Raw genomic sequence first — 72,089 nt, 5'->3', positions numbered from 1 at the left:
TATTAGTTCACACAAACACTCCATCCATGCTTTTGTTCCAGCCCTCCGGTCCAGTTTAAGAACCCATTGTGGCCCTCAAGTCAAAAAGTTTGCCCACCCCTGATCTATGGGGTAGGGGAAAATAGAGGGGGAAAAGTCATGGAGCATTAAAAAATACAAAGAATAGTGTAAGGAAATTAGATTTTCTAAGTAACCTTAATTTATAGATTAATTTATTATTAGACCACTAGAGGCCCAGTGCATGGCATTTGTGCACATGGCGGGGAGTCCCTCAGCCCGGCCTGCACCCTCTCGCAATCCGGGACCCCTCGAGGGATGTCCAACTGTCAGCAGTCAGACATCCCTCTCCCAATCCAGAACTGCTGTCTCCTAACCACTTGCTTGCCTGCCTGATCAGCCCTAACTGCTTGCCTGCCTGCCTTCCTGATCACCCCTAACCACTCGCCTGCCTGCCTGATCACCCCTAACCACTCTGCCTACCTGCCTGATCGCCCCTAACTGCCTGATCACCCCTAACTGCTTGCCTGCCTGCCTGCCTGATCACCCCTAACCACTCGCCTGCCTGCCTGATCACCCCTAACCACTCTGCCTACCTGCCTGATCGCCCCTAACTGCTTTCCTGCCTGCCTGATCGCCCCTAACTGCCTCTGCCTTGGCCCCTGCTGCTTCAGCTTCATCCAGAAGGAGGTCTGGAATGATGTCCAGAAGAACATTCGGCTGTCTGGTCTAATTAGCATATTATGCTTTTATTATTATAGAGGACATTTCAATATATACTTGCAATCCCCAGATTCTTTCCTCACATTTTTTTAAACCACTCCAGTTAGACTTTCACCCCCACTATTCCAATAAAAGTTTTTTTAAGGTTACTAATGAATGGTCAATTCTCAGTATTCAGATAAAATTTTTCATTGCCTTCTCTTGGCTATACTTGGTGTGTTTTTGTCTTGTTCTGTTTTTTTTTGGGGGGGGGGTTGTTTTTTGTAGGGGGTGTGTGTGTGTCTTGGCTAACAATATAGCTCGGCTTTCTACCTATATTGTTAGCCACTTCCTTCCAAAACTCACCATGCCTAACAATCATGTCAATCTTAAAGTGTTCAAAAGTGAACCTCTTCTCCCACCCCAAACCTATAGCCTTCCTGATCTTGGACACCATCAATTCTATTTTTCTCATATCCACATGTAATCATTAGTTCCACCTTCAAAATCTATCAAGCATCTGACCACTCTCTTTATTGTCCCTGCTTCTACTGTGGTCCAAACCATTATTATAGTTCACCTGGTTCACTGCAATACCTCTAACTGACCTCTCTGCTTCTCCCCTTTTCCTATAGTGTATTCTCCACACATCAACCAGAGTGAGCCTGTTAACAGGGAAGGTAGATGGTGTCACCCCTTAAATCTTTCAATCTGATAAAAGCCAAAGTACTTACAATGGCATACAAGTCCCTACACCTCCCAGGCCTTTGTTACTTTTCTGATATTATCCCTTGCAACTCATCCATGGCTCCCTTTGCTCCAGTCATGCTGGCCTTCACATTCTTCCCAGAACAGGAGGCAGCTATCAACTCAGGACTTTTGTGATAGGTGTTGCCTCGGTTTACAATGTTCTCCTCCCAAATGCATGTGTGACTCAGTGCCTCACTGTGTTCAACCATTTCCTAAATGTCACCTTTTCATGGAGGTCCTCCCAAATCACTCAATTTAAAATTACAACCCACACCTAGGCACTCCTGGTCTCCTTTAACTTGCTCTAATTATACCCCCATTCCATTTACAATATTTTAACTTTCTATGTAATTATTTGTTTGGGTTATTATCTGCTTCCCCCCACCCTCCCCTAGAATAAAAGCTCTAGGAGAGCAGGAATTCGTATACTGTTATTTATAAATTAGGTACTCAGTAAATATTTTAATTAATGATTAATATGTAAAAATAACACACTACTTACTCATGAAAGTTTGAGAAATAGTACCCTACAATGGCCCTGATCACTCTTTCTATTTTTTCTTTCATTCCGCACCCCCCCCCCCCCCCAATTTTTCTCTTCTCTCAATTTTTTTCTTCCCAATTAGTGTCTGGAAGTGTATGCATCTGCAAAGTTTTGGAACTGCTGATCTAAAAATCTAGAGTCAAATCTTCCTACCCAACAAAGAATTCAACAGTCTCTACTCAAACTTCCTGGGAAGGAGAGAATTTATGAGTAACTTTGATTGTGAGAAAGTTTCTTAAATTGAAATAAAAATATGCTCCCGATAACTTCCAACCACAGGTTCTGTTTTACTATTGAGTAAGACTGTGAATGTTTTTCCCATGAAATCACTTTAAGTATTTGAACATAAAAACATTTTCCTTTTGCTTCCAGAGTCTTCACTTCTTTGCAAAAATAGCATCCACTTTTCCTATTAAATGATTTAAAATTTTAAAACACAAAATTTATTCTAGAGCAAATCACAGCACTCAGGCACTACATTAATAAGCATTTCAAATGCATTATCTCATTTAATTCTCACAATCACTTAATAAGGCAGATACTACTATTCTCATTCTCGATTTACAGGTAAAGATCTCAGGGTTCAGTAGAGTTTGGCAACTGTCCCAGGACACAGAGCAAGAAAGTAGTCTGGCTGACCCACTACTGGATTATTATCTACTCCATTTGGCAGTCTCTTACAAACTACTAAACAAAGCATTCAATTGCCCATTACCAATGTATAGTCTGCTTTAATTTATTTATTGTTTCAAATGTTTCTATTTGTTGTGTCTGTAAACCAGGTTTCATGGTAAAGAAGTTCTTTATATCTTTAATTTTGCAATTCTTTCAAAGGGGCTTGTTTTTTGCTGGGGCTTCCAGGTTGGCAGGTTGACCCTCCAGGGGAGTTTTGCAGTATTTCTTCTGTGCATCCCAACTGTATCACAGAAACCAACTTTTATAGTAACATCTTAGCAGGGTGATTCTGGTCTTCTCAGGTACTACAAAGTCAGACCCCAAATCAAAATAGGACATAGGATCAGGTTTATGGTTGCTTAGAGCAGCCTTTTTCTCTGACAGACAAATGTGAGCTTCCCTGTCAGATGTTGAGGCAGAAAGCAAAGTTTCAGCTTCTCTCTTATGATCTAGACTTTATGAAAGAGGTTTTCAGAAAGATAAGTTATATGATATAGATACATATATGCACACCATAGACACATATTATAAATACAAGTGTGTACATATTATATACATATTTATGAATACACACATGTGCATATATTGATAGAAAATGTATTTCATGGGTATATATGTATTAAATATATACATATGTATAGCATATATCCTATCTAATAAAAGAGTAATATGCAAATTGACCATACCTCTGCTACACCAACAAGCCATGCCCACCAGCCAATCAGGAGCAAGTATGCAAATTAACCCAACCAAGATGGCTGCGGCCACCAAGCGAGCAGGAGGCTTGGGTTTCCCCAGCAATGGAGGAAACCAAGCTTCCTGCACACCCTGGCTCCACTCAAAACTACAAAGTTTCAATTATAGAAGATAAATAAATCCCAACAAAAATGGCTGTGGCCACGGCATGAGCAGGAGGCTTGGGTTTCCCTGGTGATGAAGGAAGCCAAACTTCCTGGCTGGCCCTGGCCTCCACTCAAGGCTACAAAGTTTCAATTATAGAAGATAAATAAATCCCAGATACCAGGGCCTCCACTTGGGTCACTGGGGGGCATGGCCAGCCTGCCAACCACCACAGGCCCCTCGCCCAGGCCACCCCATGCCTCAAGGGAATCCCCACCCTGATCCAGGACACCCTTCAGGGCAAACCAGCTGGCCCCCACCCGTGCACCAGGCCTCTATCCTATCTAATATAAGAGTAATATGCAAATTGACCATCACTCCAACACACAAGATGGCTGCCCCCATGTGGACACAAGATGGCCACCACAAGATGGCCAGCAGGGGAGGGCAGTTGGGAGGGATCAGGCCTGCAGGGGAGGGCAGTCATGGGCGATCAGGCCAGCAGGGGAGGGCAGTTGGGAGGGACCAGGCCTGCAGAGGAGGGAAGTTGAGGGTGACCAGGCCTGCAGGGAAGGGCAGTTGAGGGGGCCCAGGCCTGCAAGGGAGGGCAGTTAGGGGCAATCAAGCTGGCAGGGGAGCAGTTAGGTATCAATCAGGCTGGCAGGGGAGTGGTTAAGGGGTGATCAGGCTGGCAGGCGGAAGCAATTAGGGGCAATCAGGAAGGCACGCAGGTGAACAGTTGGGAGCCAGTAGTCCTGGATTGTGAGAGGGATGTCCGGCTGCCCATTTAGGATCGGGCTTAAATGGGCAGCCAGACATCCCTCGAGAAGTCCCAGATTGGAGAGGGTGTAGGCTGGGCTGAGGGACGCACACCCCCATGCACGAATTTCGTGCACCAGGCCTCTAGTGTATACATATGTATAAGATATCTAATAATACATTAAATTCATATATAATATCAATGTATTATATATCATACTTTGGTTCTAATGTTGAAAACTAATACTGGAATTGGTAAAATTTTATGTAGCTATGACATTGGAAACATATATCTTTCACATATTCATCAAATCTTCTTACATTTGATTGTTCTGGTCCTCAATGACTTGCTGATTTTTTTTCTATTTCATGAGAAAAAAAATATTTTCTGAAATTCAGGTTTTAAATGTTCATTATTTATTTGTATTTTTATATCTTTAAGTATTTGCCATTCCTACCTGGAAACTAGGTACTTCAAGTCCCTTTTGGAATTTCATAGGTAAGTACATTAATAAATCAATTGCTATACAAATGCATGCCTTCAATATATAGAATTTATAGAGCTCTCTTTTCCAATAACAGCCTCCTATAAAATGGCTTTGTACTAAACAATTCTTTGGGATGTATTCTCTCTGATTTCTATGTTATGGCAGTGGAATGAATTTGATAGTCTATCTTGGCTTTATAAGAAAGGACATTGTATTCTTGAAAAGCACCTTGTCCTGCTCAAGAATCTGAACTGAAGCCATAAATTTCATATTACTTTGCGTGTCATGCTCTCAGGTAACCCAATGGCTATCAACTTTGATGCTGCTTCATATTCATGGTGATATAGCTGCATGGAGAGTTCCAGTGTCCTTAAAAAAAAAAACTGTGTATGCCTATCTATAAAAGAATATATATATATATATATATATATATATATATATATATATATACCTCAAACTTCCACAATCATCAATATAAAAGTTTTAAAACTTTATATAAGCCAACCAAATAGATACTAGATTGTTGAGCATATATTGGGGATTTACTAAAAATTTTAAGGCTGTTGGTATTCATATAACCAGCAAAAAGAATGTAAAAAAAATGTTTTAATCAAATCAGTGATATAAAATTTTATAAAGTATCACTGTTTGGTCATGAAAATAAGCCTTTTTCTATGATACTACGTGAAAGTAAGAAGTCTTTCCCAGCACAGAGCTGATCTGGTATGAGTTTAAATCTATTCTTTGTTTTTTCAATCTCTTGCTTTAAAACATACTAACTAATCAGTTGACCAAAACTCTACTGGCTATTATATCTACTTACAAACTAGCAAATTCAATTTTCAACATAACGACACAAGTAAAATGAAAAGGAATGCTGTGATTTTAAGGGGGCTCTGCCCTCCTTTGTTCTGTGAACTTGAACAGCTTTCACACCATAGCAGTTTCATAGCCCTTTGTTCAAACTCACAATATTGAATGTAAAGAATGGCTTTACATTGTGATTTCCTTACCCGAGGAATCTAAATGCATCAAGAAAATTGCTCATTGAGGCTTGGAACAGAGAGAGGTATTTATTTCACATGTGCCCTAGTACTGTGTAACTCAGCATTGTGACAAATGGATTGCGATTGCAATTGAGAGTTGAAATTCTCTTTGTCTCCTATGAATCATGAAGCCCAACATGGTAACACTTTTAAATATTAGGAACTGATACTAGGGAACATTAAAGATTACCATCTCACATAATATGAGTAGAACCAGACATGTGAGAGATACTGTAAATTTCAGTGGCTTATGCTTATCTCTATCAGATGTGTATTAGCCAATTTTTCCACTTAAACACCTAGCCATGGTTTCTGCAGTTTTTCTGAGTGTGTATAAGAAATACAAATTCTTGCCCTAGCCAGTTTGGTTCAGTAGGTGGAGCATCGGCCTGTGGACTGAAGGGTCCCAGGTTCAATTCCAGTCAAGGGCATATGTCTAGGTTTTGGGTTCGGTCCCCAGTGGGGGACGTGCAGGAGGCAGCCGATCAGTGATTCTCTCTCATCGTTAATGTTTCTCTCTCTCTCTCCATCTCCCTTCCTCTCTGAAATCAACATATATATATATATATACAAATTCTCTCAAGAGAAGTAAGCCACTGTGACAGAGCAGAGAGAGCACTGAATGGAGTTGGGAAGGTTCTGTGGCCTAATGGTAATAAGCAGACATTGTGAAGTCAATGAATCTCAGTATGATCACTTCTGGCTGTTTGTTCTTGAACAAATTATTAAGTTCTCCATTCTTCCATTTTCTCATTTGTTAGATAGTAATCAGGACTAAAGTAGATAATCTTTTTTTAATTTTTAAAATATATTATATTGATTTTTTACAGAGCAGAGAGTTAGAAACATTGAAGAGAGAGAAACATCGATCAGCTGCCTCCTGCACACTCCCTACTGGGTATGTGCCCACAATCAAGGTACATGCCCTTGACCGGAATCAAACCTGTTACCCTTCAGTCCACAGGCTGATGCTCTTTCCACTGAGCCAAACCGGTTAGTGCTAAAGTAGATAATCTTTTTAAAGTACATCACACCATGCTAGTCTCACTGTAAGAACCTGAAATTATGTTATTAGTAAATAAGGACATTTGCCATATTGTTTTATATCACAACTTTCTAGAACTCATATGCAATCATTTTCAAAATTAAAAAAAAATTGTACCAAATGAGCCTCAATAATCAGATATCCAATTGTGTCATTCTAATTATTTGCCTATGGTTTTATTTCATGCTCTTTCCGTTGATTTAAATAGTGTCTAATTCTTAGATAAGAAACTTTTAAAGGGTTGAAAGGTGAGACAAGCAAGAGGTTTGTGAAGGTATTCAGAAATGGCCAGGCTAATTTAGCTGTTATTTGCCAAGAGAGTAGAAACAAACCTTTGAATTTCTTGAGAGTGACAATATGGGATAGAAGAGGGGATGGGGGCGGGGGCGGGGGAGTGGATAGTGGAAGGGAGGAAAGCATGAAATCAGAACAGATTATCAAACCTATATCTTTGTGTCCCAAAGAAGGGAGAAATCAGCATTAACAAAAAATAGAACCACTAGAGATTTTACAAAGATGAAATGGCTGTATATTGCAGAGACGTTATTCCAATAGAAATTGCATTGAAGAGGGTTCTAGAAAAAATAAAAGAGGTAGCAAGTCTTCAATGAACTTAAAAACAAAATCTAAAGAGAAGAAAAAAAGATTGCTACTAATGAAGAAAGAGATCTGGGATGTGGAAGACCCTTGAAAGGGACTGTGTTGCAACAAAGGGGAGCAGCCTTAGGGAGGATGGCTTCTTGAACTTGGCTGTCTGGTTCCCATTACTCTTCCTCTTCAAAAAATGCCATCCATTTCTTTCAGGGCAGAACATTTTGCCAAATATGCTATTTAAATATTGATTTTAGAACATTTCCTTGATTTGAAAGCATACTACCAAGACTGGCAAAAATCCAAACTATTTCTTTCTGTACTCTGTCATGATTTATATGGCAGGTTTTTTCTACCAAAGATAAAATGGAAGAAGACCAGAATGCAAACTGCATAAAACACACAATTCCTGATAATAAAATGCATTGGCTGGAGCTATTATGCAGGATTTTTGAGCTATTACTCAAGAGATTCTGATTATATACACAAAGATGTCTGAAAATAATGTTTCTTTTTTTTTTAATAGGAACATTTGAAGAACAGAAGGGAAAGTTAAGGGGACTCTATATAAAAGTTTTCCTTACGTATGAAACTTTTTTGGCTAATGCTCTGCTATTTCTTATATCACATATACACAGATACTAAATTTTACAGTTTAATGATAAAGATTTGAAGAAAGGAAGCTGCTAAAGACGAGTACACGCTTTCTTTTTCTCTGCTATATCCCAAGACCTAAAGCAGTGCCTGGCATGCAGTTGGCACTCAACAAATATTTGTTACATGAAAGAATAAATAAAGCCCTAAAACAATTAAATTAGCAAATAAATTATTTAATCATTGCCAGCTGAGAGCAAATTGGGCCAGAAAATCCTGAGATTCGATTAATCTCCTGGTTTGGAGCACCCCAACCTCAGTTCAGAGCCTCAACCCTAATAACAGTAAGTAACTTGGTTTATAATTAACTGTAAAAAAAAAATGAATTCTTTAAGAAAAAAATTTTAAAATGTAGCTCCTTATCTGAATGTCTTGTTCTGTGTGTGTGTGTGTGTGTGTGTGTGCACGCGCGCGCACCCATGTGTGGGTCTACGTCCATCCTTCTGAATCTTTCTCAGTGACACAAACTGAGATAACTTTTCCTGGTTTAGATAGGTCTCTTTAGAGAAGATTACTGGTGTGCTGACTCTAGCTCAAGGATGGGAAAAGTCTGGCTCTTGGACCATATAAGGCTGGCAAAATCATTTGGTTTGGTCCTGCCAAGGCAATTACAGGTGGTACTCAAAATTCAGTAAATCCAGGAGCTTTTTTCATAGCAACATAAATTTATATTAAGTGGATTATATTAAGCAAATGATGTTATAAATATCCAAAATGGCCCTTGGCAGAAAAAAGGTTCCCTACCCCTGCTCTAGCTGAAGAATATATATCTAAAGCCCACAGCAGCCTGTTTTACATAGAGTTTTTAGAATATCTTTTCAAGTTGTCTCCCATAGCAATATTTTTCTAAGAGAGGTTAGTTAATTCCCTCTGAATCTTATCATATAGAATGGTCCACAGTTAAGTATAAAAAAACACAAAATCACACCCATCCTATCTCATTCCTTGATTATCTTATACCTAAGGAATTTCTAGAGCTTCCTAAATTATTCCTCCATGTCTTTCCCATTCTCTCCACCAATGCACACTCCAATCCACTCTAACAAACACTAAGTCTGCAAAAAATTATTTGATGATTGAGTCAACCAGCAAAGAGATGAACGAAGAAAACCAAATAAACAAAAACCTCAGAGAATGAGAAAACGGTAATTGATGGTGGGCAGGAAATAGATTCAAATATAAAATAATGTACCTGTGACAAAATAGAAGCCAGAAGCTAAATATTAGGAAGGTTAGCAATGTAAGCATGATGGTAAATGTTTTAGAAGTTGGTTTGTGAAGGCAAGAAGTAGAAGAAACTTTAAGAGCATGAACATCTTTATCTGTCATAGAAAGAAATCAAGACATACTTTCTATAAGTGATAAATTAGAAAAAGACCTACTTGCCTTTAGACACAAATCATTGATGTTCCATTCCTTGCAAGCATGAAAAAAATCAACCTAGATTAAGTTGAAGCAAAAGGGTGAGTTTACCACAAAGACAAAAGGAGAAACAGTCCAGAGATGGAAGACACTGATGACACCTTGCCACGCTAGCAGTCAGCAGCTGTGCGACGCAACAGGTTGCCTAGGACCAAACCAGAGAGGGTTGGACCTGCATTGCCACCATGTGCCCACCATCCAGATATCATGTACACTTAAGGAACTGTTTGACATTGAAACGGGGACTCAAACATTTTTTGTTATTATATGTTTATTTCTAGTCTGCAGAGGCAAGATTTTTTAAAGGAAAGAAATGGGGAAAAATAGATACAGAGGCAAAGAAGCATTGAACAGACTGTCAAACTACAGCAGGAAGGCAGGGGAGGTTGGGGGGTGTGCTGTAAGAGATCAACCGAAGGACTTGTACGCATGCATATAAGCATAACCAATGGATACAAGACACTGGGGCGGGGGGCAGGTAAAGGCATGTACTGGGGGGTAGGGGAGGCCGGGGGGGAGGTCAATGGGAAAAAAAAAAAAGGAGACATATGTACTACTATTTGTAATACTTCAAACAATAAAAAAAGGATACTGAACCATTAAAGAGAACCAAAGCCAGGCTGGTGTGGCTCAGTGAATTTAACGTCGTCCCATGGACCAAGAAGTCCTGGGTTTGATTCCTGGTCAGGGCAGATGCCTACGTTGTGAGCTCGATCCCCAGTAGGGGATGTGCAGGAGGCAGCCAAACAATGTGTCTCTCTCATTGATGTTTCTATCTCGCTCCCTTTTTCTCCATCTAAAAATCAATAACAACATATTTTAAATAAATAAATAAATAAATAATAAATAAATAAATAAATAAATAAATATTAAAACCAAGAACTGGAAGAAACCTCTAGAGTAACTAAAACAAAAGAACCCAAAGGCATCTGCATCTTGCCTATTGGCATCTCTGTAGATTTCCCATCAATCTCTCCTTTCTTTCTCTGCAATTAACTTTCTCCAGCTCACATAGAGGGAAGTCTAACTAAGGTCTCCAGAATATTACCCATTATTACTTTGTCCTGGGTCCTGGTTTCTTTTTCTCTTTTTCAGTTCCAAAATTATGAGGCAAGTTTTCTGATTGACCCATTGAACCTGGAAGCATAGGCAGAGATGAAATAATGTGAGGTGGGTGGTCCCCAGGGAAAAATAAAAAGCTCATTGGATAAACAATAATAGTTTTAGGTTATATTTGCCTCCATTATTATCAGAGACACCACCTGTAGCTCTCACCATGTGCTGTGGTGACCAATGTTATTCATCAGGTAGTTCAAGTTTCCCTACTTCCCAGACTGCTTTTGTTCAGTGAGCTGTGACTGGAAGTGCAAGCTTTTCAGAACTTTCACTTGGGCCCAGAAATGGAAACATCCAGGCTGCCTCTAGGGTCTCTAGGTGTCTATGAAAAGCAAAGCCCTCTCATCAAGCTGGGATAGACGTATGCTGCGAGAAATCTACCTTTCTTGTTTTAAGCCACTGAGATTTGATGGCATTTTGTCATTGCAGCATTACTTACCCGGCTCTTCTGATATTCCACCCTGTTCTATTTCCCACGCTGATTCTGCACTCCCCATCAGCCGCTAATTGAACCCTGGCCTAACAATTTACTCTCATGCACTTTTCTATTCTTCTTCCCTTTCTGCTCATAAGGAAACACCCTTTACTTCTTATCATCCTCTGCTGGAGGAGGTTCCCACAGGACTGTTGGGGCTCTGATGAGAGTTTGGCTTCTTTATATTCCAGGCATCTTCTCAAGAAATACAGATGCCGGACCCCGGGACAGAGGAAGTTAAGGCACAGATTTTCAAGCACTTTTACCCCCAACTACCCCCCATTCCAAAATGTTTGCCATGATATTTACTTCGTCAAAAGTCCTAGATTTATTTTATTTTTCACCTAAAAAATGTTTTCTTGGAGCCCCAGCACATCTCTTCCTCCTGAGTCTCACGTAGCTTCTTTCCCTGGTCACTTTGCCCAAGCCCCGAGGCCTCTCTGGGCTATGATTGATGTCATACAACATGGCCAGACATTCGAAGACAAGGAATTCGACAGAGAAAATCTTCATCCTCTGAATGTGAGAGGGAAAAAACATTGGAAAGGTTTACCTTTTCTAGATGATTTTCTATCAATGGATAAAAAAGTGGTTCTCAAGTAGGAGGTGAATTTTTGCCTCCTAAGGGACAATTTTGCAATTTCTGGAGACATTTTTGGCTGTCACAACTTGAAGGGGTGTTACTACCGGAACCTGGTAGGTAGCCTGGGCTTAAGTCAAGATCTAATTAGGAATTTGTGTTTTTTAACTAGGAATTCGCTCCTCTGAGTGCTGCCATGTCACAACATATTATCTCTACTTGCAACCAACAATAAGAGTAAGACAAAGGAAATGACACACTATTAATAGCAAATAGCATTATCACAACAGTCACCAAAACGCTTACAAAAGTTCTTTTAACTGTCACTTGTTTCCTGATTTAAAAGGAGGACGATTGACTCTCTCCCAGGAGATGCTATGAATTACTTACCATTCTCTTAGGAAAGATCTGAATCTCACAAGCTTAATTGTATTCTCACAAAGTTAGGATATCTGAATCATAGCTTATTTTTTTAAAAGCGCTACGAAGTAAAAAAATAAAATGTTGACCTCGATTTTTCTCCTGAGGGCCTGAAATGAGGATACAGAACGAGATCTCTTGTTCTCCTAAACAGAAGTTGAGCCAATAACATAGGGCATGAGCCAAAACAATGTCTGGTGTCCTGGAGCTAAAGAAAATGTTGGCACACGGTGCTGACTCGCAGCTGTGTCAGTCTCATTTAGTGGCTGGTCCCACTCTCCGCAGCCCAGTTTGCCTGTGGAAACACAGCACAGCTCGCCATTCTGCAGCATGCGATTAAAACCACTGACAAGGGAGGTTTTCTTTATAGTTTAGCTCTTTGTCTCTAAAGCTTTAGAAATCTTGACAAGTGCTGCTACGAAATGCAGATTGCTTTTTTTAGAAAGAAGATGCATAGAGCTTTCTTAATGTGTACATAATTGGGCATATTTTTATCAACAAACTAAATGCAATCATGTGGGAAAAGATACCTTTTCAAGATGGGAAAAAAAATGACTAATTTAACCATACACAATGCTGTTATAAGAAAGGAGTTCTGTGACTTCATTCACTTACCATGTGCATTTTTAGGTTGCTAACCAGAGCCTGCCAACAACCCGTTAGAGGCAGACCTTTCTAACAGCAGAGCCCTATCCTAAGGAACTAAAGAGCTTAAAAATTAGGGAGGATGCCATATTTTGACTTAAAACAGCTGTGCCTGAATGTGAAAGGGGATAAAAGGTGAAATGAGCCTAGTCTAGACACTCTGAATTCTCCGACTGGCCAAAGGAACAGTAAGAAAGGGTTACAGTTCTTTCCATAAATGTCAAGGAAATAATTCCATTGGGGAAAGTTCATTCATTTTCTTAGGAAATTGACTTTTAAAGAGCAGGAACATTATGTTCATGCCCAGAAAACCATTGGTGGTAAATCATATAACTTCATTTAATTGTATACATTAACTCAACTTTCCTCATACTCTAAGACACTATAAAATAAGTGACTATCTGGGATCTTTTGCATATCAGAGCAAGCAAAAAATCAGGTAACTGATAACCTTTAATAAATTAAAGTACTCAATGACGATAACCTCAAAGAATTTTATTCTCTAATTTAATTAAGTGAATGGTAGTGAATTAGTAACTGATAGCATGGGCTAAAACTATTAAAGTATTAGTAAAGTAAATGGTCCCTAAACTTTTACTAGTATCTCATTAAATCCTCTCAATTTTCATTGGCATCTCATTAAATACTTTATTTAAATAAGATTTAATTAATTTTTCCAAAACCTAAGTTTTCACCTTTGTATAAAAGCAAAACTTTTATATACACTAAGTAAAGTATTTCTAAAGTGTATAATATTATTTCCCACCTTCTTAAATATACTGTAAATCAAGAATTCTTAACCTGGGAGATCACAGACCTGAGAGGAAAGAGTTCCATGAATGGTTGTGTAGGGTCCAATAGCCCTTTGAAATTATATGCAGAATTATGTAGCCTGGCTGTGCTTCTAATCAGCTTCTCAAAGTGATCCAGAACTCACATACACTAGCACATTTTGATGGATCAGGATGGTCATTATGAGCATCTACTATTGGACCACCATTCTGGAACACAGTCATGCCCTCAGGACATCTATACATATAAAAGGCTAATAAGCAAAGTGTCCCCACAGGGTTCGACCGAGAGACCGGGGGTTCAATCATTCTCTATGATGTGCGCTGACCACCAGGGGGCAGCACAGTATGAAGGGAAGCCCTGGCAGGCAGCCAGAAGGCCCCGATCAGCCCTGATCACTGGCCAAGCTTAGGGACCCTATCTGTGCACAAATTTTGTGCACTGGGCCTCTAGTATTAAAATAAATAGGTCGATTTACCCAGCCACAAAAATGACTCCAAATTGTCATTTTTAAGCACCAGTCAACCATAGAGATACAGTAAAATTCACCATGAGTAAAAAATCCTCTAAGTAAGAATTTATTTCTAGACATTCTTCAAAGAATTTCTTTCCTCAACTTTTTCCACTAAAGCTATAAGTTAGTCTAATTATAGGTCTCAATTGGTGATTAACATATTAAAAGTTACTTATTAATTTGTATATCCACATTGCCCAACATGCAGCATGACACATAGAAGATTCTCAATCAGCTGTGTAACATGATTATCAAAAAGTTTCATAGCATGAGAAACTTCTCTGTTTATTCCACTCCCTGTAGTTTACAAAAAAATATGCCATAAAATTATTAATGCACAGAAATATGCCTATGTAAGACCTTCAGGTTTTATTAAACTAGTGTTTCTTATTTTGTTGTTGTAGATAATGAAATCTCAGAGAAAGTTTTGGTTCTCTAACTTTCTAAATCAGTTTCAACACCTAAGATTCTAAATCAATCATTTGGGTAAATTCAGGCAAGTAACTTTGCCTCTTTAAGCCTCAGTTTCTTCATCTAGAAAATAAGGGTGTTGGACAAGATGCTGATCACATAGTATCATTCAGCTCTTTAATTATATAACAAAGTTTTGAAACTTTGTTAAAGTAAAACTTTCAAAAGTTTTAAATCATGAATCCCAAGCAAATAAAATTATATGACTTGGCAGTCAAAAGTGTATTAAAGCAAACTTTTCAAAAAACAAAACTGTGACTCCGAGGCATATGTAAAATGAGCATATGTCAAAGATTTTATTTAAACAATTAATTAAAGAGGGACTCACTAAAGTGGTAAAATCATTTCAAAGAGTATGTCAAAAGCTAATATTTATACTCAATGTTAGGATAAGATTGCTTCACTAGATATAAAACCAGTTAATGTACAACATGGTAATAAACTGTAAAATCATTAGGGTTATCTTTTTCACCAGACAGAAATGATCTATATCTCTATGGCATAAAAATCTACAAGTTAAACTCTGCCCTACAACATGGTTAAATAGTCCATTCAATAAAAGAAAAAGTCAAACACAGCACTGCACTGAAAAAACCCTCAAGAATCTCTTCTGGCTATTGCCAAGTGTCAGGTAACTTTTCTGACAAGTGGAATTATTTTTCATGAATAATAAATAGTTCTTAATTCTTGATAATACCATTTAGTTTTTAGAGAAAAGTCTTGATCATCTTTATTTGACCCTCACCCAATTTCCAAAACATATTTTCAGACTAATGCCCTACACGTGCCTCACTTTGTTCTGGACTGGGATAAGCATTAGAATTTCATAAGACAGTTTTTAGATGACTCTACATCTAGGATATTTTATTCGTTAGATATAATGTAATGTATATTTAAAGGCACAATGGAAAAAAACAAGCTATTACACAAGTTTAGAGATTATAAATATTTTGAGCATAAGTCTAAGACCTTTTATATTTCTAGAAGTTCCACAGGTACCTAGCTAATATACTTAACAAATATGTATGATCTAAAGGAACCTGTGAACATAATTGTAAGACTCACCCAAAGCAACGAAAGCCAAAAATTATTTTCTTATAGTTTATAATATCTGTTAACTAATTTGCATACTACCTAACAATGATTTATGTACACCAAGAGAAAGTATAACACCACTAATAACAATATCAAATATATGTCTACACAATACAATTCTTGACTTTTTAATTGTTTCTTTTACCATGCATAAAGGTAGCAAATATTCACCTATACTTAACTTCTAAAAAGTAACCCATCCACAAAAGAAAATGAACTCATCTGCAAAAAGGAAAAGCATGCATTTTTAATTTCTAATATTTTATTACAGATTTTTAAGACAACAGTTATTTTCAGATCATCAACTTAAAGAAAACAAATCACTCGAGAAGAGCTTTTGTATGTCTGCCAAGGTAAATTGTTCTATTTTAAAATTATCAAGTTATAAATAAACCACATAATGTGCTTATGAGAACCAAACCACAGCATAATCTGAGTATATTTGAAAGGCACAGAGTATTTCCATTGTTCCAGTGAGAGAAATGAAGAGCATTACTTATTAGAATTAAAAGCCTAGTCTTCCACTATCCATTATTCAAAAATAATACAGCAGGAATTATTCATGATTATAAGACAAAATATACTGTTAAAAAAGCAAAGGTGACTAAAACTAACATGTGTCCCTGGACTTTTTAATATTAAGCATCTCGGAATAGAAGAAGGCATAATAAACAAAGCCAGACCCATCTGTGAGAAGACCAAGCTGCCCAAAAGCAGCAGCTTGAGACACAAAATTAAAGTTCACTTCTAAGAAGGCTGGAATTCCCACCACCAATATCACAGCTTTGGTGAAGATGGTATAGTTCATAAAAAGCATATTAAGATGCAAATATGCCACTTTGATAAGACAAGGTGTAAGGCAACTTGACAGAGTTATTTCAAGTCAGTGGCTCAACATAGAACCTAGGTCCTCAAACTTTTGTTTGGTCAATTTTTCATTAATATAATGATTAATTAGAAGAAGAAAAAAGCAATCTTAAAAAGGCCAAACTGCCCTAGCTGGTTTGGCTCTGTGAATAGAGCGTAGGCCTTGGGACTGAAGGGTCCCGGGTTCAATTCTGGTCAAGGGCACATGCCCAGGTTGTAGGCTCGATCCCCAGTGGGGGTGTGCAGGAGGCAGTCGATCAATGATTCTCTATAATCTTTGATGTTTCTCTCTCTCTCCCTCTCCCTTTCTCTCTGAAATCAATAAAAATATATATTTTTTAAAAAGGTCAAATATAAAAGGCCAAATAGAACAGGTAAAAGTGAAGACTCGGCAGAACCAAAGAGCACTCTGAATATGTGAGGCCAGAGGAAGACACTCAGGGCTGTACAGGGAAAATCATACAGGATAATGGTCTGAAGACCAATTCGCCAAAGGAAAGCCCAGCAAATAAGGGTGCTAAATAGCAGTACTTGAATGTGAGCCTAAAACAGCTATAATTAGATGCTAAAATGATTCCTTTCTCCTTGTTCTATCTTCTCTGTACTTAACATGTTATTTTAATAGTTTGACCCTATACTTTTGTATGAATTAGAATCTATAGATATGCTCTCATTGTTATTAAAAACATTCTTAAATTTATTATTATTTAAAACATTCTTAAACTGCATTTTAAAACTTTCAGGGAAAGGAAAAGTCAGTATATCAGCTTTTAAATAAGGGGTGGGGTATATGGGACGGGAGGGTAATGATGACTTGTTCAAAGTCTGAAACCTCTCTATGAACATTTGTCTTACATAACAATGTGGGTGTCTTCCAAGGATATAAAGACCCAACACATCAACACTACATGCCACACCCTTCCACCTAATTAAAAAGTTGGTAGAGAGAGTTTGGGGAGAATTCTTTAAAGCTTAATAATATCCAAATATGCTGTTTTAGTTCTAGTCATGTGCTTTCCTTGAGGACCAATTACCAGAATCAAGTTTTAATTTATTTTTTTCATATTTCTTATATTAGAATAAGCCAAACAATATATTTAAACATAGTCAATATCTGATCCTATTGTCAATATCTGGGCAATATCAATCAAATCAGTTTAAATGTAATTACACTGAACCAATTTGAAGAAATCTATTATTGATGAAATATACAGAAATTATATATAAACCCTGTAGAAATTATAAATTTTTTAAAATAACATCTTTAAAAAAACAAGGGGGAAGGGGATACTCCATAAGTACAGTTTCAAGTAGGTAACTTCAAACCTTAAAATTATTTAATTTCTAAGCCACTAGACATAAATTGGACCAAAATTGAGAGGGCAAAACTACCTAATGTATAAATTGTCAGATTTGGACAATTTCTACACTGACAACAATTTCTAAAAGGGAATGGAAAATGTGATTCTTGATGCTCAGAATCACAGAAACAGCTAATTATTTATAGATACAATAGAATATAAACTGGTAGTTTTGCAAATAACTCACCATTTCTATTTAGAATTATTGACGGCACTGATGTGTTTGTAGGTCATGTGCCTCGGCTTTTCAGTTTAGAGGTGCCCCTGGATAAGTGCTGGGACTTCTGTTTTAGCAATCAGCAACCAAAGTATTCAAGGTTCATTCCCATTACTATTTGGTCAGACCAGTGAAAATGGCACAAAACATTTCTTAAAGGAGTCAGTTTATACTGTTCTATTCAACATATTTTAACAAAACTTGCTGTCATAATAATTGCAACCATTTTGTAATCAGATGTTGAGACTCACATGACAATGGTAGTGAAAATATAAACAAATATTTTGAGGAGAATATTTTTTAAAGCTTTATAAGTCTGCTTATGGCATGCAGGCCCATCATATATACTTGGTTAAATTAATTTATTTTATGTATTTATCTACTCTATCTCATTCCTAAGAGGAGTTGAAGTTTGTGTACTTGATTTAGAAACAAAAATGAATAAATGTATCTAGTCCTCTAGCCAGAAGACCCTTTTGTTATTCATTCATAGGCAATACTTTGGCCCCATGTGCATTGATGTAGGTGAGAAGGATTTTGGCTCTTTGTTCTATTACATCAATAAGCTTTTCAATTCCTTGTCTACCTCCTTGACTCTCCCAATACACTTTATCAAGAAACAGAGATTGAAGGAGTTTCTGCCGTAAGTGCTGGCTCTTCAAAACAGACACTGCAGATTCAGGAAACCTGAAAATATAAAATCATATTTCATTTTTAGTGATTGTTTGGAAATATCAGACCTTTCCCAACTGCTCTTTCTTTCATTAATCTGGCAAAAATCACACTATCAAATAGTACCTTGAGAATCAAAACTTTTTTATCACTGTCAAGATAATACTTATCCTAATAGTAATATATTAGAAAAATATTTTTTAAGAGAAATGAATTATCTATACCAATGAGAACTTGACATACCAACATTTGACTTAAGGTCATTATGTGTAGGCAACGAGAGGCACAAAATTAAAAAGGTCTCTGTTAGCCTAGCAAAAATACTTTCCTCAATCCTAAACTCCATTTCACCCATGGGAACCACTTGAATCTGTCAAGTAGAATAGTATTCTCATAACTGTCAATGTGGAGTTTTATGCAAGTAAATATGAGAAGCAAAATGCTGAGAAATTCAGTAAAGTTCTCTACCTGAGTAGAAGTTGCATGACTTAATTTAAGGTAAAATAAACCAAAATATATGTAGGAAGAAGAGAAAGAATCATTCCAAAATGCCCAATTAAATAAAGAAGTGTCCTTGATTCAGATTAGACTTCAGGAATTCTGAGGATCTGGGAGCATTTTATGAAACTGGAATACTAAATTGTTTCCAAATAAACATAGTGAAACTCAAGGATTAGAGCCAGGGCATTTCACAATAAACCATCTCTCTGGAAAACCTTAGAAGGGTCTATATTGAATTGCCTTATCAGAGTGCTTTCTGTTCCTCATTCAGAAAGTATAAAGCCAAAGGTCTAAGACATCCATTATCTGAAGAACTTTGTAAAATTTCTGGTTCAAAATCACAAGTAATGGAGTCATTACAGAGGAAACCAAGATGGCGGCATAGGTAAGCACCTAGGCTGCTGCCTCGCACAACAATTTTGAAACTACAACTGAAAGACAGAACAGACACCATCCAGAACCACAGGAAAGCTGGCTGAGTGAAAATTCTACAACTAGAAGGAAAGAGAAAAGCTCACAGAGAACTGGAGGTATGGCAAAGGGTCTTTGTGCGTGCAGAGAGGAAGGGCGGCTGAGAGCCTGGCTGACTTTTTCTGGCAGAAGGGGGAAGGAAGCCCCCGACCGCACTGAACCCCAGTTCTGACTGCACTGAACCCCAGTTCCAGGCGAGCCCCTGGGGACCCACGCTCTTACAGGGGGAGTCTGGACTCTCGGGCGGAGACTCGGGAGCCGGGGAAGGCAGAGGTCTGAAGGCGCGCGCGTGCCAGTGCGCACAAAGGCTGCGGAGGTTGCCACAGGCTTTTCCTAGTGGAAGGGAGTCAGAAGCTCCTGACTGCATTGAGCCCCAGTTCTGACTGCACTGAACCCCAGTTCCAGGCGAGCCCCTGGGGACCCACGCTCTTGTGGGGGGAATCTGGACTCTCGGGCGGAGACTCGGGAGCCGGGGAAGGCAGAGGTCTGAAGGTGCGCGCATGCCAGTGCACACAAAGGCTGCGGAGGTTGCCACAGGCTTCCACTAGTGGAAGGGAGTCAGAAGCTCCTGACTGCACTGAGCCCCAGTTCTGACCGCACTGAACCCCAGTTCCAGGCGAGCCCCTGGGGACCCACACACTTGTGGGGGGAATCTGGACTCTCAGGCGGAGACTCGGGAGCCAGGGAAGGCAGAGGTCTGAAGGCACGTGCGTGCGCACAAGGGCAAGGCTGACTGGAAGCCAAGACTGTCTGCTCCGCCCTGAGACTCCACCCCATCCAAGCTGAGCACAGAGGCTATTGCAATTTGGCAAGTCTAATCCTATAAGGCTGTCTCCAGCACTGAACTTCTCCCAGCATAGACACAGCTGATCCTTACAGCCAACTGGCCTGGAGGTCAATTCCTCCCAGTGATACCAACAACAATCAAGACTTAATTACAACAAGGCTGTACACACAGTCCACAAAGGGGTGCACCAAGAGTGTCCACCTCAGGATAACTGGGGAGGCCGACCTACTGGGCCATATAGGAAACCTAGCACACAAAGCTACCCTACCAACTCAGGGAAGCAATGAAAATGCGGCATCAAAGAAACAGATCACAAACAAAAGAAATGGAGGAAAACAAGCGACTGGATATAGAATTCAAAACCACGGTTATAAAGCTTTTCAAGAATATCCTACAAAGGCCAATAAATATAATGAGACCCTCGAAGATATGAAAAAGGACCAACTAGAAATTAAACATACACTGACTGAAATAAAAAATATTATACAGAGACCCAAAAACAGACTAGAGGAACACAAAAATCAAGTCAAAGAATTGAAATACAAAGAAGCAAAAAACACTCAACTGAAAAAGAAAAAAGAAAAAAAAAATCCAAAAAGTTGAAGATAGTGTAAGAAGACTCTGGGACAACTTCAAGCGTACCAACATCAGAATTATGGGGGTGCCAGAAGAAGAGAGAGAGCAAGATACTGAAAACCTATTTGAAGAAATAATGACCAAAAACTTCCCCCACCTGGTGAAAGAAATAGACTTACAAGTCCAGGAAGCACAGAGAACCCCAAACAAAAGGAATCCAAAGAGGATCACACCAAGACACATCATAATTAAAATGCCAAGAGCAAAAGACAAAGAGAGAATCTTAAAAGCAGCAAGAGAAAAACAGTTAATTACTTACAAGGGAGCACCCATATGACTGTCAGTGGATTTCTCAACAGAAACTATGCAGGCCAGACGGAAGTGGCAAGAAATATTCAAAGTGATGAACAGCAAGAACCTACAACCAAGATTACTCTACCCAGCAAAGCTATCATTCAGAATTGAAGGGCAGATAAAGAGCTTCACAGATAAGAAAAAGCTAAAGGAGTTCATCACCACCAAACCAGTATTATATGAAATGCTGAAAGGTATTCTTAAAGAGGAGGAAGAAGAAAAAAGTAAAGATAAAAATTATGAACAATAACAAGTGAACCTAAAAATCAAGTGAATTAAAAACCTGAGGAACAGAATAATCTGGTGAATATAATAGAATCAGGGGCATAGAAAGGGAGTGGACTGATAATTCTCAGGGGGAAAGGGGTATGGGGGGTTCAGGAAGAGACTGGACAAAAATCATACACCTATGGATGAGGACAGTGGGGGGGAGGTAAGAGCAGAAGGTGGGGTGGGAACCGGGTGGAGGGGAGCTATGGGGGGGAAAAGGAGAAACAATTGTAATAATCTGATAAAGATTTATTAAAAAAAAATCACAAGTAATGTTTGCTGAATCAAAATTATAAGTAACTAGAGGCCCAGTGCATGGATTCGTGTACTGGTGGGGTCTCTCAGCCTGGCCTACATCCTGTAGCAATTCGGGACCTCTCAGGGGATGTTGGAAACTGGCAGTCTGACATCCCCGAGGGATGTAGTAGTGCATGAAGCAGCAGGTGGCAGGCGGCCAGGGTGCCGCTCCCGTTCATCTAGGCCCTGCTGCACCTGCTGTCTCCACTGCTCAGTAGCACTGCTGCAGAGGCGGGAGGCGGGAGAGGCTCACGCCACCACAGCTGCATTTGCCAGCTGTGAGCCCAACGTCTGGCACCCATCCGTCAGCTGAGTGATGCTCCCACTGTGGAAGCACACTGACCACCAGGAGGCAGCTCCTGCAGTAAGCGTCTGCCCCCTGGTGGTCAGTGCACATCATAGCTACCAGCCAGTCATCTGGTTGTCCAGTCGACCAGTCGCTTAGGCTTTCATATATATACTAGAGGCCCAGTACACAAAATTCATGCACAGGTGGGGGGTGTTCCTCAGCCCAGCCTGCACCCTCTCCAATCTGGGAACACTCAAGGATGTCCGACTGCCCGTTTAGGCCCAATCCCGATATGATCGGGCCTAAACGGGCAGTCGGACATTCCTCTCACAATCCAGGACTGCTGGCTCCCAACTGCTTGCCTGCCTGCCTTCCTGATTGCCCCTAACCGCTTCTGCCTGCCAGCCTGATCACCCCCTAACCACTCCCCTGCCAGTCTGATTGATGCCTAACTGCTCCCCTGCCAGCCTGATTGCCCCTAACTGCCCTCCCCTGCAGGCCTGGTCACCCCTAACTGCCCTCCCCTGCAGGCCTGGTCCCCCCCAAGTGCTCTCCCCTGCAGGCCTGGGTACCCCCAAACTGCCCTTCCCTGCAGGCCCAGTCACCCCCAACATCCTTCCTCTGCTAGCCTGGTCACCCCTAACTGCCCTCCCCTGCAGGCTTGATCGCCCCCAACTGCCCTCCCTTGCAGGCCTGGTCCCTCCCAACTGCCCTCCCCTGCTGGCCATCTTGTGATGGCCATCTTGTGTCCACATGGGGGCAGCCATCTTTGACCACATGTGGGCAGCCATCTTGAGTGACAGTAAATTTGCATATTACTCTTTTATTAGATAGGATAGAGGCCTGTGCACAGGTGGGGGTCGACTGGTTTGCCCTGAAGGGTGTCCCGGATCAGGGTGGGGGTTCCCTTGGGGCATGGGGTGACCTGGGTGAGGGGCCTGTGGTGGTTTGCAGGCCAGCCACGCCTGCCGGCGACCCAAGTGGAGGCCCTGGTATCTGGGATTTATTTATCTTCTATAATTGAAACTTTGTAGCCTTGAGTGGAGGCCAGGGCAGGCCAGGGCGGGCAGAAAGCTTGGTTTCCTCCATCGCTAGGGGCAACCTAAGCCTCTGGCTGGCTCCAGCTCCGTGGCTGCCGCCATTTTTGTTGGGATTTATTTATCTTCTATAATTGAAACTTTGTAGCCTTGAGCGAAGGCCAGGGCAGGCGGAAAGCTTGGCTTCCTCCATCGCCGGAGGCAACCCAAGACTCCTGCTCTCTCCAGCTCTGTGGCTGCTGCCATATTTGTTGGGTTAATTTGCATACTCGCTCCTGATTGGCTGGTGGGGGTGGCTTGTGGGCATAGCGGAGGTACAGTCAATTTGCATGTTTCTCTTTTATTAGATAGTATATAGATGTTTGGCTCCCTGAAGACATGGACAATGTAATTTAGTGACCATACTATTAATTAAGCAATTTTGCTCTATGAAGTACTAACAATCCATGATTTAGAAATTTTATGGCCCCTTGAACTAATTTAGCTGTGGCAGAACATGTAAGATAAAACTGTTAAAAAATCATGGTTCTTTTCAGTGATGAATTCTTTTTGTCAAGAAAAATTTTTAAAAAGTACCTGTCTTTGCATTACATTAATTAATAAGAATATTCTATGTATAAATCTGGGTTAGCAAAGTCTCATTTTTTGCTTTTCAATGTGTGAATTACATGTGATCAGTTTGGCCTCTCCCGGCTTTTATGAAAATGCTGATGAGAGCACAGTAAAAATGCTGGCACTTAATAGTAATTTTCAAGTAAACATAGCTGTTCCAGTGGCTAGGAAGAGGTTAATGGGGGGAAAGGAGACACATGTAATACTTTAAACAATAAAGAATTTAAATTTTTTTAAAAAACTTAGCTGTTCCTTAAAAACTATAATAAGAACATATACTTGTGTGAAGAGTACAAATCGCCAGAAGTTTCAGGGCTTCTAAGCGCCTTTACCAAATGTCAGTGGAGCAAGTTGAGGATGGCACTCAGGGAGCATGAATGCAAGGGATTCTAGTGCTCCCGCCCTTCAGATGCTGCAGCGAGAGCAAAGGCCACCGAGCTGGATGTGCTTAATGAGTCTGAGTAAGAGGGGACTTAAATAATGCTGGTAAGATGCTCTGAGCTCCCGGAAGACATGCACTATGTAATTTAGTGGCCATAGTATTAATTAAGCACTTTTGCTCTAGGAAGTGTTAATAATTTAGAAATTCTATGGCCCTTCAACTAACTTAGCTGTGGCAGAATGTGTAAGATAATATTGTTAAAAATCATGGCTCTTTTCAGGGACTAACCTTTCTGTGAAGGAAAATTTAAAAAAAATTTCTGTCTTTGCATTACATTAATTAATACGAATATTCTATGCATAAATCTGGGTTAGCAAAGTCTTCATTTTTGCTTTTCAATGTGTGAATTACATATTCTAAAAAGATTTAACTTTGAGCTCATTGCTCTTCATAATGCATTTAAAATTCAATCTTCTTTAAAAGTATAAATAAAACAGTATTCATACATATATGAATGGATGGCCTGTATTGTCTGTGCACTCTTAATTCTAAGAGAAAATTTAGGGCTAGGGATTTAAGAAAACCCATAATTTCAACTCAGTAATTGATGCCTTAGGTTTGTAAATTTTCTACACATAAAATGTCCTTAGTTTATACACATAAAGAGAGAATATGCCATATATTCTTCAACCCACAAAGAGATGTGAACACAGGTATTAATGGGGCAAGACATGGTAAAAACTCATGAAATTAGGGTTCATGAAACTCTCACAGCAAAAGTAAGTACTGTCTCTAGTGTTAAAAATACACAAATTAACATTAATTGTCAATGCTAGGATGAACTACTGAAATATGCTTCAAAGTATTATTTACAAAAGTAATAGCAACAGCATGTACGTAAGTTATTGCAGAAAATTATTGAACTTGGATTTGGAAGATCTGAGTTTTAGCCTCAATTTTAGACTTGCTCATGTATTTCCCAGAAGACACTTAATTTCACATAGCTGTTTAACTATTTTATTAATACACCCCCTTTATTTTCAATTCTCAAACATACCCCAATTTCTTAGTCACCCTAATTTCTGACTAAGGTAGGAATACAATGAAGAGTGGCTACAGGGTGAAGCCTGAATTCTAGCCTCAATTTCCATAGTGGGTTGAATAGCTCAGCAGGGCTTTGCCACTATTAAGTGTCTTGGTTTCCTTTATTTCCAATTAGAGGTAGGTTCAAGGTACTATTTTCCATAATCTCTGTCTACTAGAAAGGTTTGCAAATGCTCAAAAACCCTCCCACCTCATTAAATAGCTGCTGTGCTTTGATACTATATTTTATGGGCAGATTGGCTCTGACTTTTCGCCACGTTCATAAAAGTCACTTAGTTTATTATGCCTTTGGACATCCTAGCATGTCAATATCCAAATGTCTGTCAGCTCCCCTGCTCCAGGGCCTAATAACGGAGCCTCTGCCACCTGCTTATCCCTGTCCTGCCAGGTCCTATTCGAGAGATTCCTGCATGCTTCCAACCTAATCCACATGGATTTTCACAGTGAGGGCCAAGCAACATGATGGATGTGAAAGGTGACGGGAGCTTTGTAGATTGCGTTGGTTGGTGACAGTGACACCCTGGCTGCACTCTTGTTCTGTTCCACGGGGTTTGTTTCCCTTTTCTGGGCCTCAATTTCCAGATTCCACAACCACAATTCATTTCAAGGGCTACAATCAGTCAGACATAGGATGTAAGTTTTCTCCAAATCTTACTACTTATTTAATACAAATCTGATGTTACTACATTTAAAAACTTACTCTTTGATGCCTTTTAACAATTTGAAGTTTAGGTTATCTTCACTTCTGTCAAAGAAACCCTTGTTGTCTATAAAGACCAAATGCCTTGGGTCATGCTTTCGCTGGATAATGTGTGCGAGAGCCACAGAATCCTGGTTGTCACATTTTGGCCTCAGTCCATTCTGTACACAGGTATCTTCCTTTCGAGGTTTGAATCCACAGCAATTTGTATCCAGGCGATTATAAATCTGAAAATGGAAAACGAAAACAAAATCCAAGATTCTGAGTAAAAACAAAACTTGGGAAAGTGAGATGATTTCCAAAGAACTGGCGCTTTCTAAACAGCTGACTTGCCAGAATCTAACAGAGCCAGGCTCATTTAATTAAAGACAACTGTCAGAATAAGCCCAGGGTTCATATCCTTCTGACTCAGCCATGGTTATAAGCATTTCCAGCTTCTGCTAACAACTCCATAGGCAGATCATCCAAGTTAGGCGTCTCCACCCTTCATATTCAAAGTTCCCACTGACATCACATGTCGATGCACAGCCAGAAGAACCTCTGACTCTCTTCATGACAGAACATTGAAACTGCTGTGCTTTGAAATATTCTGAAGACTACATCTTGTTTTCTCCCTCAGGCTGGGTTACAGAAAACCTAAGTTATCTCGGTGACTCTAAAAGTTTACTGCACCCCCGAACCTGTCTGGGCTTCAGTATTACTTAGCTAATTTGAAATAACGTAGGACAAATCTATTGAAAATATGTGACATCCAATAATGATAACTAAAAACACTACCTGTGTGGAGCACACAATTGGACTCTAAATATATGAACAGAATGGATCAAATTATTGGACCTAGTGGGGTTTATTATGGAGAATAGAGCCACTGCCATATAGAAGGTAAATAGAGATATTGATTAGAAAAGGGGGAGTTGTGTAATTCCTATTTCTTTGGAACAAGGAAGAAAATAATATTAATTGGGATAAATTAAAGCCTGGGCTCAGGTATGAGATAAACATAAAGTCAAATCTCTGCTCTCACACTTGTTAGCTCTGCGGTCTTGTATATATTCCTTTTCATTGGTGACTCTCAATTGTTACCTGCACCGTGGGAATGATACTATTCACCTTGCACAGTTAGTGGGCAAGTTAATGGAAATGTTTGTACACCCACCAGCCCTGACCCAGGCATCTAGAAGATACTCAAGAAATGAAAACTGCTATTATTATTATTGTTACAATACAGATACACACATATAAGTGATTTACCTCAAAACAAGGCAAAAGGCTTAGAAGGCTAGAGGTAATTTCTCCATTTTAATTAAGGAAAACTGAGCCTCAGATGGGTCAAATAATCTAGTCTGGATACAGTATTAGTTAGTAGCAAAGTTAATATTTAGACACAGTTGTGTTTGTCTCCAAAATTCCATGATTTCCCCCCAGTATGTCCTGCTGAATAGTTTAAGGCTAGTCGAAGATTGTTCATATGCCAATGATTCAAAAGATGGCTAGACACAGACTGTCACTTTTATTCTTTTAGCATTAAGTTCCCATCCTTTCTCCTCCCATGTTTTTGGATTTCCTGTAGGGCTGGCCACTTTAGGAGGACAGTTGCTAAGAAATGAATACAGTAGTAAGACTAGTACTAAAATGCAGCCTACTTTGAAATGATCATGCGCGTATTCATCCAACAAAAGTTTACTAAATATCTTCTACCATCAGTGGGCTAAGCACCAAGGCACATGCTGGCCATGGCCAGCACCTCCTACCACCACGGCTTCCAAAGGAAAATGGTCATTTAATTTTGCCTCACTACCACAGCAAACTTTAAGAACTGGGCAAATGGCCTCCCTCTCTATTTTCTGTGTATAAGTGGGCTTTGTATCAAATAACATCCTTTCAGAAGCAGGCATGAGAGAAGTCAGCCTAACAAAATTTTCTATGAAGTTTATATAAAACCAGTCACATGGAGTAAGAATGGTCAGTGAGCCACAAAGCATTTGGACAGCTCAGAGGGCACACTGCTGGTCTAGAAACTATCTGTCAGTGAGGGAGGCCTCTGTCAGGACTGGTTCCGGGCAGCTGATCCACTGGAGCCGTGGTCTAACCAATGGTTTATCCAAAAGGTCACAAGCCTGACTCTGAAGAACAGGAAGTTCCCACTGCTTAAAGTACATTTGTTTGACATGAAGATAGGAGAGTTTCCCATCCAAACAAATCACTGTAAGTTAAAAGAAAAAAAGCATAAATTAGAAACCATTAGAATTTATTGAGCCCTTTCTAATCCATTTCATTCATTTTATGTAGTATCTTGACTGCCTTTGAATATCAGAAAATCCAAATGATATAAAGAGATTGCATTTGTTTTTGTTTTATTTCTTTTTGATTTTTAATTCTTTATTGTTTAAAGTATTACATATGTCTCCTTTTTCCCCCATTGACCTCTCCCAGTGGTCCCCACCCCACCCCCAACACATGCCCTCACCCCCCTACTGTCTGTGTTCGTGGGTTCTGCTTATATGCATGCATACAAGTCCTTTGGTTGATCTCTCATTTGAATGTTCATTAAAATCAGAGGGTCAGGGAGAACATAAAAAATAACTCTTCTAGAAGTTGCTTCTCATCCATTCTCTCTTTTTAAATATGCATTAGTTAATAATTCTTAAAGAATTTCTAGACCATTTTTTATCATTTTCATATGTTTATATCCAGTTATAATGACATTACATATGGGGGAAAATACTAAATCCTATTTAATTTTGACTATAACATCAAGGTCTGTTATGTTGGATATACATGTTTAGAACTTAACCCTTAAGGACAACTCTACCAACCACCTCCTAAATACTGCTCTATACCCTAAACTCATTCTTCATTATTGATTTCATAGTAGTAGGGAAAGGACTAACACATATTTAGCCACAGTTCTGCTGTTTCTGCAATATAGCCATGTGAATCGCATAATTAATGTTAAATAATAAGCCCATTACATTTAGGCCCTAACTTTCAGCACTTCTGTAAATATTATACTTTTTATTTTTAAACTACATAAAAGGCATTAAAAATTGGAGATGGAAAAGACCAACCTAGGTTATACTTTTATTGCCTTCTCAACATCACGTTGTTTCCTGCAGGGTATTTTTAAAGTGCTTCATCTGATCTAATTTTGAATCACTCAACAATCTGTGATGATTTCACCACTTCCCTGACAGACTGTTATGGCATTTAAGTCTAACAGACCTTATAATTGAAAAAGGATGTGTGTGTTCAACTCAACTTCTCTTCCAGAAAATATTTACCCCTCCTTTAATCTGGTCTACCCATGTACTTGGTGGGTATGTTCACATGTATTGACTGTGTGTGTGTGTGTGTGTGTGTGTACACCTAGACATATAGCATTGAATTCAAATCTGAAATATACTTTGTTTTTCTCATCTTCCAACTATAGTGAATTATGTCTTTGCATTATTGCCCTTGTCTAGCAATGGCTTAAATAACTCTTAAATCTTGTTCCCCAGCTCTTCTCAGTATTTTGTTTATAGTCTTCCTTTTGAATTCATATTCAATATATCAAAAATAATTTGACCACAAAACCATAATCCACTCCCTAAAATTCAATGCCATTTTCTTTGGTATTTAATTTAGTTACATACTGGATATATTTATGTTTTCTTTTAAGAGAGCTTAGCTATTTTATAAAACATACTCTAGGTAGCTATGAATCTATAATACACTTTTAATACACTTGTTTAGTGAACACATTAAAACAATCACTTCATTTATAGCATGATTAGCACTATAGTTCACATCTATGTGTCTTAGATAATTATCCAACAAAGAAGATTATTTGATGGTAAATTTTCTCAGTGAAGTGATTGTGAATGCTGAGCACCATTATTGCAGTTTGTTCAAATTTACATCTTCTCACTCTTTAAAACAAGGAAAATCTTTTGCAAAATCGATCTTCTGAATCTGAAAATTACTGCCAACCATCATTTTCCATAAAATTACTCTTTTAGGGAAATATATCTTTTCAATGTTTACCTAACTAAAATTATACTCAGAAAAATCCAGGTATTCCAGCCAAAGTTTTTGTTGCTGGGATATTTTTAGGTACATTGCCTTCTTCTAAAGTTTCTTTTTAAATTCCATTTTCCGATGGTAGTGTTAGTTTTGCCTGTAGGGGAAAGTATCTTACCAGTGACTTCAGTTATGCTCACAATATAACATAAACACGGATGCCTCTGCTGCACTGACCAGCTCTCCAAAGCCCCTTAGGAATCTACACGCTTCCAATGACTTTCCACCCTTTTGCACACCACCCAGTCTAGCTGTGTCTTCAAAAAGTGGGTCTATCAAAGCAATTGTGGTATGGGTCTTTGAATCGCACTTTGAATTAACACAGTACAAGACTGCCAACGAGGGTAAGGGGAACATGAAGGCAGGTAGTTAGAGCAAAGGTTAGTAATAGTATTTTACCTATAAGTAAAAGCTAAAAAAGCTGATGTGTCTACAAGTTTCACTCTCATTTCCTCATGTATAGTTGGAAGAAAGGTAATAGGCAAGGCAGCAAGGCATCAGGTGAAAATGTTTAGAGTGAAAGCAGAAGGGAACCAAGGCCAAATGTAATTGGCAGCTGAAGAGAGAGTTAAATGAAAATCTTCTTCTTAATATAGATTATAAATTGACTTTATCCAAATGTTTTTCCTAATTATTTTCGTTAAAGTACAAAACCCTGTGTATTTTTCTACCTCTGTTTTTCTACACTTCTTTAAGGGTTTGAGTGACAGTGAGTGAGTGAGTGAGTGTGTGTGTGTGGGGGGGGGGGGGAGGGGGGCGTGTTTCCTGTTTGGTAAGTTAGTATCTTAGGACTCTCACCATCTCTTTTCAAGCTATTTGTTTTTGGCACTTAAAAACTTCATCTTTACAAAAAAAAATGCATTTGTACAGAGAAAGTTTAAATTATTCAATAAAACATGTAATGAGTGGAGTTTAGCAGTTCACCATAGTAACTCATCTAATGCCTGTTACACAGTAGGCACTTGATAAATGTTTATATTGAAAGAACCCTGCTGAAAGCTTATATTCACTTTGTATTTGGCTCTTTACAAAGCTCTTCCAAAACAGTGTCTTCTACTGGAAAGAATCAAATAAACTGAGTAATGTTGACATAATAAGACATGGGCCTTTTTAAAGTAGCATCTAGTGAATGGAGTTGGAAAAAAATAGAAAGGGGGGAAATAATGGAAGAGCCTGTGCTTGTCATTTGCTCTTGGTTGGATTCTTTATGTGGTTTCATTTAAGTATCCATGAACCATGAACTCATATCCCACAGAGAGTCCACCAGAATACCTTGCATGTAATAAGCATTTTATAAATACAAAATAAGCAGATATGTCAGAAATAACAATAAGAATCTATATCTATAAAAGGCTAATATACTAAATGTCCAACCATCCCACTGGTCGCTATGACACACACTGACCATCAGGGGACAGACGCTCAATGCAGAAGCTGCTGTGATGTGCACTGGCCATTTACAGAGAAATGGCACCACAGACATGGTGCCCACAAAGCAACACTTGGCTTCGCCCAAGTGGGACACAGGCCCCGCCACCACCCTGGAGCAACAGCCCACCAAATCGCAGCCAACGCTGCCAAGACCCCACGGCGCAAAATGCAGCCCATAGCCCAGCCCAGCCTGGAAATGGTGGTTGTGGGCGCCAGGTAGCACCGCCCGGCTTCCTCTCCCTAGTGACTAGCCTCCTTGCAGTTTCTTCAGCCCAGGAACATGACTTGCTTTATAGCCAGGTAGAAACATTTTACAATTTAACCAAATGTCTGTGAAGCATTTTCCCATGCCTCATCTCATTTGATCCTCACAGAAGTCCTGGAGTAAGTAGATAGGAGACTCCGTGGAATCCTATTTTCTTTTCATTAGCCAGAAAATGGAGATTTAAAAAGTTTAGAAACTTGGCCTGACAGAAAAGAAGAAATGGTGGACCTTGAAAATGACTTCAGGTTTCCTCACTGAGTAGAATATAGTTAAACACTGCTGCAGTTAAATATTTTACCCTTCGTTCTCCCTGTGTGATCTACAATAATAATCTGCTTCATGTTGATATTCACTGCTGTGTTGTTGACAATTACCTGAAAGAGAAGTTGGGGTGCTTCACTGGGCTGGAAAAAGTTTAGCTAAATCAGAAAGCAGGTCAAATTAAGCAAGTTTATTCTATATATATATAAAAGGCTAAGTTAACTTGCTCATGCATGATACATATAAAGCTCTCACTGGTGCCAATTGTACGCATGTGTTTCTATCTGTCATTGTCGATCATGAATTTGGTTGACACTTCTATTATAGAGAAAGGGCGAGTAGCGATATTAAAATATTTCTTCTAATTAATTTCCTTTCAATGTGCACGAATTTGTGCACCAGGCCACTAGTTTCTCTATAATTACAATTCCTTCTGGAAATTTCTTTTGCAAACCAGTTATCTCATAGGATATCTCATTTATTTTTAGAAAATACATGGAGAAAAAAGTCACATTTTCAGCAATTACCTTAATTCAAAAAAGGCAAAAAGATAGTGAGAATCACTGCCATTATTGGCACCACTCTAGATATAGAGAACCACAAAAACATATGGACTCCTTTATTTATCAACTAATAACTCACAATGGAAAATTCTTCTACCTTCCTTTTCTTAGTGTAAGCCAGTGTATGGCTGCCTTATTATCAGTGGCACTGGAGCTGCATCCCTGTAGTCTAGGGAATGTGTGAAGGTAGAACAGGTCATGGAGAAAGGCAACTGTCAGACAAATCCCACAGTCTCCATGGGCCTTGTTTATGCACACCCGGCCTCTTACCTTGGGAGTTGTACACAACGAAAGTGTTCTCATCAGCCTGCACCTGTATCACTTGGGAACTCTCATCTCATGAAAGAATAGATTTCATTTTTGTTCTGTGCTGCCATGGTAACAAGTCCCTGCATATGCATGCACATGTGACTAGCAGAGCAGTTGATGAACGATCAGCAAAGTAAAAATAGTTTGCAATACATACACCTAACAGTGAGCATAGGTTCCCACAGGTCTCTAACTCTGTCCATAACAGTTATTGCCCTATAGCAGCAATACTCTAGAATTCCACTTCTAAAAACAACTATCAGAGGGAAGGCAGGGGAGGGAGGGTGTGAAGAGATCAACCAAAGAACTTGCATATATGCACAACCCATAACCCACAATAGAGTGATGAAGGCCTGGAGGTGGGAGGAGGGGGCTAGAAGAGGTCAATGGTGGGGGAAATGGGGACATATGTAATATTTTCAACAATAAAGATTTAAAAGAAAGAATGACACAATAAACCCAAAACAAGCAGAAGAAAGGAAAAATCTCAAGTACTTGATTATTTTGTGTTACATACCAGATACACAATTGTCACTGTACAAGGATGTAATTTTCAGCACAAATAAGCCACTTGCCCCTTTCTTTAAAAAAATAAAATAAAAATAACTATCTATGTGTACCAATGCCATGCAGAATATCTAGTTTCTTCCACATCACTGAATCATAAGTAAAAACATAACAGTATTTCTTTATGTATATCCAAAAACATTTTAATGTCACAATATATTTAAATCTATTTCTATAGATGCAGTATTTAGAATTCATACATTGTACCTCTGAATAAGCATCAGAAGTCAAACATCATTCTGCCACAGAAAGATTCTTCAGTTGCCAGGCAAGTGACAATCTATTTTTAGAGGAAGAAATTCACATTGTATAATTTGCACAAGCAGAGCTGCATGAAAACAGTCGCTGCCAAAAGCACGCCCACCTTCCTATAAAGAGTTATAAAAAGCACTCAGGCTAAGAAAAACAATAATTTTTACATTTTATAAAATTCTGATTTAAAGAATGGATTTATATTAAGCAAATAAATTTAAAACAGGAATAAAATAATCTTAATATAAAAATTTTAAATGCTTTATTTCAATGAAATGAAACACCATTTGTAACAATTTAACATTAAATAGGGTTGTATATAAGCTTACATCCAAGGGAATGTTGTCATTGAAATCATTTCCCTTGCTTGAATTTATGTAATTAAGTTTTAGTATTTTTATAGGATTTCTATCAAATTTATCTCCCCCTATAATACAGTATTTTATTATAAGGAAATTGACAAAAATAAGTAAAGATAAACTAAGTGATTATATTAAAGCATTCTAAATATGGTGACAAAGATTCTTTGCTTGACCAGACTTCAGTCAGACTCCTGAGCCTTCTCATAGATCTGTAAGCTTCCTTATAAAAGCTAGTTTTACCTGCTGTCAGTTTAAGCAGAAACCCCACCCCTCCTTCTCCTTCCCCACTACCTGTCCTTGATATCTGATCACTCTCAAATTCTAATCACGTTCCTCATCTTCCCTCATCCTCTGATCCTGACCTGTCTTTAGCAAGAATCTTGTTAGGCCAGTTTACTCAGACCTCCCCTTACCCTTGATGTTTCTTACTTCTTAATAATTTTCCATCTGCTGACTCCCTAACTCTGCTCCTTGGCTATACATTCCCACTTGCACATGCTGTATACAGGATTGAGCCAATGTAAAACCCCACTGCAATCTAGCTGGTGTGGCTCAGTAGCTGAGCTTCGACCTATGAACCAGGAGATCACAGTTCGATTCCGGTCAGGGCACATGTCTGGGTTTTGGGCTCAATCCCCCCCAGTAGAGGGCATGCAGGAGGCAGCCGATCTATGATTCTCTCTCATCATTGATGTTGCTCTCCCTCCCTCAACCTTCTTCTCTCAGAAATCAATAAAAACATATATTTTTTTCAGTCTCACTGCAGTGGTCCCTATACCTATCTCAATGGTCCTAAATAACATCTGCCTTACCATCTTCAGTAAATGCCATTCAACTTTTTTTCTTTAACAATAATTAACACAACCTAATGTAACATATCCAAAGGCTATTTAAACTCATACTTTTTTTAAGGAAATCAGTTCTTTTTATAAACATTTAATTAACTCTACCCTGCAATTTGCTTGTTATTTAAAAATAAATACTGCTTGAGTGTAGAATGGTGGTTGCCTGAGCAGTAGGAGAAATGGGGTGATATTCGTGAAAGGGTAGAAACTTCCAGTTACAAGACGGGTAAATTCCGAGAATCAAGCTATAGTTAATAATACTGCACTGTATATTTGAAATTTGCTAACAGAGTAGGTCTTAAGTGTATGGGCACATAAACACACACACCCACACACACACACGGTAACTATATGAGGTGATAGATGTGCTAATTAGATTGATTGTGGTAAATATTTCACAAGGTATCTATTTCATTGAACAAAATGAACCATAAATCTTTTAAAAATAATTACATACAAAAAATATATTGAGACAGATGAATATCTGCCTGAACTCTTGGGTGGCCCAATGGAAATACCATAGGGTTAACTTTCCCATGGTATTCTTATTTGCTTCCTGGCAGATTTATCTAGAAGGTCAAATCTTAGGCCTCCTGTTTGAACCTCAGTCCAACCTCAGTCAAGGTTAGTTTCAAGTTATCTATGATTCAATGGCATAGAGTTAGCAGGAAAACCAATCCCAAAAACTAGCTCAAACAATGCATTAAACAATTGTTTTAATATCTAAAGATTATTTATGGAGTCACACAGCCTTCCTCAAATCTCTGATCTCTCCAGGTTAGCCATGTATACAATAAAATTTAGGGTTGAAGCATACTAAATATGATTGATTTCAGCACAGGATAAAAATTCCATGGCAAGGATTGAAATAAGCAAAAATGACATAGAATTAAATAACATATGCTGCATTTTTTATTAATAATTAAATTAGAATTGACCTAGAAATGTTCAGTTGGCTGTCCCTTGGCAATATGAGATTTATTTGACCAGACATTTTCCCCTCCAATTCAGGCTGATACAAGACCTACTGTCAACCAATTTCCTGGCCAATGTTTTATGCTACTGAGGCCTTAGCATTATCAATGCCAGAATAAATGGGAATAAATTCTAGACAGTAAGTATAAAGAATATACAGGGTGGAGCAATAGTAGGTGTACAATTACGAGTATGCAAAACACAAGAGTTTATTCTTATTATTTATTAATTATTGTGTTATTTTCCACACAACTATAAACCTACTTTTGCCACACCCTGTATAAAATTCTAAAGGCTTTTAATTTGGAAGCAGACATCTGAGGAATCTAAATGCCTCTTAACAGGAAGGATATACTTTTACACATACCCCTTGTGTTAAGAACTTTTGAATTGGGCCAGGATCCAGGGAAATATGGTCTTGTTGTAGAGGCCAGGTAGCTAACAAGCTACACCATTGTGACAAACCAGGGTCAGTGTGTCTAGACAACGTTTTCCCTTCAACATTGCCTCCATGAAAAATTAAATAAATAACTCAAATTCTGTGAAGTGAGAAAGTGTGCCTCTCAAAGTCAGTTCTCCACTACAGAAATGATGTCAAAACTCAAAAGAGAGACTCATAGATCAATGCTTTTGTATTTACTTTCCCCATCCTGTCATATTTTTATAGAGAATTTTTAGCAACAGAAATACCTCCCATTTAAGGGCCATAAAAAGTGCAACTACTTGCCTTTTGAAGTTCAGGCCAATATAATTCTACTAGAGGCCTGGTGCACAAAATTTGTGCACTGCAGGTGGGGTCCCTCAGCCCAGCCTGCGCCCTCTTGCAGTCCAAGACCCCTCAGGAGATGTCCCTAGGGGGATCGGGCCTAAGCCGGCAGTTGGACAACCCTCTTGCAATCCAGGATCCCTCGCTCCCTACCATCCACCTGCTCACTGCTCCTTACCACTCGGCTTGCTGCTCCTTAGCGCTGCCCCGGAGGTGGGAGAGGCTCCCGCCACCACCCCTGTGCTCACCAGCTGTGAGGCCAGCTTCAGGCTGAATGGTGCTCCCGCTGTGGGAGTGCACTGACCACCAGGAGGCAGCTCCTGCATTGAGCATCTGCCCCCTGGTGGTCAGTTCGCATCATAGTGACCGGTCATTCTGGTCGTTCAGCCGTAATGGTCGCTTAGGCTTTCATTATATAGACTGTCAGTTTCCTAATTTCCCCAATATTTTGAGAAGGCTTAACTTCTCAGTAAGAAGGTAAAATCTAGCAGGTCAGTTTCTTTAGGGAGGATTTTACAGAATACCTAGATTAGACTATCCTTGGAAGGGAGGATTTTGAAGGAGCCAATGTAAGTGGATATACTTTATAAACAGTGACAGTGGGAATTGGTTGTGTGGATCAGCCAAGAGGACGTCTGGGAAGGAATTGCACTGAGAAATAAAAGGACAATAGTTCTTAGGCATGGAAATGACAAATTCAAGAGCCAAGTCACAAAATATCAAATGATGACTAATGCCCATAGATTGATTGGGAATTGCCTGGATAGAATACAGATAGCCCTCAATTCAAGTTTGTTGAATTTAACTAAATCCCATAATCAGTATCCTGTATGCTTATAATTCTTAATTGTGTTTATAAAGTAAAATAAAAAGTACTAAGCTATGCTAACAGGAAAAACAGAACAAATTATTATAAACCAAACTATTTAAATAAAACAACTATGAAGATAAGCAAAGCCTTTTATATGATGCTAAAGTGGCCAAAAGCAATAAATAAATGCTCTATGGTATTTGTCACATTAAGATTCTGGTTTCAATCTAAGGAAAATTTCTTGGCTGCTGCCTTATAGACTTATGTTCTCAGGAATAGACCTCCATAATATCCACCTCCACTACACCCCTATTACTGGCATCATAAAACCACAGTCAGTCTGGCTATAACCTGACCCTCTCTGTTAAAATATGAGTAATTGTTAAAAATAAGAGACAGACGAATAACAAATAATATCACTTATAAGTGGAATCTACAGAGCATAAACTGATGAACAAAATAGGTCCAGAGACATGGAGGCATGGGACAGACTGACAAATCTCAGAGAGGAAGGGGGGAGACAGAAAGAGATTAACCAAAGAAATCATATATACATATATATATATATATATATATATATATATATATATATATATGCATAACCAATGAACAAAGACAATAGTGTGGTGAAGGCCTGGGGTGGAGAAGGGGCTGGGAGGAGGGGGGTAGAGGAGGGGGGAATTAAAGGATATCTGTAATACTACCAACAATAAAATAATTTCTTTAAAAACAGGAGAAACAAGTTACATAAAAATGTTATGAGATCAACTGCATTTTGAATATGTAAGTTTTTAAAAAGTGCAAACATCTACTTACTATGCATGTAACATGATTTTTAAATTGGCTGAGAAGATGTATACTAATCTCATGAGAGTGCTACCCTCTGGGGAGAAAATGCAGGAGGAGGACATGAAGAGAGGGTCAAAGGGGACTTTAACTTATTTTTAATGCATTTATATCTTTAAAGTAAATACTGAAAGCAAATATGCAAGAGAAATAATGACAGGATAATTCTAGAATGTGGAAACATGATATTTGTTATGTTAGTTTTTGTTCTTTGGGATCTTATTTTTAACATCTCCATGAAGGGTATGGAAACCTTAAGGAACAGAATCTGAGAATAAAATCCCAACTAGCTTCCCAAATCCTGTAGGCCAAGAACCCTGCAGTTAACAAACATCTCCTCCATCCATCTATGCAAAAATGACTGCCACTCACCTCAACCTGACTTAAATGGCAATGCCATGGAAACTTCCTTGCATGATCTCATGTCTTCCTACAGCACCAAATGTTATAATGAGCAGCTCTGCAATATAGAAAATTTAAAAAAGACCTACATGATCTCTACCACTAAAGGCCTGCAGTATTTGAAGATGTAAAAAAAAAATCATAGGTATGTATACATATAAATACAATGAACTCAAATTCTTATACATGGGGTGATTCTATGATAACTGGCTAATTTATTGAGTACTTTCTATCTGTCAGTGCCTTAGTCCATTTGGCTGCTCTAACAAACATGCCACTCACTGAGTAGCTTATAAACAACAAACATATACGCCTCACAGTTCTGGTGGCTGGAAGTCTGAGATCAGGGAGCAGCATAGGCTGGTTCTAGTGAATCTCTCTTCTGGGTTGTAGGCTTCCCACTGTGTCCTCACATGGGGAAGACACTAGGGAGTTTTGTTCGGCCATTTTCATAAAGGCACTAAGCCCCCTCATGAGGGCTCTGTCCTCATGACCTAATCAATTCCCAAAGGTCTGCCTCCTAATATTATCAACTTCATATATTAGGAGTAGACATATGAATTTGGGGGTGGGGAGGAACAGGCATTTAGACCACAGCAGCCAGGTACCATGATAAGTACTTCATGTGCATTATTTTATGTTATTCTCAGGACAAATTTCCAAGGGAAGTAAAATCACTTCTATTTAAATAATAAGGAAATTAAATATTACAGAGCTGACTTAAAGAAGCTGGGATTTGAATCTGGTTCTGCTTTACATAAACACTGTTCTATGACATTATTCTATCAAACTTAATGTACTAAAAACTTGTAGAATTTTTTTAAAATGATACTAGAAGTTCAGAGGAGAAAGGGAGCTTAATCTTTTGAAGTTACTCCCAGAAGGCTTTGTAGGAAGGGGATCAGAGCTGAACTTTGAGGGATGGGCAGGTATATAAAAGATAGGAAGGAATAGGAGCAATGTTCCGGTGGTACTAGTAAGTAGAGCATGTTGAACTGACAGTGAATAGACCAAACTACAACACACACACACACACACACACACACACACACACACACACACACTGCTATTAACAAACACACATATCTCCTTACATATTTGTTAACTGCAGGGTTCCCAGCCTATGGTACACAATCGGTACAAGTGAATCATGACAGATGAGAATGAAAAGGAAGTTAGAAGGTCAGGTCATGGTGTTTCTTAAAAGTAATGCTGACTTTTTTCTATATAAACTGTACCACTAGATAACCAGATATTACATAAACTATGCCCCTACATAGATAGATAAGAGAGGGAGGGAAATCACTCTTTAAAAAAGTATTCTAATTAATAAGCGAGGAAGTAATGACAGAATTAGAATATCACTATTTTTCAATGCCTAGTGAACTGATGGATCAACATCAATGATGAGAGAGAATCATTGATTGGCTGCCTCCTGCACACCCCCCACTGGAAATCGAGCCTGCAACCTGGGCATGTGACCTTGATCAGAATTGAACCCAGGACCCTTCAGTCCACAGGCTGATGCTCTATCCACCGAGCCAAACCACCTAGGTTCTATGATGATTTATTTTAAAATAAAATCAAAAATTAAAATTCCATAATAACATAATTAAATAAGTCAAATCATTTTAGAACTATTATAGCCCAAATTCTTCTTTAATAAGAACAGTACTATTTTAGCCATTTCATTTGTATCCATTTTTCTGCAAAAATCTCTGTTTTTTTAATTCAGAAGCAAATCTGTATGCTTCTTTTACATCACTTCCCCTGTCTCTACACATCTAAATATATAAAACAATAATGATATTGGAGGTATCTACTAAACACCAAGTTTTCTGGCCAATTTGCTCATGTATTACAAGCGGAAAAATAAAAATGTAGTGTCACAACATAATTGGAAAGTCTTCTAAGGCCTCTTTAAATAAGATATGCCCTATATTGTAGCATCATTAATACTGAAAATAATTTCTCTTAGTTCCACATATGTATAGGAGAACCTATGTCAAAGTCATACTTTTGATTATCATTTATGACAAAGGGCAAACTTCGTTTTTACAATTAAAATTCTGTAGTAACCACAATACATTTCAGTGCTTAGCACATATATACCTGTGAAGATTGGAGTTTATCATTTTTAATGCCTAGAAGGACATACTTCCCATGTCCTCTACCTTAGTGAGTCTCTGTAATCAAGTGAACACTATGATTCTCATCATATAAAAGGTGAAGACTTTTTCAGTAAACCACAAAAAAACAGAAATATATTGTTCTCTACTAGCTAACCTTCTGAACCTTGGCAGACTTTACTCCCTAAATCCCAGCCAATTCTGCATGCCAATCAATATTACCAAAGCTAATCTCAGGCTTTCTTTGCTACTCAAAGCCAAGACTGTATCTAACTACATCATCCTTCATTGTTTGCTAGCAAATGAAAAAAAAAAGATATCATTTGCTTGCTTGGACACTACCAATAAATAATGGTTAGAGACTCTTTAGATTGGCATTGTACTAATTCTGCAAAACAATAAAACTGAACCAAACTATTTGAAATCCCCATGTCTGGTCCCCTGGATTGATATGCCTCCTGGCAGAGCACCTGTGAGTGATTTTCCTCACTAACCTCTGAAAGTTGGAGGGGAGGCACTTGATCACTAAGTAGGTATAAGGGGGGAATACTTGGAAGATCCTTGTAATCTATCATGGTGGCCACAGTTGGAATCCTTTACTTAGCATATAAAATATTCCTGCAGAACTAAATATTCTTTTATTGAAAACTAATATTTCCTCTTGTTTAGATTATGGTTAGTTGGAATTTTTACTTTATTATGCAGTACATGGAAAAAATGATACACATAATAAAAAGTGGGAGAGGATAGGTCAAAGATGAACACCTATTAATATAATTCATTATATTCAGTAATCAAATCATTCAAGTTAGAAGAGTTAAGTGAAGAGAGACAACTGTAGGGGAAAGCCATACCAACGCATAGTTGCTTGTTGAGTTTATGAACATAAGTTTATTACTCACAGCCATCTGAGAGAAAAAAATACCTTCATGGAACAGGAAGTTTCCATAAGCATCATTTTCCCCATTCTGAATGTTTGCACACTTCCAGCCCTTTGTTAGATCCCTGTCTCTGAAACTCTTCCTGACTCTTGTATTCACCTGATTTCTATACTAAATGTCACATTCTCAGTCCACATTTTCTTACCTCCAATTCCACAAAAACAAATAACATCCTATTTGTTTCTATAGAATGTTAAACTTAACTGTGACATCTGATATACTCTGCTATGATTATCTGTCTTTTTAATTAGATTTCATAACTCCTGGGGGCAGGGATATGATCTCATCCATCTCTTTATCACCAACACTAATCCTCAAGTGTCTGGAACAGAGAAGAGCTCAAAAAACATCTGTCAAATCAAAGTGAAAAGAAGTATGTGTAACACATCTTGTTGATGGTGGAAGCAAACATCTCCTAAGATACATCTCTGTTGTCCCACTCTGTAAAAATCCCTTAATGTCTCATCAAATAGTTATTCTTATAAAATGTAAGCACAGTAAGAACTCCATTAAATAGTAAAAATATTACTTTTTTAATTCATTTGAGTTTTCATTTTCTAAAGTTATACTTCTCTTCCTTTAACAAACTTTCTTATTGCAAGTACACTTTTATGTCTTTCACCTTTAAGGTTTTTAATGTGACATTTTGTATTTAATGTTTTAATATAACTAGGTAGTTTTCTTTAATAAAAAACAATATGCCCTGAGAAACTATGACATTTTCAGACATTCTGATGCTAATTGAAAGTTTCCAAAGTTGAATAAGTCAGGGACTGCCTTTGAGAGATTCGTGGCTTATTAAAAAAGACAGACTAATCAAAAATATTTAAAACTTTATGTGCAAGATCTATAATATAAGTATGAAAGTACATAAGAGTAGAAAATAAAATGATTTGGGAATGATACAATTTAATGAATAAAAATAATATTAAAATATTTAATTCTTACAATGATATTTACCTCTATTACTTCTGGATAATCCATTTCCTAATTTAATATGTAATATTCACTGAGCACCTACTGTGTACCAGGCATGTTCTAAATCCTTTCTGTGTATAAAAGTATTGAATCCTCTCAATAGCCCTCTACACAAACAACATTATTATTCCTAACTTTACAAATGTGGAAACTAAGGTAGAGAGGAGTTAAGTATCTTCTCAATGTTAAAAAGTTAGTATTGGCAGCTGGGATTCAAATTTAGCAGGCTGGATCCAGAACCTCAGTTCTTAACCATTACACGAACTATCTCTGACATCAAATTTCTACATCTTAATCTTTCCCCATTATTTTTAATATACTTTTTTGAAAAAAATTTGACCAAACCTTGGAAACTCAAATGCTCTCTAGAATACTATTCTTTTGTCATCCTAATGGAGTAAATTTTTGTCTACAAAGTCATACCCCCACGCTTCATGTATAAAAGGTTTCTTGTGTCTCTATCACATTTTACAGACACAGTAAAATGGCATAGCCTTTATGAATGCAGATTTGTTAATTGGGTAAAACAAAAAGAATGTTGTGTACAGAAAATCAACAACTGGGTTCTGTATTCTCTCTCGCCCTTCTATAGCATCATGAAACAAGTAATTTTAGTTTGCTTCATGCATAGCTTTTCTAAGATTGTTCATAAAATCCATTCAATACACTCCATCCCAAACACCATTTAAATAAAGCATATATCAAATATAAAATAAAAATCTCAGTGAAATTAATGAAAAGAATTGCTGTATAAAAGATAACTACTTACTATGGTACTCATGAAAAAGGGACTAAGTTTGTTTATTCATTTACTTGCTCAGTAAACATCTATATAAACAGTGTATAGTGGTAAATATAAGAATTAAAAATATCAACTAAGATATGACTTATTAAAAATGTAAAATTTTGCCCAGTTGGTGTTGTTCAGTGGTTGAGCATCAATCGACCCATGAACCCAGAGGTCACAGGTTTGATTCCTGGTCAAGGCATAAGCCTGGGTTGCAAGCTCAATCTCTAGTGTGGGGGCATGCGTTCAATGATGTTTCTATCTATTCCTCTCCTTTCTCTCTCTAAAAATCAATAAAAACATATTTTTTAAAAATGTAAAATTTCTCTAGAGCAAAATCTACTATGAGTAAAGTCAAAAGTAAGAAAAATTATTTGAGACATGTAGGAATGATGAAGGCAAATTTTCAGGATATAAATACAAAATGTGTTTATAAATCAATAAGAAAATGTTATGGAATGCAACATAAAAGGGCAATGGTTTGAATACACAATTCACAAAAGAAGAAATACAAATAAACAATATTTGAAAATATGTACATCCTCATTCATAATGAAAGAACTAGAAATAAACAAGACCCCCCCACTACCCTCCAAAATAAGCCAAAATATTAATTAGTTTTCCACTTCCAAAAATTGGCAAGAAAGGGGGAAAACGGCACCCTAATACTTTCCTTGGGAAATTGTAAAATGCTTCAATATCTAAAGGAAATTAGCCTTTTGTCTGTTGCACAGTAGGAAGCAAATAGATATTAGATAAATGAAAAAAAATGTAAGTCCACTCTCACAGATGCTGTCCTCCTACATATAATTTGATATACTTTTGTAAATGTAAGCAAATTAATTAACAATCAAATTAATTACTGACATTCAGATTCAGTGCTTTTTAACCAGAGCCAAAATTAGGAACTTCAATCTTGGTATCATTACTTGAACAGGTTCAGTAAAGTCTTGCAGAGATCTCATCCTCATAGATTATCAAGACTGAGAAAGTTTCCAGCCCCCTCCCGCTCCCCAGGCAGAAGAAACAAGAGGGTAGACTACAAAAAGAACTGACCTACCAATAGAATCAGTTCCTGATGCCCAATATCTCAAGCCAAAGGTGACTCTTGGTCATAGAGTATGAGTGGATTGGAGGGAGTCACCAGGTAATAAAAGACAAAACCTGAACTAAGTTAGGATCACGAGCTATACCTAAAAGGTAGATTTGGGTGATACCAAAGATATCACTGTATGGATATGTAGGTATGTATTGTAAAGCATCTAGGTGACTCCCAAACTTTTTACTTAGAAAATCGGATGATGATGCCCCATAAAATGAATTGAAAGAAGCATTATTCACAAATTTGTCTCCTAATCCAGAACTCCCGAGTTTGGCTCCAATTTCTGTTGCATGCCAACTATGTGACCCTGCCCAAGTTACTTCATTTCTCTTTGCCTAGATTTCCTCAAATCTAAAATAAGAATAATAAGTGTCTACTTCATAGGGTTACATGGGGATTAAATAAATTAATATCTTAGTGCTTAGTATCAAGTGCCCAGGATAGTGCCAGGAATATATCAAGTGTTATATGTTTCTTAGATTATTAATAGTGTTAGTTTAAGGATTTGAAATATTTATCTTTGTTGAAAATTCATAATAACAACTCATGTGCCCATATTTGTCCTCAGGACCATGGACCATGAACACAATGATGACAAAGGCCATGATGCACTCAGAAGGAGACTGTGGCGCAGCTGGAATCCGTTCTTGCTCAGTCAGGGTAATGAACAGAGAGCTACAAAGTGAACACACATTTTGTGAAAACAGCTCTCTGTCCATGTGCTATTTTATTGTATCTCTTATAGGCAGAATGTACCACTACTCCCCCAATAACTGTTTCAGACAAATAGTATATTTAGTATGCTCTAAATATCATGTGAATATAGTCAATCCCTCCTCATGTTTTGCCCTATCCTCTCTATCATTTGCAGCCTACAGCCCTACTCAAACTCTTCCTCCTTCACTAGCTATTTTATAGCAAAGTGCTCTCTCTCTCTTTTGACCTCATAACAGTGAGAACTTATACTATTTCAGCCAGCCATTCTTACATGAATCTATCTTTTTGTTTTATACACCACATTTTCAAACTAAATATTTTTTAAAAAATCAAACTTGAGGTGGGCAATGAGGATACAATCTTATACTGCTTTGTTACCCCTGTGGTTATTTTTTGTAGTATAATGCCCAGTAGATGTCACATAAATATATATTCATTGGTTGAAAGATAGTTGTAGCTTTCCTCAGTGATAAAGACAGAGGTAGGATGAGATTTAATTGAAGATTCAAGAATTAAAACAAGTATCACTAGAGACAACTTCTAAAAGGGTTTGCCCTCTATTCAGTATAGGTTAGTTCTTAGGTTCACTAGCTACAAACCTCAAGGTCATTCCTTTCTCAAAGACTTCACTACCAGGTTCATAGGTTTCCTCTCCATCCTCCTCCTAGTCATCATCCTTAGAGCTTCAACATCTATGCTGACCACTCCCCTGGCCTCACTATATCTGGCCTCATAGTGAGTACCTTACCTACTTAACCCTAGAAATCTTCATTCATTCTCCACTTGTTTGCTAATACATTTTTATCACACCAACTTTTTTTTTATTAACAATAACTTGGCAGTTGTTTTATAATAATGTTTTAAAATATGAAATCTAGAGTTATTCAAACTTGCTGAAACCTCTATTCGGGAACTTACTAGCTATATAATACAGAACAAGTCAGGTAACTGCTGAGAGACAATTCTCCATGGCATTTCTGTACATCTTCTAGCAGGTTTAATTCTGCACTACCTCTACAAGTATGTTGGTATAGCAAACAGCCTTGGAAGATACAAAGAGTATCTCCTTCTAGGACGGAAGGCAGATTTGTTTTCGGACCAAAATAATAAAGATACTGTCTCCTTTTGTATATAAATACAAAATGTGCTTATAAATCAATTAATTAATTATTATTAATAAGCCAAAATATTATTTTTCCACTTCCAAAAATTGTTAAGCAGGTTTGCTAGCAGCCTCTTATAAGATTGGAGGATTCCTAAATTTAGAGTTCTCAGCAATGACACAACTCCACTATATGCAGCATTCAACAGGGTCACTCTGTATCACCCCAATGGAACTTGAGGGGCAAAGGACCATGAAGCTTTTGCCAGCCGCCATGAGTAATGAGGTCATTTGTGTCTAGTTTGGGAGTCTTTTGTTTCTGCTAGCATCCATGAACATGTGGCTGGCTAACTTTTTAGCTTGTGAGGAGGGTAAGATCTCAGGCCTGTCACAGTTCTTGATAATAACTTCTTTATGCCTCAGCTTCCCCTACCTGTAGAATGGAGGGGTGTTTAGAACCAGCCTGAGCCTCGCAGCTGGGCTGTTCAACAGTATTTGGTGACTTACTGTCTCCTTGCCAAACCAAATTTCATGTTTTCCAGCTCAGCTCTCGCTGGTGGCTCTGTGGCATTGACACCATAAATCATTCTCTCCTTCTTGAAAGTTTCCAATCCCTAGTCTGTGAGTCTGAATTAAACTTGTTTTCTTCCTACATTTCTCTCTCTTTAAAAAAGAGATTGTTCATAAAATCCATTAAATTCACTCCATCGCAAACACCATTTAAATAAATGGTGGAATTTATTTAAATTCCCCCAAACTGACTGAACAGACAGCAAAGACCTGAATAAAAGTTTGATGTTCAAAAAAAAAGAATATACAGGGTGGAGCAATAGTAGGTTCACAGTTATGAGTATACCAAACACAAGTTTATTTTTTTTATTATTTATTAATTATTGTATTATTTTCCACACAAACAATGATAAACCTACTTTTGCCCCACTCTGTATAAAATTCTAAAGGCTTTTAAGTTGGAAGCAGACATCTGAGGAATCTATATGCCATCCTGAAAAGTCACACACACACACACAAAAGGAGAATGTTTTGCAAATGTCCTAAGACAGTCCTAAATTTCCACAAAATACTCATTAACAATACAGCAACAGAAATCCAAGTTTATTTTTAATAGAGGAAGGAAAAAGCAGAAATCAGAATGAGGGGGTGGACGGAATCAAAGGATCTTTATGAAAAGGAGTTAAGAGTTATGAGAAACCTAGAAAATGTTGAGTCACTCAATTATGTAGATGACCAATATTAGTTATTCTCTGATATTTAAACTTAATTAAATATTTGCAAAAAATTACTGAAAAGAAAACAAGTGAAATGATGGTTGTAAGCTATGTGGCCAAATGACCATGAAACACAGGGAGGAATGATGGAAAGAAGACAAACTTTTACCATCAACAGATCCCAGGCAATCCCAGCTCCAGCTTTCAGTGGTTTTAAGAATTTGTGATGTAGTACTTTCAACAATAAAGATTTTTAAAAATTTAAAAATTGCCTGGCTGGTGTGGCTCAGTGGTTGAACATCGACCTATGTACCAGGAGGTCATGGTTTGATTCCCAGTCAGGGCAAATGCCTGGGTTGCAGGCTTGATCCCCAGTGTGGGGTGTGCAGGGAGCAACCAATCAATAATTCTCTCTCATCATTGATGTTTCTGTCTCTTTCGCCCTTCCTCTCTGAAATCAAAACATATATAATTTCTTTTATTTTAAAATTTTAAAAAGGGACCGGCATTAGTTACTTAACTTCACCAAACTTCTATTTACTCACTTCCCAAATGGGGTAAGACTATCCACCTTGAAGAATTATTGGTGGGTTACCTCAATAAACCGTATCTATGGTAAGTATAACTATTGCAAGATTAAAACACTGAAGGGTTGCCTCTTCAGAAAGTAATAAAAGAGCTGAGGGACATTTCTAAGTATTTCCCTAAAGACATAAAAGTGTATCATGAAGCACTATACTCGCCAAATATAGCAATAGAGAACTTCAATTCTGGTTTCATAAAAACTCAAGGTGCAGAAAATTCCTTCGTGTCAGACTTGTATAACTCAGTGCTAGTTTTAGAAAACCACTTACTTGATTTGGTGAACTTACCTGTAACAGGAAATCAAAGAGGGCCATCTTGGACCACTCGTGGTGATGCACTGCAGTACAGCCCCACTCGGGTCTGGGTGCGCGGCCATTCTGCCAGCACTTCTGCTTTAGCAGCTGCTGGTAAGCTCCCCAGTTGAGCTTCACAGAAGAGTGGGTCTCGTTACTTGTTGGAGATAAAGATGGATCCCAGAGAATAACAGGACAGGGGCGGCCATCTAGGGAATTAAAGAAACAAACATGTTTTTAGCATGGGATTGCTGAGTGAGTGTGTCCCTGGGCAGTCACACACTTTCACCGCTTCATGCTCTCACCTGTCAAATGCCGGAGTGTGATTAGATGATGTTACGATCCCTTTATCTTCTGAGGCTTTAATATTCTATACCTCAATGATGCTTCCTGAGAGAAGTCTTATAAAATGGAAGGTATTGGTAGACAATAAGAAATATTTTTTTAAAATAGGATACTTTAAAGATGTGGCATTAGTTGGCCTCTAACCACCAATAAGAACGTCCTCTGGTTAATGTGGTTTTATTCCACATCTAAAAGTAGGCACCACAAAGGAAGGAAAGAATCCAGACACGTATAATTGTCTATTCGGTGTCTGAATGGAACTGCTCTCTATTTGTAATAACAACTGTCTGATTTTCTGAGGCTGCTTTATGATGTCAGGAAGAAAAAGAATTTTCAGAAGTCGCAAGTTTAAAAGTGAAATTGTATGGTTCACAACCGTCACCACAGTCTCCAAAGAAAAAGAAGCAAGCGTGTGTTTTTTCTTTTTTGATAGAAGCATCAGTGCTCTTGGTAATAGATCATTTACTCACATGTAACCTCACAAAGTGTATTTAAGCAAATGTCATTTCTTCAACTGCATGGGTATAGGTGATTTTTCAAAAAATCTGTCACTTGAATTGTTTTTGCCTCACTTTGGATAGTTTTTAAAATTCATTGCTAAACTGCATCAAAATGACAAGCCTGACTGAAGTCACCATAAACAGTGAAGACCATGATGGGTTCCACTGGAGGACACTTCAACCTCAGAACCAATGACATCACTCCCAGGCCCCTGTTTCTGCTAAATAAAGTCACTAAGAGAAGACATGGAGCAGCTTTGCTTATAACTCAGACATCAGAATGACGCTCATGGGGGAAAGAAACAAAAAACTAAGTCACAAAGATGTGAAGAAGAAAAAACAAAACCATTTAACTCACTCTTAACAGGCCAGGACAATAGAAGCCTCTGAAATTACGACTGGAATGTCTAGACCAGGGGTGGGCAAACTTTTTGACTCGAGGGCCACAATGGGTTCTTAAACTGGACCGGAGGGCCGGAACAAAAGCATGGTTGGAGTGTTTGTGTGAACTAATATAAATTCAAAGTAAAGGAGCGGAGGGGAGAGCAAGAGAACTGGATAGAACAGCCGGATCCGGCCCGCGGGCCGTAGTTTGCCCAAGGCTGGTCTAGACACATCACGGGGATTTTTAAAAGCCATCTATAATAATAAAAGCATAATATGCTAATTAGTCCGGACAGCTGAACGACCTTCTGGACAAAGCCGCGGTGGCGGGGGCCGAGACAGAGGCAGGTAGGGGTGATCAGGCAGGCAGGCAGAGGGGTTAAGGGTGATCAGGCAGGCAGGCGAGTGCTTAGGAGCAATCAGGCAGCCAAGCAAGTGAACAGTTAGGAGGCAGCGGTCCCAGATTGTGAGAAGGATGTCCGAATGCCAGTTGAGGCCCGGGATCAGGTTTAAACTAGGAGTCAGACATCCCCCAAAGGGTCCCAAATTGTGAGAGGGTGCAGGCTGGGCTGAGGGCCCCCCCTACCCTCACCCCCACTCCCCCACCCCCATGCACCAGGCCTCTAGTTTAAAATAACCTAAGAGTTTCTCAAAGTATAACTGGTTTCCTTTTTGTTAAAGACTTTTGTTTTTCCACCTTGCTTGCCTGCTTCTTGCTGAGTTTTTATCACTGGTCTGAAATGCAGGAATTCGTCATCTTCTCTAACCACTCCTGAATTTAGGGTTACACTGACCTCAATAATTTTAACAGCATTCACTTAATCATTCTAATCACCTGTATTCTAGTTTTGTTCAAAAGAAGAAAATCTTTCTCCTCTTAGCCTTGAAATTTAGGCCAGGGCATGTGAAAAGTCCTTTAGATTGTGGAAAATATGCCACAGTCATTGACATACAATTTAAGAGAAAAAAGAAAAACAAAACATGAACCATAAATAAAGAACTTCATTTTTAACATTACCACTCTCCTTTTTATTTATTTTTACTTTGTTAAATGATTTGGGGCTCCTGGGACCTAATTATCTTCTTAGATATAATATAAATCTAATTTTAAACGTATTACTCCAAATATTATGCCAATTTAAAAATAATAATAATATATTCCAGACAAAAGCAGTCTATCATGCAGTGGAACATACATATAGACCAGTGTAAGCAAACATGACCAGAAGACACAACATCACTTTCAAAGACATGAACACTTCAGACTTCTAAAGATAAACATCAAGACGCTCTATCAGGCAGGGTCTTTGGACCAACGTGATACACAGGCAGCTCTTTGCATTCTCAGTGCTAGGAAGTATGCAAAGCGAGGTGAAGCCCAATACTGAAGTTTAACAACACAAGCCAACACATGAGGCAGACAGGCCAGAACAGGTTCCTCAGCAATTCACTTAAGACCCTCAGAGAAATATGGAAGTTATCTACATAAACAATTGAAATAATTGACAAACTTCTGGGCTGTCTTTCCTTTCCTTTAGAAACATTTGTTTCTTATTTTCAACGTAATTAAAAGTAAATCTACTCATTTTAAAAAACATGGAAAAACATTAAAATGTATAGCTAAGGAAACAAAAACCATCTATAATCTCCTACCCCAGTAGGTACTGTTATTTGGATATTTACCTCTGGTAGTGTCCCATCCCTTTCTTTCTCACCTGAAGGACAGGTAAGAAAACTAAGTTTCTGTTTTTGGGTATTGAAGGAGTATAGCTTATGGTTTAGCCCAGCCTCTGGAGTCCATCAGACCTTTTCAATTCTGGTCACATTACTTCTTAGCTTTGTAACAGTAAACAAGTTATACAATCTCTCCTTGCTCTTTTCTTCTGTAAAATGAGAGTAATAATGTACCTTCCAAAAGGACTCTGTTAAGCTAACGGGGTTCACACACTTAAAATTATCAACCTGGTACCTAACATATTTGCATATCTCAGAAAGGTTTTGCTATGATTATTATCACATATATACCTTGTACAATTACATAATTAATCAGTCTTCGACTGGCCTTTATTTGTTTATTGAGCATCTACTATATACCAAGCTTCATTCTAGACTTGAAATAATTAATGTATTTTTTTCTTTCATAAAACTTACATTTCCACCAGGGGGAAGAGGCAACAATTATGCATAAAAAATAAACTATGTGGGATCATCTTTTATAAACAGTTTGTTATAATTATTTCACTAAATATTATATCATAGACATTTCTCTTATAATAAAATATTTTTAAATAGAATCACTTGATGATACAGTGATCTAACCCAGTGGTCAATAAACTTGGTTAAAGGACAGACAGTAAATATTTGAATTTTTTAGGGCTACATGGTCTCCATTGCAACTAATCAACTATGCAAGTGCTCAACTGTTGTAGCATGAAAGCAATGAAAGACACTATATCAATAAATGGTCTTGGCTCTGCTCCAATAATACTTTATTTCCAGTGTCATAGTAATATTATTATTCTTTTTTTCCCAACCATTTAAAATTATAGAAACCATTTACAGCTTACAGGTCATACAAAAACAGGCAGTAGATCTTTGTCCTGATCTAGTCTACAAGTACATTATATTTCATTTACCACTTCTCTACTTTAGATGATCAAATTTGTTGAATGGCACATTTTCTATACGATTGTTTAAAAAGTTGTTCTCCGACTGCCAAAGGAAGGGAGCTTTTAGCTGATAGGAATACTTGATTTTCAATTAATATTCTGTTTTCCTCTTCACCAATCCATGGTCCCTCAGCAAAATATTTTGAATGCTATCACATGAAGACATTCCATCCTGCCCGGCTGGGAATCAGAGCGCCTTGGGAAAAGGGGATTTCCAGGAAGAAAAAGGCAGGGTGAGCGGCATCCTGCACGATGAGCAGTGGGTGGCTAGGGGCCCTTTTGAGTCACAGGTCTTCTTGCTCTGCATCAGCACATATGGCCAGCGGGAATATAACAGTAGTCAGCGTGGCTCCCGACCTCAGAGCCGTGAGGACTGCTGTGAGCCTTGCACTTTTTAGAAAATATGGCTGTTAAAAGAATTAACTGAACTTTGTTAGATCTGAAGTGATGACAGAAAAATCTCCTCTGCAAACAGGAAACTGGTTAAAGCAACTTACCCCGAAATTTTTCAGAAATGAGGAGCATTCATCTCCTCGCGTTCAAGTCTGTCAAAATGATGCAGTAATGTACTCTCTAGAGAAATATCAACAGTGCAGAGATAAAAGTCTAACTGTCAGCGTGGTGCGGAAGCAGGTTTTAAAAGATATGTGGGTGTTCAAGTGAATTAAAGGTGATATAGCTGTCTTTAAAAAAATGAGATTGCCAGGAAATCTATTCCCCCCTGCCCCAAATCTGAATATCTTCCCTGAATTCTAATGTTCTCTCAAGTTGTTCTTTACTCAAAAGCACAAAGAAGACATTCTTTCCAGAAGATAAATGTGAAAATTCACTGAGAATGAATGCTATACACAATCTCCTTTGCCTCCTATGAAATGCCCTTCGCTTTGAACACCAGCTGACTGGCTTTGTTGAACTGTAGGTGGATGCTTAGCGTGTTGGGAGGACTTGTGAATGTCTGTCTGTGTTTGTCACTGAGCAAAAATAAGTAACAAATAGCCTGAGCACTGAAATCAAAAGTCTTTTTCTATCACATGGGCCAAGTTCCAGGACTCCTTGTGAACAGTCCAGCTCAGAGCCTCCATTAAAAAGAACTCTACAAAAGCCACTAATGGAGACAAGGGCCAGTCAACTGTGAGGCTCATCTCTGTTCTAGGGAACAAATTCTGTTGGGTTCCAGTGCCACTGTCCAGGGCATTGCAGGAAAACTGTAATGCTGCCTCTCTCTGACTGATAAAGGCAATCGCTGATGGTGATGCAACTCCGATGATCATGTAGCAGGTGTCTAGTTGTTAGCGAATCCCTTAAGTACTATCTGCTCTATTTTCCAGCAGTAGGATTTTGGCAATTAAAAGTATTTGACTGAAGGGGAAATGAAGGCCAGAGCTTTTGGTGCAGAGTTGTTGAATGGAAACAAGTTAGTTGATGTGAGGCCCTGGGAAAAGGGGAATTCTGAAACAGCCAGGGAGAAGGAGGAAATGTGAAGGATTAGGTGAAATTTTTACTTCTGGTCAAGGTTTTAAATATTGTTATTTTTTTTAAAAAAAAAAGTATTTACAATTGCCCCTTAATTGTCCTCAAATGGACCTATGGGTTCCTATGTGTCAGATGAAAAGAATTCAGAGTAAGGCATGCTGAAAATGGAAGCCCGGGCCTCTGAGAGTTTAGAGTTTAGTAGAAACAGATAAGAGCACATGCATATGATGATCAAATGAACTGTCTGACAGTTTGATGAGTGTTTTGAAGGCAACAAGTGAAGGACTAAAATAAAGACTGGGCTCTTGGTATAGAGCCAGGAAGTGAAGAAATGCTGTGCCCCAGAAGAGTAATGTGGTAAAATGTCACGGTTAATTAGAAGAACCTTTGCTGAAAAAGAGCTGAGAGTCTGGGGTAGAAAAAGCAGTCAGAATGTTGACTATTTTTGACTCCATCACTTGCCTCCATAGGACTTGAGCCAAGTCCTTCAGCCACCCTGACTGAGGCACTGAGTTCTCTAAGTTGCAAAGAAATCTGTCTGGCGGGGCTGCATGACAATCCAGTGGAATACTGAAAATGCAGCACTGTCCAGTATTAACAAGAGCCAAATCTACGTTCAGATTTCATGACATAAAAAAGGGGAAGGTGGTAAGGAGGCAGAATTCCACAGATTTTACATAGGTAGATTCTACACAGCCAGGCAAGTTCTGAATATAGGGACCTGTTTCAATCATACAGAACGACATTTCTGGGTGATTTAGAATACCTTTGTCAAACAAAAAAATAACTATATTTACTTATCAAATTGTTTCTCCCTTCATGATCTGTTTTCTCTAGGTTGGACTGAGTTAAAATAATCTCCATATTTCCACAAGAGTTAGCTAAGGAAGTGGGCAAGGAGAATGCCTTGTGACTTCCTCCATCACAAACTACTTGAAGAATCTAAATCATCAGTTCTAATTTAAAAACAATGTCCTCCTTTGCTCTGAACTTTGACTAATGACAGGAACTTCTGCTTTCTAGGTCTGCCCTGGACTTCCGCTTTGTAAATGGAAACTCCTATCTCAATATTCCACTTAAAAACAAACAGGAATCAAACTTGACTTCAGAGGGTGATGATGATGTGGTCATTGTGCCAGGCTCCACAAATAATCACATTTTGTGAACAAAGTCTTGGTCACTTCAGAGTGACCCAGTCCGAGGCAATTCAGTGTTTATTAATGTAGATAAAGGAACCATGAATTCCTAACCAGAGTAACCTTCATACAGTGCAAAGCTCATTACATCACTACTCTTCTTTAAAAGCCTTCAATAATTCTCCATTATCAGCAAGATAATGTCTATGTCCTCATATGACATAAAACCCACCCACTTTCCACAGCTTTATCTTACCTCATCCTCACCCACAACCCCCCACAACCCTAATCTCCTTTTTACAGAACTGTTTGCAGTTTCCTAAGCACACTCTGCCTTCACAAGTTTTTTACACATCTATTTTCTTTAACCTTTATACACCCACCCTATCTCACTCCACCCACAGTGACTTTTAAGAACCAGTTCTGACATTACTTCTTCTAGAAGTTTTTATATCTCTCCACTTACCCCTGTGTGTGCATACACACACACACACACACACACACACACACACACACACACACACACACACACACTGAACTAAATTCTCCTTCTCTGTGCCTGCAGGGCCCCTAAAAATATCTCCACAGAGGTCCTTATCCTACTTTTCTTGCCTGGATGTTTTGCTCAGCTGTCTCCTTCCCTCTGAGCTGAGAGCTCTGTGAAAATAGGAACCATTTTTTAGGAACCATTTTTTAATCATCTTTGGATCTCCAACTCCTGACATAATGACTCAACCAAAGCAAGTATGCAACCTTGTGATTAATGAATGAATGAGCCTTGAATAAAAGTTTGGTTGATATGACCTCCCAGTAACCTATGATTTCACTGACCTTACCCAAAATGAATTGAGAAGGATTAGAGAGAAACTTGAGAAATAGAGGTAGGGATATGCAGAGGTTTCCACGCCCTCATTCTATACAGCTTGTACTCGAAACATCACATCCATGTATCCGTATTCTATGAGACACTGGGATGATGAAAACAGGGATGGTGGAAACCCCACTGCCTTTCTCCTCCTGGCCCCAAATCACCATCATGAGGAGGGAAACGGTTAAGGCATTGTGGCTATATTCAAAAATAAGACCAAAAGGCAGTGGGTTACAATATGGATGTATGACGAACTAGAAAAACCCAAGGCACAGCCATTGGAAGCTAATGGGAGATAGTATACAGCGATGAGGAATGAGGTATGGAGTTCTCGCAACCCATATCTATAACCCAGCCCCACCACCCAACCTGTGGACCTTTGGAGGACATATGTGATTCTCTGAGCCTCATTTCCCCACAGAAAATCTGTCCAAGAAAATCTGATTATGGGGCTGTTGTATAATTTAGTGAGATAATTGATGTAAAGTGCTTAGCATTCCGCAAATGAGATGTTGCCATTATCCACTATCAATTCCAAGCACTTTCTTTAAATGACAATTTTAGATGCCTGTTTATTTAGGTCAAGTAAACATCAATCTAGATAAACTAAGAAAAGCTAAGGAAACACATCACAAAGAGCTGAATCAGTTTGGAAACTGAATGAAAGTAAAGATAACATTTACTGAGCATTACTCCATGTTAGACACTGTATTTTATACCTATCAACTCAATTTTCACAACACTTCTATGAGGTAAACACTGTTATCATCCTTATTTTTATTATCACCTCCCTACTGTACTAATGAAGAAATAAGGTACAAAGAGATTAAGTTACTTGTCCTAGGTCACACAGCTATCAAGTGGTAGGGCCAGGATTCAAACTCAAGGAGTTTACATTGCCAGTTTCTATGGGCTGACCTGTGTCCCCTCAAAATTTAGATATTGACGCCCTAAACCACAGTACCTCAGACTGTGACTGTATTTGGAGAGAGGCCCTTTAAAGAGGTATGGAATATAATGAACAACATAAACTGATGAACAACAACAGATCCAGAGACAGAGAAGCATCGATCAAACCTCAGAGGGAAGGTAGGGGAGGGTGGGGGTAAGGGGGAGAGATCAACCAAAGGACTTGTGTATATGCATATAAGCCTAACCAATGGACACAGACACCAGGGGGGGTGATGAGGGCATGAGTGGGGGGATGGAGGGGGGCAATGGGATGATAAGAACACATATGTAATACCTTAATCAATAAAGAAAAACTTAAAAAAAGAGGTAATTAAGTTAAAATGAAGCTATCATGGTGGGCCTTCATCCAATCTGACTGTTGTCCTTATAAGAAGAGAAAATTAGAACATACAGACACAGAGGAAAGGCCATATGAGGGCACAGGGACAAGGTGACCATCTACAAGCCAAGGAGCGAGGCCTCAGAAGAAATCAAACATACCAACACTTTGATCCTGGACTTCTGGCCTCCAGAACTGTGAGAAAATACTTTTCTGTTGTTTAACTTATGCAGTCTGAAGTATTTGTGATGGAAACCCTAGCAAACTAATACAACTGTCCATGCTCTTAACTACAAAGCTATTTGAATTAAAGACTCTTCAGCTTTTTCCCCATGCTTAGAGCAGTGCCTCACACACAGAAAGTAAATGCTATTGATTATGACTTAATTCGATGGAAAAGCCAATATTTGCCCATTAACTGAGGTGTGTGGGGATCTGGGCCGGGGCGGGGTGGGGGGCGGGGGGAGCTGTCTGTCTAGTCATTCACTTCATGTTGTCCTTAGGGACAGAGATAGCAACAGATTCAGTCCTAATGGAAAGGTCATGACCTTGAGATCAGTCTGGTGTTGAGTGAATCTTTTTTTTTTTAATATATTTTATTGATTCTTTACAGAGAGAAAGGGAGAGGGAGAGGGATAGAGAGCCAGAAACATCGATGAGAGAGAAACATCGATTCAGCTGCCTCCTGCACACTCCCCACTGGGGATGTGCCCACAACCAAGGTACATGCCCTTGACCGGAATCAAACTGGGACCTTTCAGTCCGGAGGTCGACGCTCTATCCACTGGGCCAAACCAGTCAGGGCTAGTGTTGAGTGAATCTTGAAATCAGTGGCAATAAGAAGATTCTCGAAAAAAAAAACACCAAGATGGCGGCATAGGTAAACACTTAAACTGCTGCCTCGCACAACAATTTCAAAACTACAACTAAAAGACAAAACGTACATCATCCAGAACCACAGGAAGGCTGGCTGAGTGGAAATTCTACAACTAGAAAGAAAGAGAAAAGCACACTAAGACTCAGAGGAGCTGCAGGAGGCAGAGGTACTGAGACGCGTGCGGAGAGGGCGGGCAACTGAGTGTGTGGCTGGCTTTCTCAAGTGATAGGGAGACAAAAGCCCCTGATTGCTCTGAACTCCAGTTCTGGGCGAGACTCTGGGGACCCAGACTCATTCGGGGAGAAACTAGACTGTCTGACAGCAGGCGGAACTCGAGGGCGGCTTTCTCTCAGAGGTGCTTGCAGCGATTACCACGGGACACTGAGACACAGGGCCCTATTAGGGCAGGGCTGACAGGAAACCAATGCTGTCTGCTCCGCCCTGAGACTCCGCCCCATCCAAGCTGTGCACAGAGGCTTTTGCAAGTCTTGTCTCATAAGGGTGTCTCCAGCACAGAAGTTCTCCCAGCATAGACACAGCTGATCCTCAAAGCCAGTTGGCCTGGAGGTCAATTCCTCCCAGTGATACCAACAACAATCAAGGCTTAACTACAACAAGACTGTGCACACAGGCCACAAAGGGGTGCACCAAGAGTGTCCACCTCAGGTAACTTGGGAGGCTGAGCCACTGGGCCCTATAGGACACCTAGCACACAAAGCCAGTCCATCAACTCAGGGAAGCAACCAAAATGCGAAGACAAAGAAACAGAACACAAATGAAAGAAATGGAAGCAAGCAAACGACTGGATATAGAGTTCAAAACCACGGTTATAAGGTTTTTCAATAATTTTCTAGAAAAGGCCGATAAATTTAGCAAGACCCTCGAGGATATGAAAAAGGACCAACTATGCCCTGACCGGTTTGGCTCAGTGGATAGAGCGTCGGCCTGCGGACTGAAGGGTTCCAGGTTCGATTCCGGTCAAGGGCATGTACCTTGGTTGCAGGCACATCCCAAGTAGGGGGTGTGCAGGAGGCAGCTGATTGATGTCTCTCTCTCATCGATGTTTCTAACTCTCTATCCCTCTCCCTTCCTCTCTGTAAAAAATCAATAAAATATATTTTTTAAAAAAAAAAAAGAAAGAAAAAGGACCAACTAGAAATTAAACATACACTGACTGAAATAAAAAATATTATACAGAGATCTAACAGAAGACTAGAGGGTTGCAAGAATCAAGTCAAAGATTTGAAATACAAAGAAGCAAAAAACCCTCAACCGGAAAAGCAAAAAGAAAAAAGAATCCAAAAATATGAAGATAGTGTAAGGAGCCTCTGGGACAACTTCAAGCGTACCAACATCAGAATTATGGGGGTGCCAGAAGAAGAGAGAGAGCAAGATATTGAAAACCTATTTGAAGAAATAATGACAGAAAACTTCCCCCACCTGGTGAAAGAAATAGACTTACAAGTCCAGGAAGCACAGAGAACCCCAAACAAAAGGAATCCAAAGAGGATCACACCAAGACACATCATAATTAAAATGCCAAGAGCAAAAGACAAAGAGAGAATCTTAAAAGCAGCAAGAGAAAAACAGTTAATTACCTACAAGGGAGCACCCATATGACTGTCAGCAGATTTCTCAACAGAAACTATGCAGCCCAGACGGGAGTGGCAAGAAATATTCAAAGTGATGAATAGCAAGAACCTACAACCAAGATTACTCTACCCAGCAAAGCTATCATTCAGAATTGAAGGGCAGATAAAGAGCTTCACAGATAAGAAAAAGCTAAAGGAGTTCATCACCACCAAACCAGTATTATATGAAATGCTGAAAGGTATTCTTTAAGAAGATGAAGAAGAAGAAAAAGGTAAAGATAAAAATTATGAACAACAAATACATATCTATCAACAAGTGAATCTAAAAATCAAATGAATAAATAAATCTGATGAACAGAATAAACTGGTGAATAGAATCAGGGGCATAGAAAGAGAGTGGACTGACAATACTCGGGGGGAAACGGGTTTCGGGGGTGCAGGAAGAGACTGGACAAAAATCGTACACCTATGGATGATGACAGTGGCAGGGGTAAGGGCAGAGGGTGGGGTGGGGACCGGGTGGAGGGGAGCTATGGGGGAAAAAAGAGGAACAATTATAATAATCTGAACAATAAAAATTTATTAAATTTAAAAAAAAAAGAAGGTTCTCTCCAGGCCACTGAACTCTGACATGGTCCACTAGTGTCAACTCCACAGGGACAGGGATTCCTGACTGTCTTTCTCACTAGAAGAGTGGCTGGCACATAGCAGGTGCTCAATAAATATTTCTTAAAAGAAGAAAAGATAAAAGAGATACCACAGAAGGGACTGACTTGCATGTAGCTGAGGCCCATGTATCTTTTATGTGGGAGCACTGTTTTGACTACTCATGGTCCCTTCTATCCCAGCCATGTGTGAGATCAGGGCACAAGTTGCAGAGACACAGCAGAGAAAGTGACCCAGTGTCCTACTTTGTCCACGGAGGTATACAGTGGACTAACAAGTCGACGCTAGAGCAGACCTGCTTGGAGCAGATGCTCGGAAAACTTGTTTGCTGATGAATGAAAGAATTAAGCTGACCAGCTCAATTTGATTGCTAAAGAAATACCCTCAAGGCTTTTCTGATTAAAAAACTAAATGTGCTTTCAGTTCAGGTTGTAAAAAATAAAAGATGATTCCTGCACTCCCAAATAAATATTGTAAGAAAGATTGCACATATGTCCAAGATTTCCAGGACTTTGAAGTCAATGTGTTTCCAAGTTGTGAATGCATCTCAGTTATTCTCATAACTCCCTGCAAAACACCTCTGTCCTTACCTGAGAGCCTGAAACAACATGAAATCCACAGCTGCCGTCCCTCTGCTCTGGGAACTGCACCTGCAAACCTCACAGTGCTGCTCGAATAGACTCAGAAAGAGAGTGGAAAATACACAGTGTGTTTCTCCTGCTTTATAATGAGAGGAGGCAATACAAGCTGCAAAGCAGTGAGTGACTTGGGATCGACAATGAATTTAAATGGAAGTTAGTGGGATGTCTGCAGTTTGTCATCTAAGCAGCCTTGACAGACAGAATTCCTGGAACTAGGATGCCTTAATTCAGTATGACAGCTCTGTGGCAGTAAAGCAGCATCCTAAAAATAAAGCATACATAATGCATCTCCCATGCTGGGCATGAAAAATAGTACAATGCTTAAACGCTACCAAAATGGTGTCCCTGGGGATTCATTCACATTGCAGTGTGGACTGCTAGGGACATGTTTGGCAAAGCTGCTAAATGGGAGATCACAGAGGGGTGCTGGGTTTTTCTATGCTCTTGACTTTTACATAAACATATCCACTTTGTCTTGTCTTAAGCAAACATTTTGTTAAAATAATTATCTAAATGTATCAGCACCACACAATAACTGGTGACCTTTGTAATGATTTATGATTTTTGCAAAAATAGTTTGGCAGAAAACACGCTGATATGTTCAGTTACATTTACTTGCATGTGATTATTTTTGTTAAAACAAGAAAATCTGCTAATCGTTGGCTTGCATTAAAAACAGAAAAATAAAACCTCATAGCAATGTTCAGAGTGGTATGTCAATGCTTCCCTTGACTAGCAAATATTATCAATGTTAAATCATTAGAGTGGAAAAGGAAATTAAATAGAAATGTTGGTATGGTGGTAAACCAGAAATCGCTGTAGTAAAATTGGCACATTTTTATCACTATCCCATAATTATATCGAGTTCTATTTGAGAGGTAGTGTGGGTGAAGTAAAACAACATGAGGAAAATTTAGTATCAGACAGAATTGGGTACAATTCTGTCCACTACTCCCTAGCTATATGTCTTTGGGCAAATTTTATAACCTTGCTGAGCCTCGGGATTCCCATATTTAAATTAGCAATAATATCTGCTGTGTAGCAGTGTTAAGTGGTTTAATAGATAAAAACACCAAATGTAGTATAGGCACAGGAGTCTTTATAAATTCACAAAGATTGCATTATTGCAAATATGGATTTTTTGAAAAGCCCTTTGATGCTACATTTCAAATCACGTTTGCATTTCCTGCAAATAGATACATAGATGAGACTCTGCTCTCATGATGACTGCTGCCTTCAGTGGAATGGTATAACTGCAGGCACTCCTATACAATCACAACCTTACCCTTCCCCAAGGACACCCTTCTCCTGTTCTGGGTTATCTTCAGTAACTAACACCTGTCAGAATTAGTGGACTTACACAGCCAGTAATTCCACTAATTTCACATATAGTCAAGGAGAATCACCTAGAATTCATTAAGCTATACAATCAAGAACCTGTCCCAGAAAAACCTGAGCTCGTGGCTCTGTGCTGATTGGATGGTCCATGTCAATTTCACTCATTTAAAACACACACACACACACACACACACACACACACACACACACCCCTGAAGATGAGCTTTATTATTGGGACTTTTTTTCTTTGGACTGAATCAACAGAATGCTTCATCGGGAGGCTGGGGGCAAGGGAGATCAATCAAATTCTAGTATTTAATTCTCTTACATCTCCCTTTGCATGTCATGTATCCTTTATACATATAGACAATCTATCTGACTTTGAGCAAGATACTCAATTACTCTGAGCCTCTATTTCCACATCCACAAAATGTCTCTCAAAGTGTACCCACCTCCTGAAAGTTTTATGAGATAATGAATGCACAGCACTTAAAACAGTGCCTGGTGCATAGTAACATCAATATTACTCTTGCTATGGTCAAGGATGTTGTCTACTTGAGGAAAAAAAGAGGTTCCCGTAGCCTGTATCTGTGTGTGTGAGAGTAAATCAATCTGTTTCTAGTTATATTAAATAACTAAATATACGAATAGATTGTGGTAATGGTGAAAGAAGACATACCTTAATGCTCCTTGAAGGATTTGCTGAGGAAAAAAAGATTGATGAAAAGAAGAAAGACTTAGAAGTTACAAGACAAGGGTTTGAATTTTTTTCTAGACAACTGCCTCATTAAAAAACTTTCAGCTCTCTTCTTGCTACTTTTCCTTCATCTCAAAATTGAGGTAACAAAAATGTCTACCAACAGATTTCTTAGAATGGTTAACTAAGATAAACCAAATATCTATATTCAACTAATAACATAGACGAGCTATGTTCTTGGTACTAGGCATGGATTTATTTCCACAAGTCAGATAACAGAAATAACATTTAGAGAAAATAACTTATAGGATTTGTTGGCTATCCACTCTTTCAAATATTAAAAGATTTACTCCCAACCAAGCCAGATCATCAGAGAAATATATACCTAAACTAAATCTTATTGTTCTTCCTACAGAAAACTCATTATCAAATTACACTGGAGTGTGAGGCCAGCAAACCATACTGATGGACCTTATAGAAAAAGCTCTCCCTAGCCGGTTTGGTTCAGTGGATAGAGTGTCAGCCTTCAGACTAAAGGGTCCTGGGTTCAATTCTGGTAAGGGCGCATGCCAGGTTGTGGGCTCAATCCCCAGTAGGGGCTGTGCAGGAGGCAGTCAAACAATGATTCTCTCTCATCATTGATGTTTCTCTCTCTCTCCCTTTCCCTTCCTCTCTGAAATCAATAAAAATATATTTTTAAAAAAGAAAAAGCCCTATAAACCTTATTATTTGCATTATACAGGTGCAGCCAAATACATTTTTTTCATTACCTCTACAATGAGCTCTTACTAAAATCCTCCAGGAGAAATTCCAGCCTGGATTTAGGACTAAAATTGGTAGCACTTGTCCTGAGTATTGAAAGCTGAAAGCAAATATAGATTTACTGTTTAGAGTTAGTGAAACAGGCCAGGAATGCATCCCTGCATTATTCCAAAATGTTTATTGAGCACCTACTATGTGCCAGACTCTCCACTAGGATCTATAAATGCAACGATACACAAGATAGAGACTAGTGTAAAGGAACAGATTATTAAACAAGAATTATAATACAAAGCAATAATACAGAATGAGCCAGAAATAAGTACTGGATAACTAGATAAGAGCTATCACCCTCCTTAGGTGGACATGGAAAATAAAGCATAGTTTGGACGAAGAGAAGAATAGGAAGACCCTAAAAAGAAAATACTCACTTCTGGGCAATCAGGAGAAAAAAGACACAAGTCAGGAAAAGAGCAGAACTAGGTGGATGGAGAAATAAAACAAGAACCTAAGACAGCCTATGTATCTCCTACCATGACCAGAACTGATCTATTTACTCGTATATAACTTATGTCAGTATAATAGTCTACATAAGTAGAATTATATTGTGCAGAGTGCTCATAACTATATATAAGTCATTTCATAGACTCTTAAAGAAATTGGCCTGATTTTATAACTCCAAATAACTAAATCAGAGAAGGTATCAAAGAAAAAACAAAGGAATATCTGGTCTTGATTGAGATATAATCTTAATCACACTGAGAGACACTGAGAGACATATCAATATAACCTTGTTGGTTGTGAGAGGACCAGACTATATTGAGATTATAAACTTTTCCTTCAAAATGAATGCAACTGCCTTCTTTATCCCTAAAGATGCTAGATATTTAGAGCAGAGAATTAAATACTAGGTGTACAGTTAATAATGCGGATTTTTTTCAATAGATGGAGTTACACATATGTTGATATATATGCGATTTGATATGTATGCTATTTTGTTGTATTGACAACAAGCTTCTAAACTTCATATGTCAAATTTGCTGAAGGTGTTAACATCATAGATATTTTTACACTTTAAAAAATGTCAAATTTTATGCCAAAAAAAGAGCACATGCGGGAAGTTATAATTCATTAGTTTATTTTGAAGAAAAGTGCTGCTGAATACTTCAGGAAGTTTATGGTGAACATGCTCCATCTCAAGACACTTGTGAACGCTGGTTTAAATGCTTTAAAAGTGATGATTTCGATGTGAAAGACAAAGAACGTCCAAGTCAACCGAAAAAGTTTGGAGACCAACAATTACAAGCATTACTGGATGAAGATGCGTGTCAAACTCAAAAACAACTTGCAGAAAGATTAAACATTGCTCAGCAAACAATTTCCAATCATTTATAAGCAATGGGAAAGATTTTAAAGGAAGGAAAATGGGTGCCACATCAACTGAACAAAAGACAAATGGAAAACCGAAAAGTCATCAGTAAAATGTTGCTTCAGTGGCATGAAAGAAAGTCTTTTTTGCATAGAATTGTGACTGGTGATGAAAAGTGGATTTATTTTGAGAATCCCAATGCACAAAATCATGGGTTGATCCAGGTCAACCATAAACATCGACTGAAAGGCCAAATCGCTTCGAAAAGAAGACAATGCTCTGTGTTTGGTGGGATCAGGAAGGTGTGGTGTATTATGAGCTGCTAAAAGCAGGTGAAACTGTTAACACTGATCACTACTGACAATAAATAATCAATTTGAACCACGCTTTGATCATGAAATGACCAGAATCTTCCAGAAGACACGGCAAAGTAATTTTGCTTCATGATGATGCACCATCACACACTTCAAAATCAGTTAAAGACATGTTAAAAGATCGTGCCTGGGAAGTATTAACCCACCCACCATATTCATCAGACCTTGCTCCTTCAGATTACCACCTATTCCAAACGATAGCACATGCACTTTCTGAGCAGCACTTCAAAACGTACGAAGAAATGGAAAATTGGGTCTCTCAATGGTTTGCCTCAAAACAATAGAAGTTCTATTGGGACGGTATCCACAAATTACCTGAAAGATGGGGAAATGTGTAGCTAGTGATGGACATTACTTTGAATAAAGCACTTTTGATGTTTCTCTTGAAATTATCGTGTTTTCTTTGATTACAAAATCTGCATTATTAACTGGTACACCTAGTATGTAAGTGGAATCTTGGTATCAAAAAGTTTAACCAAGCTATCAGGAGACCTGGGTTTTAGTCCTACTCGGTCATAGAAAGAAATTATACATGAAGCTTAAAGGCTATGTAACTCAATGAACTTGGTACCTCATGTGCTTATTGCAGTAAGAGAAATAGCCAATATTTATTCAAGATTTACTGTGTGACAAGCACTGGTTCCATGCAGTTTCTACGTATCCATATTATAAAAGGCCAGTGGCCGTAACACCAGAACGACCAAACAACCAGTCACCAGGAGGTGCATGGAGCACCTCTTGGTCCCTCCCCCAGCCCGTGAGCCACTCACGGCAGCAGGGCAGGGCTCACAGCTCACGTGATGGGGCGGGGCTCGTGGCTCAAGCAGCACGGTGGCTCATGGCAGTAGCTCATGGCGGCGAGCTACACATGCACGGTGGGCCTGGGGTCCCACCAGTGCAGCGGGTCTAGGTCTCATGCAATTTCGCATGCTCAGCCTCTAGTTAACTAATAATAACCTCATGAGGTAGGTATTATTATCATTTACAGATGAGGAAACTGAGGCATGCAGAGATTCTGGCAAATGCAAATGCCAGTGGTCCAGCTCCAGGGCCCAAGCTCCTACCCACTCCTTTATTCTCCCAACTTCCATCCAGGAGTACCCCACAGAAGCTCAGAGGACCTATCAGAGCACTGTGCCTCAGGATGTATTCCAGAGTTCACCTTCACAGGATCCTATCTATATATATAAAAGCCTATGCAGCCATCCATCTGACTGGTAGCTATGACGCACAATGACCACCAAGAGGCAGACACTCCAACCAGTACCTATAATGCACACTGACCACCAAGGGGCAGATGCTCAACACAGGAGCTACCAAGCTGCGGTGACTTGGCAGCTGCAGTTCTTGGATGATGCACCCGGAACCAGAGAGGAGGGAGCCCAATTCCAGGCTGCCTCACTGGAGAACCACCCTCTTGTAATCCAGGACCCCTTGGGGGATTTCAGAGAGCCAGTTTCGGCCCAACCCCCACCAGGCCAGACCAGGGACCCCACCGGTGCACGAATCACGAATCCATACACCAGGCCTCTGGTGCTGACATAAAAATGAAGGGCAGTATAATGTAACAAGGATGACCCTATGTCCTACTTTGCCCCAGTCAGCCACAGCATATGCCTGTTGTCTCAGTGCCCACCCAAATCTTCTTATTCTTCTTCATGTTCCAGTTTTAATAATATGGAATACAGTCACCTAAGCCCAGCTTGATAGTTAAGAGCTTATGTTCTAAAGTTTGCTGGGTCTAGGCTTGAAACCTAACTTAGCCATTAACATTAGCTGTGGGAGTCAATTACTTTGCCTAAATAGGCTTCAATTTTCTCATCTACTAACTGGAAATAATAATAGTGCCCACCTCAAAGCATTGTTGTGGGAACCGTAGGAGTCAATGCATGTATAAACTATATGAGTCATTCGTTCTTAGCAAACAGTGAGCACCCAATAAAAATTAGCTTTTACCGACATTGGATTAAAAGTGTGAGAGGCTATCATGGTGGACTGCGTTGTGAACTTGAGACATTAAAACATATCTATGAATCTGAAGCACTCAGACATGAGCCGGGATATGTAAGGAATGTCAAACCTTTAAGTAAATCACTGGTACTTCACTTAAAGGTTTGGCAGTTTCTAAAATGAAATTATAATCCCAACTCCATTGGGAATCTAGAGTTCTAATCCATTCCTGTCCAGACTCCATGGGAATCTCACTAAAATACTAAATTTCATGGTGACAAGGAATAAGGTAATAATCTCTCAGATTATAGTCATCTCTTTGGAGTCCTTTTTAGCCTCTTGGCGAAGCCTAGATTCACAGTAGCAACTTCTGTGGTTCTTCTGCTTTTAAACACAAGCCCCTGACCCACTCTACTTTGTATTCCCGAAGAGCCTCAAGACGCAGAGACTATCCTTTATGGGGCAAGAGCATGGCCACAGGCTAGCCCTTTTACTTGCAATGGAAGTGACTGGCTACATACTCAGAACTTGCCAAAATGTTGGTCACCTGGGAGATTCTTGGAAATCAGACTCAGTAAACCGCAGTCATGCACTTGGAAAAAAACGACATGGCTAGTTAGCATATATATTGGGCAAATCTCCTCTTTGTCTCATGGTCCTTGTTAAATAAAGGGGTTAAATCCATTGTGAAAAATCAAAAGACTGAATCTAACATGACCTGGCTCTGGGCTCCTTAAAAAGATTCCATCTGCTAAAGAAAGATAACCCACTTCCCCCTTACTTTTAAAAAACAAACGAACACAATTTGACTTACTTCCATAGTAACCTATCTCATAATATGCCTGACTGTCAGCAAGACCTTTGCCTCCACCCTGGCTTCCTCCTCTCATCCTGCAAATTGCCATTGGCTTTAATTAAATTTAATAATCCACTGGGAAGTGCAGTCAGGGAAGTGGGGAGCAAAGTTTATACAGTGCGGGCTTACTCTTGCATGTTGAGTACAGCATTTCACTGGAACTCTCATATCCCAAAGCTGGGAAAATAATGAATGCCAAGCATATGGAAAGACACGCTGCTGCTGCTGCTGCTGCTGCTGTTGCTGCTGTCCAAATGTGAAACGTGGGTGGAGAAAATCATTTAGAAAAAGAGAATGAGGGAAAAGAGAAAATCAACCCCAGTCCCCAACAGCTGCAAAGAACGAAGCATGTGAAGCTTGTTACCTTGGATGAACTCTGCTTTCCTGCTCACAGAAGGCAGGGTCCTGTTGAGTCCCAGGATCCTGTCCAGGTGGAAGGCAAACACCTCACTCATGTCCAAGGGCTGCTTGACCAGCCCGCAGGGGCTAGAGCCGCAATCAGGCACAGAGCCAGCAGTGCTCCCCTCCAGCACCAGCAAACGCGCTTGGCTCTTAGAGGACACTGGCTGGAAGCCCTCCACTGCACCATCTGCCAACAGGCGCATTCTGCGGATGTCTTCTTTGCTCAGCCACGAGGGGGCGCTCTCACTGTAGATCCTGATGTTGCTCTCCCTGGCCTGGGGCAGCTGGAAATCTGAGCCCCCAACTCGTACTCCCGGACCCCGTATCAATCTCCAGGATCTTTCCCCAACCTTGGCCAGGTTTCCTCTCTGGACATACCCAGGCACTTCAGCATCAGCCCCTGCTGCTCCCTGCGGCTGAAGGGATGGTCCGACCAAAGCCTCCAGTGCTGGGGCCAGGGATGCCACCGCATACTTCTTCCTGCGCTTCGGTTTCACCGTGCCACGGATATTGGCGGGCTTGCTTCGCTTGGAGCGTAGGGTAATGTACACCACATTGGGCAGCAAGGTGGTTCCATTGTCCTGGGACTCGGGAGGGGCCAGGGTACCATCCAAGGGTATCTCAGGGAAGGGTGCTTCGGCGGTGTCTCGGCGCTGGTGCGGCCCCTTTTCGGCTGCCGGTCTGTGCTGGAGCGATGCGCGCCCCACCTGGCTCACTAGGAAGCCCAGGTAGATGGCGCAGGCAGTGCCCAGCAAGAGGTTCCTCCGGGTCCTTGGGCGCCGGCTGCTCCAGAGTTTGCACACTCTCGGGACGCACAGGGAGCAGATGAACCAGTTTATGAGCTGCCCTGGCTTGTCTGGACAGGTCATTTCTCTGCCGCATCCGCATGTTGAACAGAGTTTAAAGTCTGCAGTTGTCTCCCGATGACATGATGCATGGTTTCCTGAATTCTGTTGTCGCCTCTGCTTAGGTGCCTAAGTGGTCTCCAGTGGGTAGAGGTGGAAGAAAAGGGTTGGTGATGGAGTTGGGAATGTTTGTGACACTCGCCACAACAAACCTTTTAAACTCCTATCAGCCTCCCCAAGGAGAAGTGTGGCTTGTTTCTGGGAATGAATGGAAACAAGAGTTAACTGAGTCACAACCTTATACTAGCTCAGTTCCTCTACAAGAATAAAGAAAAAAGTAACTCTTTCCTTTCATTAATATCACCACCAACATTTTTAATGAAGTTTAAAAAAACAGAAACAAGATAGAGGTATAGGTTTGATAGTCAGTTTAAACAAGTGAGAACAAGCCACAAAAATCCAAGAATATTTTATAATGTGTAGCTAGTCTTATAATTTGATTCTGAAGGAAAAGCATTAAAATTTGACAAATTCAGGCTTTTCCTTTTTGAAATTCAGAAGTAATTTAAAATAAGTAATAGATGTTTTTTTAAATCTTTATCTAAATTCCATATTTATTTTATTAAATCCTGCACTAATTAGTTAACATGCAATATCAAAAAATATATTCTCTTAATCTAACAGTAGTTTTTCCTTCATAATATGTTCCATTATCTTACATTAATAGCTAATATAAAAAATAGTTAACATAACATAAAGTCATAAATGCCCATATATCTTGAAAGCAGTTACATTTTGAGTCACACACACAAGGAGAAACACAGCACACAAATCTGACTGCTTTTTATCCCTTTTCTTTCCACCAAAGTTAGCTGAAGGAAAATTAAAGGATCCCTAGCTCTGTTTATTCACATTATTAAAAAGAAGAAGAAACTGCAAGCAACCTTACTTACACAGCTGGCCCCATGCTTAGCTCCAGGAACAATGTAATCCCTGACTCTAATGCAAAGAACTTTTAAAGGCTGAGGCATGTAAGTAGAACATATTTCATGGTCAAGAGTGTTCCACATTTCAAATACTTCAGCTCGGCTTTAAAAGCTCCCTTGAAAACTACTGATTTCAAGGCAAAAGAAAACCCAGTTGCTTGTAAACTGGCTTCTTGTACCCCAATTTTAATACAGGTACATTTTTTTAAATGTTTAGAAAATAGGCTTTAATTTTAAATTCTGAAAGCGCAAATGCCTTAAAGAAGCAGTTTTCATTCAAATAATTCCCCACTTATTTTTAACCCGTGGGAGCCCTCTAGTGTCCGGTTTGGAAACAGACTCAGAAGTGTCAGCCTCGGGAAGTTAAAAAGAATTGAGAGTGTTTGCTTAGCCGCAGAATAAATACCTTATAAAATGAGGAGTGCTATCATATCACCCCACCCCACTGTCCATCCCACTTAGCTAGAGATTAGGGTTCCTGGGGACTACAATTTACCTTACTATCTTGGCTTTTTGCTGAGGAACGTTGTCTCCCACCACTTCTGAGAAGTCCTGGAGGTTCAAAAAAAGGTGAGAAAGGGTTAATGCAAATGAGGGAAAAAATAGAACAGCGAGATAAGGGTACACACAGATAGGGAAAGACATGTGGAGTGTGCAGTTGCATGGAGCAACAGTTCACAAAAAGTAGTCGAGGATTCTCTCTGATTGGAGGTTTTTTTAAAAAAAACAGTTAGTAATTGGCTTAGGTTGTTTGCTTGTCCTGGCACAAAAGCAGGGGTGGATGACCTCCGGGCCTCACTTAGGCTTATTCCTTTTGCTTCTGTGGCAAATAGAATCAGAAGGCAGGAAGGAGATAGGAGTGTTCCGCCGCCACCCCCCCTCCCCCCCAAAAAAAAGAAGTTTGTGATACCGGGTTGTGGGTAAGAGATCAGAGTGTGGTGTACAATCCTAAAAATACTTTCTACAAAGCAAAAGAGATTAAGGAGTTGGAATATATAGAGAAGCAAAGAATAAACTTCCAAGAGATAAAAGTGCCAAAAGGAGGTATAATAGAGCTGTTACTCTAGCACTATTAAGCTCAGCCTCTCTTTCTCTGCAAATGTTCTGCCCCATGGAGGAAAGAGATGGAGCAATTCCAACACTGACTGAGGCCTAGAAGTACCTGTTGATTTGGGACAAATTTCCTAAGAACTCAAGCACCACAGCAATGTTCTTTGTGCTCCAAAACTCCTGAAGCACACTTTCTGAAGCACGGACTTATTTTCTAGATGGTACATGTTACCTTCTTGATAGGAAACCAGGGCAGAGCTGTTTTAAACTATCTTATTGTTTTCACCTATTGAGAAGAATAAATGACCTGATTTAGATGGAAGAGG

At 39.1% G+C, this 72,089-nt stretch overlaps 1 protein-coding gene across 1 annotated transcript; it reads right to left on the bottom strand.

Moving 5' to 3' along the window:
• Positions 1-15,876: 15,876 nt before the first annotated feature.
• GASK1B (golgi associated kinase 1B) lies at positions 15,877-69,766 on the bottom strand. The gene is made up of 4 exons (XM_080675370.1): positions 68,845-69,766; positions 48,690-48,904; positions 26,119-26,345; positions 15,877-18,753 (listed from the first exon to the last, which is right to left on the bottom strand). Exons 1-4 carry the CDS (start codon positions 69,749-69,751, stop codon positions 18,546-18,548), a joined length of 1,557 nt encoding a protein of 518 aa, XP_080531496.1. The 5' UTR covers positions 69,752-69,766; the 3' UTR covers positions 15,877-18,545.
• Between the last annotated feature and the right edge of the window lie 2,323 nt (positions 69,767-72,089).

This window comes from Plecotus auritus (genome assembly GCF_963455305.1).
Source record: "Plecotus auritus genome assembly, chromosome: 6".
In the NCBI taxonomy this organism is placed as follows: domain Eukaryota; kingdom Metazoa; phylum Chordata; class Mammalia; order Chiroptera; family Vespertilionidae; genus Plecotus; species Plecotus auritus.
The sequence above is the reverse complement of the archived record's forward strand: the minus strand, read 5'-3'. Positions and strand labels throughout refer to the sequence as shown.

Bases quoted from the DNA above. Each gene is read 5' to 3' on its own strand.
- GASK1B (XM_080675370.1), bottom strand. From the start codon at position 69,751: ATGACCTGTCCAGACAAGCCAGGGCAGCTCATAAACTGGTTCATCTGC. The intron at 48,905-68,844 runs GTAACAAGCTTC...TTAATTCCCTAG, and splicing joins GAAAGCAGAGTTCATCCAAG to ATGGCCGCCCCTGTCCTGTT. The intron at 18,754-26,118 runs GTAAGTTTTTAA...TTATATTTTCAG, and splicing joins TTGTTAAAAGGCATCAAAGA to GTTTCCTGAATCTGCAGTGT.